This window comes from Balaenoptera borealis (genome assembly GCF_965194805.1).
Source record: "Balaenoptera borealis genome assembly, chromosome: 8".
NCBI lineage: Eukaryota > Metazoa > Chordata > Mammalia > Artiodactyla > Balaenopteridae > Balaenoptera > Balaenoptera borealis.
The window spans coordinates 116,054,390-116,125,667 of NC_138865.1; the positions used below are offsets into that span (position 1 = coordinate 116,054,390).

At 50.4% G+C, this 71,278-nt stretch overlaps 2 long non-coding RNA genes across 3 annotated transcripts; one reads left to right on the plus strand and one right to left on the minus strand.

Annotated features, from left to right (window-relative positions):
• Positions 1-36,248: 36,248 nt before the first annotated feature.
• Positions 36,249-48,342, minus strand: LOC309634435. Of its 2 annotated transcripts, XR_014248098.1 has the most exons (3): positions 48,087-48,342; positions 38,087-45,497; positions 36,249-36,433 (listed from the first exon to the last, which is right to left on the minus strand). It is a non-coding gene; the product is annotated as an uncharacterized lncRNA (long non-coding RNA). The 2 variants fall into 2 exon arrangements; XR_014248099.1 differs by lacking the exon at positions 48,087-48,342 and having other exon boundaries at positions 38,087-46,875.
• LOC309634436 lies at positions 48,111-53,382 on the plus strand. Its single transcript, XR_014248100.1, has 3 exons — positions 48,111-48,189; positions 49,471-49,517; positions 52,150-53,382. It is a non-coding gene; the product is annotated as an uncharacterized lncRNA (long non-coding RNA).
• The last annotated feature ends 17,896 nt before the right edge of the window (positions 53,383-71,278 follow it).

Here is a 71,278-nt window from a genome sequence, read left to right on the forward strand (position 1 = left end):
CCTTCACCAGAGACACGCAGACTGCACTGAAAACATGGACAGTTCTTAGACTCTTTCTTGGGTCTTTGACATATAATCTCGGGACCCAATTTATAGACGGGAAACTAAGAACCTTCTGGTTACTGCTCTCAGCGGCTGAGCCGGGATTAGGCTCAGGTCCGGGATCCCAGACCACACAGCTTCCCAGACGCGCATGGCCGTGGCTCTGGCTGTTACGCAAACGCAGCCCCACCTCCACCCAGCATCTGTCCCTGGTCCAGGCCCACCTCCCCCTCCCCCACCCCGGCCTGGTCAGTGCGGCTGAACCCTCTCGGCGCACCCCCTCCCCCCCAACTCCCACCCGCACTCCTGCCCGGCACACCCTCGAGCTATCAGAGAAAGAGACCCGCCCTACCCGTCCCCCAGCCTCACTGGAACTCTTTCAAGTGCTCCAGTGCTCTGGGCGCCCGATTCTTGCCTAGAGGCCTTTGCATGTGCTGTTCCCTCCCTCTGCCCGGAGCACCTCCTCTGCGCCCCCGTTTTCCTGGTTAACATCTCTGCCATCTCTCCTTAGCTCTTCCCCTGGGGAGTGTCCCAGTTACCACCACCCCACAACACACACACCAGCACACAGGCACAGACACAAAGGCACACACACACGCTTGCGTGTGTACACGCTCCATATGCCATAGGCCGCAGACGCACCCCCCACCCGTATCACACAGATCATTCAATGTGCACACCTTACATACCCTGACCACACAATAAACGCACACACATTCACACACACACCTTTCAACAGTGGTGCCCCTCCTCTGGGCTCCTACAGATTCTAATCTTGCTTCCCCCCCCATGGTATTTACCCCCCACTCCGGTGAGGGCAGGGACCCATCCTCCTTATCCTCCATTCCAGCACAGGGCCTTGCACCAACTCTTGCTCAGTTAGTGCCTGGACCCCTGACCCCCTCCCATGGCCGACATTGTCCCAGTCCCACCTCCGTCAAGGTCCTCTCAAGTGAGTGCCTGCCCCCATTTGTGCCAGGAGCTGTCCTCACTCCCGGTAGAGTCGCTCCAGGCCTGGCCCTCTCACCTGCAGGTCACACACACTTACCTGGGCTTTGGTCAGCCGCACTCCCACCCAGACCACAGCTACTGGAGAGGAAGGACAGTGTCTAGTTGCTCCCCGTCCCCACCCCCTCTCACCCCCACCACCCCTCCAGGGCCTCAGGAATATTTGGTGACTTGAACAGCACCAGAGCCTTGAGGTCACTTCTCTCCAGAGTCTCAACTTTCTCATCTGTAAAATGGGGTGACACTGAAAGTGCCTTGCAGAAACTCAGAAGTGTCAGAGTGGATGTTATTTCAGGGCTACTGGGTTCCTGCTGGGCTGAGTTTGTGAGTGAACTGAGCTTTGGTAGGTGCAACTCATCCCCTATGTGAGCCCTTCCCCAACTGAGTGTCCTGGTCATGCCCTTCCCTTCTGGCAAACTGGGTCCCTGGGACACTTTGTGCCAAGTCCTGGGGGTGGAGTGTTTGCTTGGGGTTCCTGACAAGTAGCTTGTAGAGCTACTTGTAGAGAAGGAGGGTGGGCCTCTCCTGGAGAGTGATGAGAGTCAGGAGAATAAGGAGGGGAGAAAGGCAGACGCGGGGAAGGAACTGAGTTGCGCGCTTTCTTCAAGGAGATGGGGAAGATGAGCCTAGAACCTCACAGCATCCACCCTCGTCCCCACTGCCCTTTGGGTGTTAGGGCCCCTCCCTTGGCCCAGCAGGAGCCCAGCAGCTCACCTGAGCTCAGGTTCAGGGTGGCATGCACCACCCCATAGGCAGAGATGGAGAAACAGAGGCCAGAGTGGGGAGAGGACTGGCCAGGGCACACGGAAAGGGTAGGGGGTGGTGGGGGGCGGAGCAGCCACGTGCTGCTCTTGGAGTCACTTGTATTTTCATTCACTGGGGTTCACTGGTACCTCCACGTACCCGGCATGGAATTACGTCCTGGGTACATGGTGAGGAACGAATCAGCTGCTGCCCTCATGGAGCTTAGAGTCTAAGAAGTGAATACATGAAGGCAGCATGAGAAAAGCGGGAAAGGAGGGATGCTGGGATGGTGAAGAAGGGGCACTCATGCTCATTTATAAACACTCCCTTACACTGGGAATTCCCTGGTGGTCCAGTGGTTAGGACTTGGCACTTTCACTTCCATGGCCCGGGTTCAATCCATGGTCAGGGAACGAAGATCCGCAAGCCATGCGGTGCGGCCAAAAACAAAAAACAAAACCAAAAAACCACTCCCTTATGTGGACCTACATTTGTGTCCCAGAGTTTCTTCCAGAACTTTTCTTATCACTTCACTCATACTCATTCTGTCTATGAACGTGTTTGGTTTTTGTTGTTTTTTTGGCCGCACCGCGCAGCATGTGGGATCTTAGTTCCCCGACCACGGATCGAACCTGAGCCCCTTGCACTGGAAGCGTGAAGTCTTAACCACTGGACCACCAGGGAAGTCCCTACGAATGTGTTTTGAACACCTTTGCCTGAAGCAGGGGGAAGAGTGATTAAGAGCAAAATCCAGACTCCTCCTCCTGGCTGTGTGACTTTGGGCAAGTCATTGCCCCTCTCTGAGTCTTCATGTAGTGTCCTCCTCTGGAAAATGGGTACATATCCCACAGGGCTGTTGTGATGAGCCCCTGAGATGTGGTGAAGTGTCCCCTCTGGCATGGAGACCCAAGCTTGAGTCTATTCCAAGTGCCCCCTGGGCATGACTGCTGTGCTCAGGCCCCCTGGACCACTAGCCTCCTGTCTCTGCCTGAACCCCAGTACCTGGCAGCTCAGCTTATGGAGGGTATGTGCAGTCCCTGTGAGGGGGAGGCCCAGCACCAGCTGGCCATGATGACAAGACAATTTGGTTACCCAGCCGAGTACTCCGGGCTCCTGCCTGTCCGAGGTGGAACGTTTCAAATAGAGATGAGTTCTAGAAGCACAGGGTCAAGTTGGTGAGGGGAGCCATGGGCCTTGCCTCCTGCCTCTGGGGCTCACTGATTAAAAAAGGAAAATTGACCACAGCTTCTAAGTACTGACCACCCCCACCTGCCTTCCCTAACTCACACCCAACTGTTCTCCATCCATTCAACTCCTTGGGCATCACCCATAGGACCCCCACAGAGAGCCTTGGCCTGAGACCTGGGGACAGGGCCTGAGAGCAGGTACTCACCAAAGGGCAGATCATCAGGGGAACTTCCCAGGAAGCGTCATGAGACCCCAGGGTGTCAGCCTAGAAGAGAGCTCAGGGATCACAACTTTGGCAACCCTATGTTGCACAGACAGAAAATTTTCAGCTCAGAAAGGTAGAGACACTGGCCCAGGGACCCACAGCAAGGTACTGGCCCAGCTGGGACTAGATGGGAAGAGGGAGGTGGTTGAGCTTTGGAACTCAACTGCCCAGGTTCAAATCTGGGCCTGTTGCTTGCCAGCTGTGAGCCTAAGTCTCTGAACCCTCTGTGCCTCAGTGTTCTCATTCTGTAGAATGGGAAGAATAATAGTTCCTATTTCAAAAATGGTTGTGAGAAATAAGCATACACTATGAATAAAAACAGGGCTCGGTATACAGTGTGCAATGGATACTGTCATTCTCAGTTTCCTGATTTCTATTTTTTTTTTTTTGGCTGCACCTCGCGGCTTGCAGGAGCTTAGTTCCCTACCAGGGATTGAACCTGGGCCCCATCACTGAAAGTGCTGAGTCCTAACCACTGGACCACCAGGGAATTCCTGTCAGTCTCCTGATTTCTAGCCCAGTGCAGACCCATCTGTCCAATGAACTTTCAGTGTCACCTACTCTGGGCCAGTCACTCTGCCAACACTGAAGATGGAGCAGTGAACAAGACAGTCCAAGTCTGCCCTCCTGGCACCTACAGTCCAGATGCGAAACACCTGAAATGGGTAACTCCAGAGAGAATCAGCTCATTACGGTGTCACTTCTGCTGATCCAGGGATTCAGGCAAGGTGCCATGGAGAGGGGACTCTTAAGCTGAGATTGGCAAAATGAAGAGCAGAAAGCATGGTTCTAGGCGGGGGGAATGACATGCCTGAAGACCCTGGGGCAGAAAGGACATAAAGCTGTCCAGACTGGAGAGAAGGTCCAAATGGCTGGATCTTAGAACCAAAGGTGATGGGAGGGGAGGAGAAGCTGAGGGGAGCCAGATATCCGGAGCCTGGGAATGCTACTTTGAAAGCCTGGAGAGCCAGAGAGGGAAGGAAGTGATCAATCATGCTTGCATATTAGAAAGATCTGTCTGGGGACATAGAGGGCAGACTGGGCAGGGAGGTGGGCAGAGAGTGGGAGCTGGGGGCCCAGCCCGGATTGGGGCAGGGGCAGTGGGCACAGGGTGAAGGGAGCTGACTTCTTGAAGTGGGAAGCTCCTTAGGTCTTGGTAAGTATTGGGCTTGGGGGTTGGGGAGAAGGAGTCTGCGATGGCACCTGGGAACTGGGCAGGGTCAGGTGCATGGCTGGAAGTGATGGTCAGGAGCAAGTTCCAAAAAGAGGGGAAGCGCTGCATCCAGCTTGGGCCACCCCAGTCTGCAGCAGCACCTGGGGACCACAGCGGTGTCCTCAGACCCGAGTCCCAGTCTAGAGAGCGGCACTCTGGCCCTTTTCTGATTGTGCCTTTCCTCATGGGGCAAGGAATCTGTGATCTGGGCACCTGAGACCATGGAATTCCCTGCTCAGTGGCCCCCAGCCCACTTCCTGGGTCCATCCTCCTGGGGGTGGTCTGAGCTGCCTGTTTGGGTACCCCTAATCCCTAGGGGTGGCTGTTTGCAATGGGTGTGGGCAGAGTTTACTCATGCAGGCTGGAGTGTCAGCACACAAGCACGTAAAGCCCCTCATGGAAAAGAGCAAAACCTGCGCAGAAAGGAAAGAGGGGCTGAGTGGAAACCGGAGGCCAGGGCTGTCTCTCCTCATGCTGCCACTTCCAGCATGGACCCCAGGAGTCTGCGACTTCTAAATACAAACCCAGCCTTCCAGGTGTGTTTGTCCTTAGGAAGGTGTATTTGTCAAGGCAGGAGGACAGAACATATTTTATTTAGCAGTTCGTGAGCTTGATTTATAACTTGTAAATACTTAGACACAAGGTATGTGGGCCTTTGCTTGCACTCCTGCCCTCCAGTGCTGCCCGGAGAGGAGCAGCCTCCTGGGCTCCACATCGGCGTCGGCTGGCTGACCCTGGACCTGGAGGGCGACCGCAGGGGATGCTTCAGGCTTCTTCAGAGCTCCCAGACCCAACTTCGCGTGCCCCCACTGCACATCCATCCTCTGTCTTTATCCAAGGGTCCTCCTGCCTCCCCCTTTGAATGTTCACCTCCAGCCCCTCTTGCTCCAGGAAGCCTTCGCTCCCTGGAGGCCATGGCTCTCCAGCTTGTCACTGGTGTTATTAGGTCACAGTGGCTCCTCGTGCATGGTCTGACTGGCTGGGGATGTGAGTCCTGTCCCTCCTGCGGGACCAGGAGCTCCGAGAAGCAGCACCTCCCAGCAGAAACAGTATCTTGCATTGGGTAGGAATCCAGGCTCAGAACGCACACAGGCTTGGGGTCAAATCCCAGCTCTGTCACTTTCTTGCTGTGTGACCTTGGGAGGCGCTTCTCTGCTCTGAGCCGGTTTCCTCTTCTGAAAACCCACAATCATAAGTGTACCTCTTGCAGTGAGGAGGCAATGTGGAACGCGGAGCCCACGTGTGCCCGGCACTTGGCAAGTACTGGGGAAGGAATTAGGAAGGGCAGGAGTTACATCATTCACTTCTTTTTACAGCTGAGAAAACAAGTAGAGGAGGCTCAGGGAGGTGAGGTTGTTTGCCCAAGGTCACACAGCCTGTAGGAGGATGGGGCCCCGAGAGAGGCTGACTGACTTGTGCTCTAACCACTGAGCTCTCTGCCTGCGGGCCAGCCCCCCAAGTACCCTTCCCGATCTCCGTGGCCCGTGGACTCCCGAAGGCCGCGTGGGGCCGCGGGGACAACTGACACGGCCAAGGCTGAGTCCGCGGGGCGGGAAGGGTTAACGAGCTTCGCCGCATTGGGCCGGCCTCCGGGGGAACCAGCCAATGGGCGCGCGCCGCGATGAGGTAATGCCGGGACCGCGCGGAGTGGGCGGAGCCGGCGGGGTCCTCGCAGGATTTGAGTTCTTTCCCTCCCCACCTACCCCTCACCTTTGACCTTGATGTCCCTCGCCCCCCCACCCCGCAGCCTTAAACCCGTAGAAACCCCTGTGGTGGAGCTGAGGGTCTCGGGTGGCCCTGCATCCCTTAAGGTCTGCGGCAGGAACCCTGAGACGTACTGCCTCCTCCGGGACTCGGTTTCCCCTTTTGCAAGAAGATCGCTGAAGACCAGACCAGCGGTGGACGTTCTTGGATCCCAGGACGGTTTTCAGCCCCTCCCTGCCCTTGGCCCGCACTGTAGCGGGCACAGTCCTGGCCCCCCTCAGGCAGTGCCCAGCGCCGGGGGGCAAGGAGTCTGCCAGGCCAAGGGGAGGGAGACTCACCGGCCCAGTCACACCCTCCTTGTGACCCCAAAGTATCAGCCCCTCCCTATCCCTTGGGTGTCTGCGATGTCGCTTCGCTGCCTCCAAGCCCCAAGTTAGCTGCAAAAGCAGCTGGAGGAGCCGGTTTGGTGGTCACAGGTCAAAGTTCATCGAACCACCAAAATTAATTGAGCGTCTACTACGTGCGGCTCAGAGCTTCGGGTCTGGCTGCTGCCTGGCCGGCTTCCGGGGCTGCCCGCGACCCGGGGTCCCCATCCCGGCCGGCCTGCAGGGGGCCGAGCGCCGATCCCGCCGTCTGGGCACGAAGTGGTTAAAGCCTTCCTAGCCTAGCTGGCTTTGCTGCCGGGCCCGGGCTTATTAGTCAGCTCTCAGGGAGAGGGGCGGTGGGGGAGAGGAGGGGCTCGAGTTGAGAACCGCAGAAAGCTATTCTCAGGGGCTCCCAAGTGTGGGGAGGGCGGCTCAGCAGGAGCTGCTGCTTCCCAGAAAGTTGATTATTTTTAACCCAGGAAGAAGAAAGGAAGGAGGCGAGGGAGAAGGACTCAGAGAAAAGAGGAGAGGATGGCAGAGGAGAGGAGAGGATGGGGAAAGGGAATGGGGAGGGGGAGGGAAAGGGAATGGGGTGGAGGAGGGAAAGGGAAGGCGAGCAGGAGAGAGGGGCGAGGGAAGGCAGAAGGGGGGAAGGGGCAGACTGTGGGATCAGGGAGGGGAGAGCGGGGAGAGACTGGGCCAGCTGGAGTGAGGGAAGCCAGCTGTGGGTGAGGGGTCTCTGGGAGGGGAATGGATGTGGAAGAGGGCACTGCCACCCTTGTAGCCCCTCCCTGCGCCCCTCTGGCTCCTCTCCCAGGCCCCTGGCTGGGGGCGGGGGTGCTCCCGCTGGACCCACCCCCAGGCCACCCATCTTGGTCTTGCCAAGCCTGAGCTGAGAGCAGCGCCCTCTTGAGTATCACCAACCCAGGGCTATGCAAGGCACTGGGGCTTGGGGAGTGGGGGGGGCAGGGTGCCCTCCAGCCCACAGCAGCCTGGTGACTTGCCCTTGTCCGGGTGGTGCTCACTGGGGGAGGGGGCAAGGAGGGCTGCCCTGAAAACCCCATGGCCTCTGCAGGGAGGGGTTCCTGGAGGGAAGGGCAGAAGCAGGGCAGAAGGGACCTCGGGCTCCCTTTCTCCTGCCTTGGGGTGGAGCCAAGCTGAAAAGCAAACCTGGTGAGGGGGCCTATGGGGAGGGTGCTGGGGACACAGTGGCAAACAGGACAGACATAGCCGGGTCCGCACGGGGCCCACAGTCCTGCAGGGGAGGCTGAGGCTGCACAGACCGTTCTGAACAGTGCAGCCAATAGTGACAAGAGGGCGGTGGGCTGGGAGGGGACTGTACGGGGGTGCTGAAGGGGCCGGTCCCAAGGGCCTGATCTCTGCAGGGGTCATAGGAGGGATCCCCGAGGAGGGAGGAGGGGTGCCTGAGGACCGGAGGGCTAACTAAAGAAGGGAAGAGTGACGGGTGGAGGGAGTGGGGATGGCGTGGATGGGGGTCCCAAGGACACAGACCTGAAGGCCCAAGAGAGGATCAGTGTGGCCAACCAAGGCCCTTGTCCTAGAGGTGACCGGAAGCTTCGGAAGTTTTATAGAGCAGAGTGAGCAGACCAGATCCGCAAAGTTCACTTGGGCTGTAGGGGACAAGAGTGGATACAGGAGTGGTACCAAGGTCCCAGGAGAGTGATGGCAGCCTGGCCCGGGGCAGCGGCTTCTGAGACAGAGGGGAGGCTGGCCTTGGACGTGATTTGGGAGGTCCCGAGGACAGGAGTTGGTGTGTCATGGTGTGGGGCTGAAGAAAACCAAGAAGGTGTCAGGGAAGTGCCAGGCTCTGACTCCTGCAAGGACAGAGTCAGGGGCTGTCCCCTAAGACAGAGGGCAGCCCAGGGAGCAGGTTCACAGGAGGTCAAGCATTTGTGTTGGGACAAGGTGGGGACAGGCTGCAGGAACAGCTTGAGCAAAGGCGCAGAGAGGAGAAGGGCAAGAGGAACTGCGTGTGGTACCTCGGGATGTGCTGAATCTTCCAGAAAGAGGGGCTGAGTCTGGTCATGGTGGCCTTGACTGCAGGCAAAGGGGTCTGAACTCAGCCTATAGTCAGTGTTGAGCAGCAGAAATGTGGGAACAGAAGAAGGACACAGGGAGGGTAGGTACCCAGCAAACAGTGACGAGGGCGGGCAGGGGCTGCATCTCTGGCAGCTGGTGCCTGCACCCCACGGCCGGAGGGGGAATGGGTATGACTGGGGCGTGTCATGAGCCCGCCTCTGGGACAGCCTGTGGGGTGGGTGAGTGAGAGTAACTGTGTGTGTGTGTCCCTTGCACTGAGTGTCCTGCCCTTCACTTGAGGTAGGACCTGGGGGACACATCCAAATCCTCCAGGACCAGAGTGGTCTGACCAGGCCAGACTAGACCAGGGGGATGATGGATGGAGGAGGACCTCAGCCCCTGGCCACAGCTCTGGAACTCCCTAGACACACACACACACACACAGACACACACACACACACATCATTCTGGAACCCGGAAGCAGCATCTGACCACCCCCCAACAAAGGAGCTGGTGTGGGTGGTGCTAGGTTATTGGCTGGAGGGCAATGTCTGTATGCTTTTAACTACTGCACGGTTCCGAGGAGGCCTTGTTGCAGCAACCCAGGGTCACCCACGCCCACTTCCCACTCAGGGCCCAGGTTGCTCCTCTCCCAGGATGGGAGGGCAGATCTGCTCAGCCTAGTGCTGCGTTTAATATGAGGGTCCAGTGGCTCAGCTGAGGCCTGATTCCAGATAGTGGCTGGGGGCTGTGGCCACCTGCAGCTCTGACCCCACCTTCAGACTCTTGGAACACGTGGACCTGTGGCTTTCCCATCAGTCCTGCTACCTACCATTAGCACCCAACCCCCTAGGGCAGGTACACATCATAAAGTCATGGTTAAGATTAAGGAACAAACCTGAATCCATACCCATTGCTGCCTGGCTGGCTGAGAGCTCTGGCCTCTGTGCCTCAGTTTCTTCATCGGCAAAATGGGGATAATAATGGCAGAGGCAGAGAAACTATGGAGGTAAGGCCTTTAGCAAGGAAAGGGGCCTGTCCCAGGTCACTTGGGGCCCTGAAGCTTCCGCATCAGTACGATGACGAGGGGTGTGGGCTGCAGCCCTCCAAGGTGGAAGAGAATTGGACTTACCACGGGTCAGGTGGTGGTATTGTTCCTATTTTGCAGATGAGAAAACAGAGGCTCAGAGGAATTTGTAACTGGCCCTACACAAAAGGAAGGGTTCAAATTCTCAGGCCTGCTGGGATTTGGGATTCGGTTCCCACCGCCCTCCAAATAAAGAAACTCAAGTGCAAAATGCATTTCCCTGCCAGGACACCCTTCTCTCCCTCCCCAAAACCCACACAGTGACTCTGGCCTGGCCGTCTGGGCCCAGGAGGAGCCGGGTCCCCATCAGGCATCTCTGAGCTGGCTTTCACATCGATGGAGCACAAAGGGGGGTAAGCTGGGCAGAGAAAGAGCCCGACAGGCGAGGAGCCGGCTCCGCGGGCGCTTTTCTCCCTGCTTTCTTCCTCTCTCGGCTCTTTGTTAAGCTCCCTTTCAGCTGAGCCGGCAGAGCCTGGGTGTTCCGAGCTGACAATAATTGCTGCGTCTAGACAGTGTCTGGTATGAGGCCTCCCTCTCCCGCGCCTCGCTGGCCTCCCCGAGGCTCCCTTTCCCAGCGCTGCCGGCCCTGCCCCACGCCCCGTGTTTCCCACACCCCTTCCCCTCTCTGGCTGCCCAGGGTCCCCGTCTGTCCTGGCTCCCTCCTGCTCAGACCCTACATCTCTCACTCCCTCTCCCCCTCCCACCCTCAGACTCACACTCACCCCTTTTGGTCTCCAGGCCTGAAATCAGGGAACAAAAGTGTTTTTGCATTGGCTGCGGCTGGGAGGCCTTGGAGGAGACTGAGCCCAGCAAACCCTCCTGACTGTCGGCCCCCCAGGATCCCAGGCCGCTCACCTTGCTGAATTCTGTGCTGAGCTGGGAAGCTCTGGGATTCATCAGCTCCTTCCCTCATCTTTCCATCCAGGCTTGGATGGGAACCTAGAGGAATCACCAGAGGTCCAAGGAAGAACCTCCTGGTGACTCTGACCATCAGCCACGGATAGAGTGCTTTCAGGAGATACAGGGGGTGGCAAGTGAATTTTCACAAGTTCTAAGATTTGTCCCTGCCCCAACTCAGATCAGTAATTCTGGAATATTTTCCAGAATCTGGAATCTCACTGGGATCAGAATCGAGACCCTCGGTATGATTTTGAGACAGTAATAATAACAGGCAGCCTTTGCTCGGCCCTCTCCCTGCGCCATTTATTTAATCCTCCCAACAGCAGAGAGAGAGGGAGAGAGAGAGGGAGAGAAAGCATGCACGTGCGCAGAAGCCTATGATTTGTCCCATTTTACAGATGAGGAAACTGAGGCCCAGAGAGGTTAAGTAACTTGCCCAAAGTCACAAAGCCAAGCAAGTGGAGGAGCCTAGATTTGAAGCCACAGAGGCTGGCTCCAGAGCCCCAATAATTAATAGCAATAGGAGGATTAAATGCTTACTGAATACCTGCGGCTGAGATTAGCACTTTACATGTACTATTTCCTTTATCCTCATAATGCTGTTAGATAAGATCCGGGATTATGCCCATTATTTACATTAAAGGAGAATAGCCCAGGGCTGCTGGGTGTGGCCAGATGGTGACCTAACTCCACATCAGAAAGGCCTAGTAATCCATGTGCTGCACATGAAAGGCTTGGCCTTGAGTAGAAGCTCAATAAATGTTGCTATTCCATTTCTGACTTCTTCCCTCTGGGCTTTCTTGAGCCCTAGCTAGGCTGGGGGAGACAATGTGGGGCTCTGTCCTCATGAGACCGTGGCCTAGAGGGAACTGGCAAATCAGTCACTTTCAAAGTAGACGGGGAATTATGATGATGTGAGGGAGGCAGGGCCTCTGGGGATCAAGGGGAGGGACCCTGAATCCAAGAAGGCTTCCTGGAGGAGGTTGAATCAACACTGTCCTGGAGGATACGTAAGAGTTGGGCAGTTTAAGAGGGAAGGGAAAGGTGTTCCAGGCAGAGGGAACCACACATAAGAAGGTCCCAAAGTGAGAGAAGAACAGGGTCATCCCAGAGAACCAGAGGTCCCTAAGCAGCTTTGTTGGGCTGAACAGATGCAGGGGCCAAGGAGGGAGTTGGGGGAGCCATGAGGCTGGAGCTGCAATTAGGAAGGGCCTCAATTGCCAGGCCGCTGGGAGGTGGGACCTATCCCAAGGCAGGGAGGCTGGTTAGGGAACTGCAGGGCTGGGATAACCAGGAGGATGTGGAATGGGGTAGGCTGGGTGGATCAGAGAGAGACCCTGCGGAGTTTTAGAAGGATGGTCTCCTCTGATGTTGGGGGTTGGCCTATGAGTTTGCCTTCAGTGCCATTCCAGACGTGGACATAGTGAGGACGAAGGTGTGGAGGTGAGGGGAGCCAGATGTGTGCTCTGGGAAGGAGACAGTGGGGCCAGGTACCAAGTGGCCTTTGGAAGCGAGGTCAGCAGCGAAGGTTTGACAGCTCAGGTAGGAAGATTAACTGGGAAGATTCATCTGGAACCTTTGCAGGATGGATGAAAGGGGCAAACCTGGAGGCAGGGAGGCTGGGGAGGAGGCCAGGAGGAGGCCACTGTTGACCGGGTTTTCCTTCCCAAGCAGATTTGTCCTCATCTCCAGCCGCTCTTCCAGTCTGCAGAGTCATTTTGATTCTGCACCGACTCCCTCCCCGTAGGCTGCTCACACCCTCCGCCCCCAGCTGGAAATGGAAGGAGGACTCTCACCATTCAGTCCTCATCCAGGCCATCGACAAAAACGTCAGACAGCGTGAGTCCACGCCTGTACACCTCTCGGCTGCCAGTGGCCAACACTGGCAGATCCATCGATGAGCTCCCAGCCTGCCACCTCCGGGCCTGCCTGCAGCCCTGGGCCTGGGTCTTGACTTGGAATGCGAAGCCTGGGCCTAATCGGGAGCCATGGACATGCAGAGACACTACTTCCCGTCTCTAGACTGAAACGCTGAACTGTGTATCTGATGCTGGGAGTTCACAGGCTGGAAAAGGAGAAAAACAGGAACAGGGACATGATATAAGGCCGATGGGGATGGTACAGGAGCACTTATGGTGAAGACCACACAGGCCCACCATCCCGGACCCCAAATCCCTGGGCGGATGGGTCCAGAACTCAGAATTTTTCCAGTTGTAGGAGGAAAGTATGACACATAGACCACATAGCCCCTAATACCCCCAACGAAGTGTGGGGCACCCCCGTAATCAAACACGTTAACACATCTGCAGCAAAGCCTCTGAACAAAGACATAAATACTCTGAATCTCAGTCTTCTCATCTCTAAAGTGGAGCAATGGTGGTAGCCGGCTCACACAGTTGCCCTAAGAATTTGATGCTTCTCATGATAATAGCCAGCCCGCAGGGCCTCAGACACAGGCTCTTGTCCTGCCCCAAGCCTTTGGCACTTGCTGCTCCTTTCTGGAATATTCCTCCCCAGACATCTCACAAGATCGCTCTCTCACCTCCTTCAGGACTGTCCTCAGCAAGGCTTGCCCTGGCCGTCCCAGTCTCCTCCCGCCCCTCTTGTTCTCCTTTCTTTTTGTTCCCGGCCTCTAACATCTGACGTATCATTGATTAAATTACTCATTTGTTAATTGCCTGCTCTCCCACGGCAGAATCCAAGTTCTGCGTGGGCAGGACTCTGTGCTGTCACCCACTCTGCCCCGGCACCTAGGACAGAGCTGGCACAGATGGGCACTCTGATTTTTGCTGAATGAACGATTGTCTGTTAAATGTGCCTTGCGCATCAGAAAGACTCAATAAAGCACAGCTGGTGCCATCGCCATTACTGTTATTACTGATGTTGCTGCTGTTATTACTATCATCATCATTACTATGTTCCTGAGCTGATCCCAGACCTTGGTTCTCCAGCCTCTGAAATGGGCATCCAGGGGACTGAGATATCGGCCACCAGAAGCGGATCAGGTCCTTGCAGGAGAGACAAAGAACCTTGCCCGCCCCCCTGGGGGTGCCTGCACCCCTCACTGGAGAGAGAGGCCGGGGAGAAGCTTGGAGAAGGCACACAGCCCCAGTGAGCAGGGCTGCCAGAAGGCCATACATAATTCATTGCCAAATGGGGCGGTGGGCAACTGTGCGCTGGGGCTCACTCAGCGCCTGGCACTTTGCTGACTGCTCCTCACACGCTGCCTCATTGCATCTTCGCGGATTTGCAGGGTGCGAACCTTCCCCCGCCTCCCCGTTTTCCCCGGGGGGAGACAGGTTCCGAGGATGGGGCCACCGCGCAAGTCACACAGCTTCTCAGTAGCCAAGCGGGGTCTCCAGTCACTGCCTCTCTGTGGAGGAAAGAGACAGCCCTGGGGACAGAGTGGGGACAGAGACCTACCCCACACAAGGCAGCACAGGACAGGCTGGGTCACAGCAGGGCTGAGGAAGGGGCAGGGGACCCCCAGCCCACCTCACCCTCCTCTCCTGGAGGACGCGTTCCCTGCTGTGACCACCAAGAGTGCTGGCTCTGGAGTTTCAAGGGCTCACTTTGCTCAGCTGGAAGAGTAACAGAGCCCACGCCCTGGGGCTCTGCAATCCCCCCGACACGATGCTGGCCCCAAAAGTGGCATCTGCCCAGGGGAAAAGCCTATCCCAAAAGGTTACATACTCTACGATTCCCTTTACATAACATTTTCGACATCACAAAATGTTAGCAATGGAGGATGGATTAGGGACAGGCTGGAAGGGGGTGGAATGGGCGTGTGGTCATAAAAGAGCAACAGGCGGGATCCTTGTGCGGATGGACAAGTTCTGTATCCCGACTGTGAGACTGTGACGGAGGATCCACAAACCTGTGATAAAACTGTAGAGAACTAGGGCTTCCCTGGTGGCACAGTGGTTGAGAATCTGCCTGCCAATGCAGGGGACACGGGTTCGAGCCCTGGTCTGGGAAGATCCCACATGCCGCGGAGCAACTAGGCCCGTGAGCCACAACTACTGAGCCTGCGTGTCTGGAGCCTGTGTTCCGCAACAAGAGAGGCCATGACAGTGAGAGGCCCGCGCACCGCGATGAAGAGTAGCCCCCACTTGCCGCAACTGGAGAAAGCCCTCACACAGAAACGAAGACCCAACACAGCCATAAATAAATAAATAAATAAATAAAGAATACAGTAGTCCCCTCTCATCAACAGGGGATGTCTGAAACTGCAGATAGTACCAAGCCCTACATACACTCTATTAAAAAAAAAAAAAAAAAACTGTATAGAACTAAATGCACACACGAAATATTATAAGTAAAACTGGGAAATCGGAGTAAGATCGGTGGGTTGTGTCAATGCCCACAGCCCAGCTGTGATCTTGTCCTGTAGTTCTGCTCGATGATTCCATTGCGGGAAACTGGGTGAAGGGTACAGGGGATCTCTGTGTTATTTCTGACAACTGCACGTCAGCCTACAATGATCTCAATGGAAATTTCAATTTTTAAAATGTCATCTGGGGAATTCCCTGGCGGTCCAGTGGTGAGGACTCGGCGCTTTCACTGCCGAGGGCGCAGGTTCGATCCCTGGTCGGGAACTAGGGTTCTGCAGGCTGCGCAGAGTGGCAAAAAAAAAAAAAAAAAAAAAATGCCATCTGCCTCTGCCCAGAAAGGGTTACGTAAACCACTGCAATTTGTTCTTGCCCAACCCCACAACCGCCCAGCCCAGGACAGGGACAAGTGGGCATTTACCAGGCAGCTGGAGTTTTCCTCGGCTCTGAATTGTCCTTCCTGCCTCACTTGGAGGGTCCTCAGTCTTTATTCCAGAATGTTCCTGCTCTCTCTCACCTTCCCATAGACAAGAATTCAATACGAGCCCATGGGACCCGAGATAGACACTGGAGGAGGACGAGGAAGGCCTTTGTCATCAGTCTCCTGTCTGCATCCGGCTGGGACTCCTAGCCACGCTCAGAGGCTCCCAGTCAGGATTATGAAAACGGCAACTCTCACGCGCCTTGGTCTCCTGCTCCACGAGAGAGTGGGGCAGCGGAAAGAATGCTGAGCGTGGGGCTTCCCTGGTGGCGCAGTGGTTGAGAATCCACCTGCCAATGCAGGGGACACGGGTTCAAGCCCTGGTCTGGGAAGATCCCACATGCCGCGGAGCAACTAGGCTCGTGAGCAACAACTACTGAGCCTGCACGTCTGGAGCCTGTGCTCTGCAACAAGAGAGGCCGCGACAGTGAGAGGCCCGCGCACCGCGATGAAGAGTGGCCCCCACTTGCCACAACTAGAGAAAGCCCTCGCACAGAAATGAAGACCCAACACAGCCATAAATAAATTAATAAAATTAAAAAAAAAAAAAAGAATGCTGAGCGTCAGGTCCCACGGGTCCCAGACCCCACCGAGCTCCTGCCTTACCATGTGACTCTAGACAATCCCCGTCTTCTTTTTGGTTCTTGGTTTCCTCATTTGAAGCACAAAAGAATTGGACTGGATTATCCTTAAGGGTCTTCCGGGCCCGTGAAGAGGTGACCCTGGCCCCCATCCTGCTACCCAGAGGACACTCCTTCACGTTCATGCGGTTGGACAAGAAGAGCTGGGCCCCAGGCCTGCCTCTAGCCCTTCCCTGTGCTTGCGTGCATGACCTTGGGTCCTCCCTGCCTTTCAGCATCAATACAATTGAGAGGGTTACACAAGCTCAAGTCGTTAAGTCACTCAACAAACGTGTATTGAACACTCACTAATTGCCAAGCACTAGAGAAAAAAAGGGGCGGGGGGCAGGGAAATGCCGTCCCTGCCTTTGTGGAACCTGTGGTCTAGGAGGGAAGAATGCCACAAAGAAATCAAATATTGCAGCTGATTTTATGCAAAGAAGGAAAGCATCAGCTGGGATGGTGTGTTTCAGGGGCATCCTTGAAAGGATGGGCTTCCCTGGGAAGTAACAGTTGAGCTGAGGTCTGAGCAAGGAATCAACTCTAAGCAAAGAAAGGGGAAGGTGGCCAAGGGCAGAGGCTGCTCCAAAACAGGGCGCAGCAAGCGCTGGGGGCCTGTGCAGAGTGAAAGCGCAGTGTGAGAGATCACGGTCCAGGAAGGGGCAGCAGCTTCAGTGGATGACACAGGAGAGCAGGTACGAGGGGAGTCAGGCTGAGGAGGCTCGTCTCCATCCCAGACAGAAGGGATCCTTTGAGTCACGTTAAGCAAGGGAGTTACCAGATTGGATTTGTGGTTTGAAAATCTCCTCCTGCTTACCAAGAGGAGAGGGGACCTCATGGGCCCTCCTTGTTGCCTTAAGTGATTTTTACTGTGGTGTTATTCGGACAGGTACAAACATTAAATGAAGCATAAACTCCTTATAGCTCTTATACAACCATAAAACCAAGACAAATTGGTCAATCAAATACAAAATCAATTCAAATCAGATTAATTTCATACAACGTATCTTTTGTTTGAAACCCTGTCACCACCTACAGTGCAAGTATGACCCAACTACTATGGCTTTGAGTCTGTGGGGCAGAGCAGATTGGCTTTATAATCCAAGAAGAAAGAGGCAGACAGCTCAAGAGAAAAATGGAGGAAATGAATTACAGTACTTCACAAGGGAATAGCCAAATAACCAGCAAGTGCATGATAAAGTGCTCAGCTCCGTAACTCATCAAGGGGAAATGCAAATTAAGACCACAGTGAACTACCACATCAGACACAAGAAAAGCTAAAGTGAAGAAGACTGACAATGTCAAGTGTTGGTAAGCACGTGGAGCAACTGGAACTCACACCCAGCTGGCGGGTATGTGAATTGGTACAACCACTGTGGGAAGCATGTGTCAGGTCTGCTCAAATTGGGCACGCCCTACCCTCTGACCCACACTTCCACTCCAAGGCATATACCTAACAGAAGTTTATCCTTGCGTTCTCCAAAGATGTGACTGGGAATATTCACAGCAGCACTATTCACATAGTAGCCCTGCATGGAATGAATCCAAATATCCTGCAGCTGTAGAACAGACAATTTGTAGACTATTGGTGCAGTGGATGATTGGTCAGCTTTAAGGATGGATGATCTACAACTAGCCACAACAATAGAGATGAACCTCACAAACATGATGTGGAAAAGATATTTACATAAAGGACGAAAACAAGCAAAATTAGTCTGTGGTGTTAGAGATGTCTGTGGTGTCTGTGGTTAGAGGTGTCTGTGGTGTTAGAGATCAGGGTAGAATTACCCACAAGTAGGAGGAGGGTTAGCGACTGGGGATTTGGAGGAGGGAGAGGCCAATGGACTAGACAGTCTGGAAGTTGCTAGAAATAGCACTGTGGTCCTCAAGGCTCTGGACTCAACTGAGAGGCCAGATATGGGGGGAGGAAAAGGACCCATAGAAGTGCAGCTCAGGGTCCCCTGGCCGCCTTTCCTTGCCCACACAGACCAACTCGCAAGTGGTAACCTAGGTGCCTGGGCTTGGCTGGAGGGAACTAGACGCCAGCGGTAAGAAAGGGCTGGCCTTCCAAGCCAGAGAACGAGAGCTCCTCTGGGGGAAGAAGCCTTGCCTGTAGCCCTGGGGCGCTGGAGATTGGTGGAGACCTTGGCACCAGCTTCCAGGTAAGAAGAGGGTACTGGGCAGCATGAGGCAGCCACACCAGCCGCAGGCCACCGACCCCAGGCAGCCTCAGGGAAGCTCAGCTCCAATCCTAGCTTTGAGGATCCAGTTCTTTGTACCTTAACCCCTCCCCACCTCCCAGCTTTGGAGCAGGTAAAGGAGGAGGGTCATTCCCTGCTCCTGAAGAGCAGACGTATAATCCACATGCCAGTGAGAAGGGTCCTGACTGTCTGGTATGAAGCTTTTGCTCAGCAAAGTCTGGCTGGATGAATGCCCAGCTGGGCATAATGCTATGTGCATGGCTGACTGAGGCCTCCCCATGGGAAGTTCATTGACAGGCTTCCAGGAAAGGGATTGTAAAATAAGTTCAGAGTTTTCACTTAAGAAGCACCCACCATGGGCCAGGCCCTCTGCTCAGAGCTTTGGTGCACAACCTCATTTAATTCTCCTACTTAACACACCAATAACTCAGACATGACTATTTTTAAAATCAAGTCTGACAATACCTGCCTTTCAGGTGGAGAGTCTAGACCTTTTACATTTATGTTCTTATTATTGTGGGTGGGTTTGTGTCTGTCATCCTGCTACTTGTTATCTATTTGTCCCCTCTCTTCTTTTTTCCTTTGTTCTTCCTTGACTGACTTCTGTTGGGTTAATCAAGTACTTTTATAAACATTCCATTCTGTCTTCCCTGTTTGCTTTTTAGCTCTACCTCTTTAAATTTTGGGTTGCTCTCAAAGGGATTACGATGTGCATTCTTAAGTTATCACACTCTGCCTTCCAATAATAATGCACCACTTCATGTATTCTGTAAGGACTTTACAAAAATAGAATTCCATTTCATCCTCTCCTGTACTTTGTGTTATTATAGTTGTATATTTTACTTTTATATGTGATATAAATCCCAGAACACACTGTCATTTTGCTTTAAGGAGCCAATTAATTTTTAAAGAAGTTAAGAAAAGGAAGAGTCTTTTGTATCTATTCACATATTTACCATTCCCAGTGCTACTTTTTCCTGTAAAAATTTCCTTGTAAATTTTCTGCAGTTCTATCTGGTATCATTTTCCTTAAGCCTAAAGACCTTGCTTTAGCATTTCTTATAATTCAGGTCTACTGGAAACAAAGTCTCTGTTTTATCTATTCAAGAATGTTTTTATTTTTCCATTTTGAAATATATTTTCACTGTTAGCATTCTAAGTTGACAGATTTTAACTTCATCTGTGGTTAATTGTTCTATTGTCTTCTGACTTGCATTATTTTCACGAGAAGTCCGTTGTCTTTTGCATCATTGTTTTCCTATACATAATTATTATATATTTTTTTCTAGCTGTTTTCCAGATTCTCTCTTCATCTTCGGTTTTCGGCAGCCTGACCATGATGTGCTTGAGTATGATTTTCCTTGTATCTATCCTGGTTAGGGTTTGCTGAATGTCCTGGATCTGCAGGTTGACTGCTTTTTCAAACATGGAACATTCTCAGCCAATATTTCATCAAAAAAAAAACAATTTTTTTGCTCCATTATCTCTCTTCCCACCTCTGGGACTCCAATTACATGTATGTTAAGACTGCTTGATGCTGTCACACAGGTTATTGAGACTCTGTTCATTTTTTCAATCATTTTTCTCTTTGTGCTTCAGTATGGATAATTTCTATTGATCTGTTTTTAAACTCACTGATCCTTTTTTTATTGGGTCTAGTCCCATCCAATGAGTGTTCAACTTCAGTTATTGTATTTTCAAGTTTAGAATTTGATCTGATCCTGTTTTTTAAGAAAAAAAGTTTCCATATCTCCTCTTGTTATGGGTTGAATTATGTCCCCCCCCCCAAAAAAAGATATGTTGAAGTGCTGACCCCCCGTACTTCAGAATATGACCTTATTTAGAAACAGGGTCACTACAGGTGTAATTAGGTAAATTAAGATGAGGTCATACTGGAATAAAGTGGGCCCTTAATCCAATATGACTGGTGTCTTTATAAGGAAAGCAGAGAGACACAGGGAGAACACCAAGTGAAGACAGAGATTGAAATTCTTGCAAGCCAAGGAATGCTAAGGATTGCTGGCAGTCACCAGAAGCTAGGAGAGAAGCATGGAACAGATACCCCTTCAGAGCTCTCAGAAGGAATTAACCCTGCCAACAACTGGATTTCAGACTTCTAGCCTTTGGAACTGTGACAGAATACATTTCTGTTGTTGTAAGCCACCCAGTTTGTGGTAGTTTGTTCTGGCAGCCCTAGGAAACTAATATGCTTCTGAAATTTCCCACACCTTCATCCATTGTGGGAAATTTCCCACACCTTCATCCACTGCCTTTTCCTGTAAATTCTTTAACACATTTATTATAATGATTTAAAAATCTGCCAACTAATTCCAACATCTAGATTGCCTTTGGATCTGTTTCTACTGACTTTTAAAAAAATCTTGTCTATGTGTCACATGTTCCTGTTTCTTTCCATGTCTATCAATAATAATTTTTTATTTGATTTTGGACATTGTGATGATATAATGTAGAGCTTCTGGATTGTGTTATCTTCCTCTGAAGAGTTTTGTATATCATTTCTGTTTAATTGTTGGCCATTCACCTCGATCTTGTGAAGCCCTGGTTTTAGACTTTGTTAGGGCAGGTTTATTTTTGGTCCTTACTCCTAAGTAATGGTCTCCCAGGATCTCAGTGAAAAGGCTGGCATGTTTACCAAGCCACTCTAACTTGGTGAGATTTGAACTAAAAAATTTGTATCCCCAATGCCAAGCAGCTGCAGAAATCTCTGCTCAGCTCTTTCAGCCCTCCAGCTGTGTTTTCCCCTGAGCTCCCTGGAGTCATGCCCCACACCAGAGTCAGCCAAGAATCTGAGGGGAGTTTTCTCCCTCTGCAGCTCTGTTTTCTGGGATTTCTCTCTCTCTAAATTTCCAGCTGCTCTGAAGGCCCTGAACTCCAACTTCTTACTCTTCAGTCAATAAGGCTTCTGCTTTCTGCTTGAGTTCTATCCCCCATGCACAACATAAACTAGGGAATGCCCTCAGGGGAAAATCCAGATAAATGTGTCTCTCGTCAGCATGGTTTCTTGGTTTCAAGGGTCATATCTCCTCTAGTTTGTCTGCTTTTGGTCACTCTCCAGTAGTTCCAAGCAAATCTGTTTTATATATTTTTGTCCAGATTTTATAATTGTTACCAGCAGAAAGTTAATCTGATATAAACTACTCTTCTACTACCAGCAAGTCTATGCTTTATAAATCACTGCATCATGTTGCCTAAGACATAATTTAGTGCTCATGTTAGGTCTAGTTTTAGACTTGACATTGGAAGCAATATGGTTTAGTGGAAAATGCAGGCCATTGTGTTGGGGTCTGGAGCCAGCCATTCCTACGGTTGAGTCTTGATCCTGATACTTTGCTGTGTGACCTTGAACGAAGTTCTTCATCTCACTGAGCCTCAGTGGCCTCACTTGTGTAACAGGAATAACAGTCCCCGTCTTCAGGATGAGGAATGGAAGTAACCTGAGCAAAAGCCCAGACCCATGTCTACACATGGTAAGGTGCTCAATAAATGGAAGATGTTATTAGCAGTGAATTAGCAGTTCTGTTCTTACAAGTAAAGATGCCCAATGACATCATGATCAGCCAGACCCAGTGTTGACCTTGAGTAAAGAGTAGAGTAGGGACTCTACTCTGTTGACACATTTTAAGAGACAAGCTGATGTCTTCAAGTTTGGTTTCACAGTCATGTCAGAGGTGCATCTTCTCAGGGCAGCGAGAGACCTGCATCCTCTGGGATGGCTCTAACTGTGCCTTCTTGGCAGCAGAATGTCCCCCGTTAGAAGACCAGCAAGGACTCCTGCCAACTCATGTCTGGGCTAAGTCAAGTCCTGATAAAATGGGATGGGCTGGGTTGGGTGACACTCACCAGGCTTAAACAGCAACCCAAATAAGGAGACACCAATATATCAATGGTATTTATGGGGAGGGTCCCCCTCTGAAGGGGCAAAGGCCACCAACACAGCAACCAAAACAATCACCTTGACAGAAGGGCTCATTGTCTTCAGGCAGAGCTGTGGAAGCCAAGACTGCATTCTGGACCAGCCAATGGCCTTCGTTCGGCAAGTCCCTATCCCTCTCTGGATCTCCTTCCACCATCTGTATGAAGAGATGACCTCTAAAGGCCCTCTCAATGTGGGATCAGAAATCGGGCAACCTGATGCCTAGCCATGGTCCTGCCTCCAACAAGGGAAGTGAGGTTGGTCACCTCACTTAATCACTCTCTGCCTCAGTTTCCCCATCTGTAACATGGGGTACACATGCTCAATACTCCCTTTTGCACCAGGCTGCCATGGAGCCCTTAAAAATAACAAAGTATTCTGAAAGCCAGAAGAGCAAACATGTATCATACCCCAGATCTACAGCCTTGCACCATGCTTGGCAAACTCAACAGTCTTGCATTATAAAGACAAGGAGGGGAAATGGAACCAGCCCACCCTTGGGAAAAAAATGAGAGCTTTCAAAGAGAGACAAATAACTTGCAATTTAAATGCATAAGAGACCAGGCTGTGCCACCGCATATGCAGATAGATGCAAATGATATGCAAATGGACCAGAGCAAGCCTGGGTTTGCCAGTGTCCTCTGCCAAGCAGCCAGTTATGGGGTTCAGCCAGGTCTGCTCTGTGCCAGAAGCTCACATCTGGGGCCCAGAGGCCTTGGGGTGAATATCCGATTGCGCCTCCTCCAGAAAGCTTTCCAAGACCCAGCAGGCCGCAGCCCCCTCCCCCTCTCCCCAGGGCTTGGAGCCTGCCTCTGGACTCTGCAAGGGTGCCGCCATCTCCCCCTCCAGACTGCGAGCTCCTAAGGGCAGGGCTCTGTCTCATTCACCACTGCACTCCTGGAACTTTCACAGTACCTGGTACCAAGTAGGTGCTCAGAGGCTGCAGGCTGAGTGATCAGGAAGGCAGGATGGGTGGGTGAATTCATTTATAAGTCCTCCTTGACCCAAGGAACAGGCCAAATCCTCTTCAGAGGCTTTGGGTTCTGCTGTCACCCAACAATGGGTGACCTTCAACATCAGTACCCTGTTACCAGTGAAGATTAAAGGACTGAAGTTTGCAGGTAACACCTAATTTATAAATTAGAAAAGATTCCACTTTGTTGGTACAATGACATCCTTATCCTTACAATGACATCTCTTTCATTCTGCTGTCCTTTCTGGGGTGGGCGAGGGCCTGACTCGGAATCAGTGTCCAATAAATATCGACGGATGAATGAATGAGTGAATGAATGCATGAACAAAAGAATGAGGTTTCAGCTAACCTTCCAGAAATTGCCCGTAAGCCACAGCCCATTCTGTCAAAGTACAGACCTTAAGTTGAGATACTGATTTTGTCTATTTGTTGTAGCAAGTTTGAATTCTTTTTGGTGTGTTTCTAGACTTTAGGGACTGTAGCAGACACTTCTGTGCCACATTACACCCCCTTGTCCCACCTCTGATTTCAGCTGCAATGAGGTGGACAGTCCTGACTCAGCATGACTTGTGGCATCTCAAGCAGGAGCTTTTCTGCCAGGCGGCTTTTCCCAAGGCCTCCTGAAGCCACTAGACAGCTCAGGAGTGGGGAGTAAAGACCCCTGAGCAACCTTCTGCACTGGAGAACAGGAGCCAGTGGATGGATGTTCCCACCTCCTATCTTCCAGAAAACAATTCCGGGAGGCATTCTGTATGCTTCTAGAGTTCCTGGTGGAAACCAGCCTTCTCTCACCCACAGCAGGGAAGGACACCCCCATCGCTTCTCCTCCTCTCCTGCCTTGCTCTCCTGCCTCCTGGGGTCACTCCGAAGTCCTTAACTCAGGCTCTGCTTTCAAAGGATCCCAAAATAGGACAGTGGCAGTTCTCAAATCTGGTTGCGCCCATGGCTGTGCATCTCATGAATATGATACACACCTGAAGGTGGAAACCAGATCGAGAATGTCTTCACAGCCAAAGGGAACTATTTCATTGATAATCCAGCGTTCAGTGGGGTTGAACAAGCACTCATCCATTCATTCACCCTACAGCAGGCAAGGCCCCGCCCTCTCGCTGCTACAGCCCTGTAGCTCTTGTGATGAGGATATGAGTGGACCACCAGGAAGGGCTCTATTGAATCCTGAATCCTCAAAACCATCTCGTTCCCCTGTGGGCAAAACGGTGCCCTTTCCAGATGAGGAAACCGGGACTTGTCCTGGGGAAGGTCAGACAGCTCATAGGTGGTGTAGCAGAGTCCAAATCTGGGGCGTGCAGAGACACCACCCACCAGGTGGTGCCCAGGGCTGTGAGTGAAGGAAGGTCTGCTTAGGAATCACGTGGCCCACACTCTAGACAAGTACCTCCCACAGAAAAAAGACACCAGCCACAAACACAACCCACATGGGTAATTTTACCTTTTCTGGTAGCTTCATTACAACAAAGTCAAAAGAAACTGGTGGAATTCATTCTAACAATATTTGTATTTAAGCTAATACATGCAAAATGTTATCATTTTGACATGTCATAAATATTTAAAATTCTTAATGAGACATTTACCCTTTTGATTTTTCATACTAAGTCTTTGAACTCTGCTGTGTATTTTACACTCAAGGCACATCTCAGTCCAGAATTTCAGTGCTCCGTGCTCACTCGGTGGTGACACGCGCAGCTCTTGGCCGCTGGATAGTTAGTGCAGCCCTAACACCCCGACTCCCCACCCCCACCACCCCCGCCTTGTGTGATCTTGGCCGAGTCCCTTCCTGGTTTGTCTTCATCAGAGGGGAAGTGCTTTGTAAACTCACTGTGAGCGGCTCACTGCGACCTCCTTTCATCCGTGTACTACTTGGGCAGCCAAGGCACCCACAGAGACAAAGCTGCTGGGGGCCACAGCTCTGGGGAGACACACAGCCAGTTCCCCTTGTGGAAAGAGATGTCTTCTCAAACTTGGGCCGGGGAGCCCCACACACCCGCGAGAGGGGGAGGGGAGGGGCTGGGGGAGGATTCCTTCCCCGCACCCACCCACCCCCCACCCCGGCCCAGGATGTTACAGCCACCAGACTATAACAGCTGCTTTAATTTTCTAAAATCCGAACTCCGTGCTTGGAGCTGGTTCTCTGGGAATGCCGGCTCTCTCGTTCACGCTTTAGCCACACATTTATGGAGCGCTTCGGTTGTTTACGCCGTTACCATGAGGATGCCGAAGATACAAAGGGGAAAGCAGCCCGGCCTCCTCCCGGTGTCTGGTGGAGCAGGCCGGTCAAGCGAGCAAACCGCCCCAGCGAAGCTCTGCGGGCAGCGCTTCAGAGGCTCTGGGTGGGCACCCTGCCTGAGCGAGGGGGTGGGGACAGCAAGTTCAAAGAAGGGTGAGACGGAGCTAAAGAAAGGTGAGACGGAGCTTGTGATCAGGTGTGTGGCTGGAGGGCAGGATACCTGGGAGGGCTGGCAGGACATCAGACGGTACCCACGGGTAGGCTGGGTCCAGCCCAGGATGGATCTCGAATCTTCTCCGAGACCCCTGCTCCAAACAGCAGGACTGCCAGAGGAAACCCTGACTCGCTTTGCTGTGCCTTTGGCAAAATCGCCAATTAGGTGACTAGGACACCAATCGCGGCAATTCAACTCCTTGTATTCGCTATTCACAGGGGCCTCTATTGATGCTTTGCTGTGGGGAATACTGAGATGCAAAAGACAGTAGAAACCAGCAAAAAATATAGGACTTTAATTTCCAACACAATTGTGAGTTACGCTGCAGAAAACCCTCCTGCTACAAAATACTACTTGGAAATGGTGGCTAAAATATAACAAACATCCTTTTAAATGCATGGCTGAGCTTGCAAGAAAGGAAGGGAACTCCCCAGGGATAAAAACAAAGAAGGAGCTGAAAACCAGAGCAGGAATCAGGAGGGCTAGTATCGGTGCTGTGCTGGCACGGGCAGGGTAGAGCTGTGGGTCTCAGCAGCCTGGGTTTGGATTTTACAGCCCCTGTGGGGACGAGATATAAGGCTTTGGGCACCACAAAGCCAGGAGTTGTAAATGAGACCCACCTCCAAGCCAGACTCTTCAGAGTTATAGTCTCAGTGAAAAAGTGGGCAAGGATTTAAAAAAAAAAACAAACCCACTCTCTGCTCAGACAGATCACCAATCAGCTCATCTGCTACAGCCTGGGCTCTGGGAATTTGTAACCACAGACTTAGCCCCAAGGGGTTTGGGATTTAAATTTACACTACCCTGCTTCCCTTGTGTTCAGGAGACTCTGAAAGCAAGAAGTTAACACAGAAAAGGGTCCCTGGCTGGAGATGCCTGTGGGCACTGGGCAGAAACAAATGCAAACACTCCCTAGAGGGCCATGACCTCAACCTAGGCTGCCCAGTGTTCCCACAGACAAAGGTTCCTGCAGATGAGCTCACAAAGACAAAATCACAAAACAAAAACAGTCATAAGACAGAGTCAGTGGCAAAACCAATAAGCTTGCCCCACCCTCACCCACCCACCCACCACCACCACCACCACTACCCCCTCCCTGCCACCCATCCCACGAGCCTCAGATGATAGATCCAGGAGATAGAGACCAGAGGATACATGTGATTACAATGACTAAGATGTTTGGGGAAATATCAAAAAGAATTAATATAATGAAAAAAGAACAGCCAGCATTCCTGCTTACAGACAGCAGATTAATATGTGTGCTGCTGAAGCGAGCATATAGACAGCAGATTAAGCACAGGCATTTATCCCTGCTCCCTCCTGAAACTCCTTTAAAAATGGCAGAAAAGGAATTTTTAAAGTACTACAATGACAAAGAAAATGGGATAATTTCGAAATTGGAAAGCAAACCGACAAGTGGGAATTGACTTAGTGGATGCAAAAAAATTGAGTCTTAAACCGGCAGTGAGGAAAGTCTAGGACACACAGAACCCCCAAAGGTTCAGGAATTGAGTATCAGGTACTTCTGGAAGCAGAGGGAACCACAGGGGACTTGTTCAAAGAGACTTTGAAAAGGCAGTTAGTAACCAAGATCCCATCTCCCAAGGTGACTTTCTCTACTATATCCCAACAGAATATTATTCCCTGGAGTGGGTAAAACCGTGGGACTCTGCACTGGGGAAGAGCAGATCCAGCTGGGGGCAGGGGCATCACACTGAAAATGGGAGAATTAAGTGAAGGTCTTCACATTGAATATTAATACTCCTAAATGGCAAACAGGCTTAATATGAACCTCCAGGCAAGAGATCAAAAGATCTTTGCAAATTTGAGAAACCTAGGAGGAAAGACCTAAAGGCAGTGACATCAGAAGTTGCTCAGTGAGGACTTCCCTGGTGGCTCAGTGGTTAAGAATCCGCCTGCCAATGCAGGGGACATGGGTTTGAGCCCCGGTCCAGGAAGATCCCACACGCTGCGGGGCAACAAAGCCCATGAGCCATAACTACTGAGCCTGTGCTCTAGAGCCTTGCGAGCCACAACTACTGAGCCCACGTGCTGCAACTACTGAAGCCCGCACACTCTAGGGCCCATGTGCTGCAACTACTGAGCCTGTGTGCTGCAACTACTGAAGCCCGCATGCCTAGAGCCCATGCTCCGCAACAAGAGAAGCCACTGCAACACTGCAACGAAGAGTAGCCCCTGCTCACTGCAACTAGAGAAAGCCCGCATGCAACAACAAAGACCCAACACAGACAAATTAATTAATTAATTAATTTAAAAAATTATATTAAAAAAATTTTTTTAAAAAGAAGTTGCTCAGTGAAAGAGCCTAGTCAGATCATCCTTCAGTGGAGTCCTTGGTGGGCAGCCAGCTCTGAGCTTTGAGCTTCCGAGCAGACTCTGTGTGTAGACGCCAAGGATCACTGGGCACATAAGGGAAGCCCCTAACTCAGAGCCAAACAATAACAAACAGATAAAAAGCAACTTGGAGGGAACACACATGACGATGATAAGAAGAAAATGCCAAAAAATTATCATTAGTAGCATCAAAGACATAAGAGATATAGCACATATTAAACAAGTACAGGATGTTATTAAAAAGGAATGTTCTGAGAAGAAAAAAATCTCTCTTGCATAGAACAAATTAAAAGCTTAGTGGTAAGTTTAGAAGATAAGGTTGCAGATTAGGCAATTTCCCAGAAAGCAGAGCAAAAGGACAAAGCATAAGAGAGAAAAGACATGAAAATTAGAGAATCAACCTAGGAGATCTAACATCCAAATAAAAGAAATCCCAGAAAGAATAGAGAAAATAAAAGAGGGAGGGGTACTCATCCAATAAGTTATTCAAGTAAATGTCTCTGAATTAAATTACATGAGCTTCCAGATTGAAGATGCCCACCAAGTATTGAACAAAATGGATGCTGTTTGCACACTGACATATCATTATGAAATTTTAGATCACTAAGAACAAATGAAAAATTATACAAACTCCCAGAGAGGGAAAAACTAGATTTTACACAAAGCATCAAAAATCAGAATGGGAGACTTCCCTGGCGGTCCAGTGGTTGGGACTCTGCGCTTCCACTGCAGGGGACATGAGTTAGGTCCCTGGTCAGGGAACTGGAATCCCACATGTCGAGTAGCTCAGCCAAAAAAATAAATAAATAAAATAAAAATTTTTTAAAAATCAGAATGGCATCAGATTTCTTAACAGCAACACTGATTTAGACCACAATGCCTTCAAAATCCAGAAAAACATATATATCAAACTTAGAATTCTATACCCAACCAAACTATCAACTGTGAGCATAGAATAAAGATTTTCAGAAATGAATGGTCTAAAAAATTTTAACTCCCATGCGTCTGTAACAGAGCAGGACCCTATGGTACCTTCCCAGAACAGAATACCCACTCCACCCCACCATGTCCTCCTCCTGCCTTTTGTCTGTAGAAAAACTTTAGTCAAAGAATAAATTTAATCAGAGAAGTGAGAAAAATCAGAAAGAAAGGAAAACAGTCAAGCAAGACAAAATAATAGTTTAGCCATTAAACAAAGCAAACGACGTTTAGTTTCTCCTCAAGGGCTATAGGTAATATTCTGAGCTATACCCTTTGAGCTGTTTTGCAGATACTGAAACCCCACCAGATGGAAGAAGTTACCTCTATGCTGCCCACAAGCACATTAGACCCCAGACCAGTTGGAACCAGAAGGATGATGATGTTGACTCCCAATTACCTCACCACCAACCAATCAGAAGAATGTCCCTGAGCTGATCACATACCCCACAATCCCCTCCCTCACCCTATCTTTAAAACCCTTTCCCTGAAAGCCTTTGGGGAGTTTGGGCCTTTTAAGCACTAGCTACCTGGACTCCTTGCTTGATGCCCTGCACTTTCCTTCACCATGACCTGGTGTCAATAGATTGGCTTTACTGCATGTGGGCAAGTAGACCCAGGTTTCGTTTGTAACATCCTTTCTTGGGAATTGACTAGAGAATGTCACCACTAAGACAGGCAATAAATCAAGAAAGAGGTTAAGGTGAGAAATCAATGCATAAGAGAAATAATGTGAATCCTCAAGCTATTGATGAAGGGAGAGCCCAATAGGCTTGGAGAGCAGCCAGAAGAAATTGGAAGAGACCAGAAAGGTCTGTGAAAAATGTTTCCAAGATGATGCAATTGGGAAATGTGCTTGGATGTATCAAGAGGCAGTTGGTTCTGCTGGGGAAGGATTTGGGATGAATTCATGATAATTAGACAGAAAACTAAGCAAACAAGTAAAAACTAGACAATATTAACTACAAAGAAAGCAAAAGATTGTGGAAGAAAAATAACTATCGTGTTCTACATGGCACAATGGTGAATAGAGTTTATGTAATCATAATAATGTGAACTTTAAATTATGATTTAAACTCTATTGGAAGAATGGTGGGATAGGAAGTGTGTGTGTGTGCAAGGTAGAGGGAGGGGTGGCGCTGGTGAAAGCCAGACAGTTCCTCATTTTCTATTGTGAAAAGTTGACAGATAATGCCTAAAACTGGGCGGGGGGGAGGAGGGAGGAATAATAAAGCATATTATTTTGTGATATAGAGGTAAATTCCAAAAGCAATAGTTAAAAGAGTAGAAGTTGCTTGCCCCTGGGGAGCAGAAAATGGAAGAATTTGGGGATGGGGGATAAGAGACTGCAGTTTTTATAATAAGCCTGTGGACCTACTTGATATTTTAAAGTATATGCATGTATACAAATGAAAATCTAAAAAACAGATGAGATAGATTTGGACAATAAACTTCTCATATGCTCTTATATGCCAGCTTGAATCCTCTCAGCTCCACTAGTCTACAAGAGTCTTGGCCAGTTGTTTTGTCCCAACCAATTTTGCATGGGCTCTGTTTAACTCCACACAGACACAGCATGATAGCATTTCTGCCTCCTACCCCCATGTGCTTCCCTGTGGCTGCTGGTGCTTGAAATGCCATGGATCCACTCAATGCCCAGGCATGTGCAAGATAGTTCCATGAGATGAAGCAATCAGTTGTGATTGATTAACATCAAGCAGTGGCCAGCTCAATAATGTACCTTCACATTGGTTCTCCCTCCTTTCCTTTTTCCCACTTCAGCTTTCCTGGGATTACACTCCCTAAAACATTAGTGGCACTTCACTTTCACTTTAATTCTGCTTACTAAGGCCCTAGAAAGCAGACCTTTGGTTTGGAATTGGATGTTGGATTATTCACATCATACATAATTATGAAAGACGGAATGTTTTCCCCTTAAGATCAGAAACAAGGATGCCCTCTCTCACTACTCCTGCTCAACAACATAAGAGAATTCCTAGCCAGTCCAATAAGGCAATAAATAAGGCATACAGCTTGGAAAGGAAGAAATCTCCTTCTATTCATATGTAACATGATTGTCTACGTGAAAAATCCTTTAGAACTAATAAGTTTAGCAAGATCACATAAGTCAACATACCAAAAAAAAAAAAGTATTTTATATACTCACAATGAATAATTGGAACTTAAAATGAAGAAATAGCACTGGAAAAAATGAAATACTTGGGCATAAATCTGTATGCTGAAGACTATAAAACACTAATGAAAAAATTTTAAATACCTAAATAAATGGAGAGATATACCATGTTCATGGATTGGAAGACTGAATTTTGTTAAGCTGTCAATTATCTCCAAGTTGATCTACAGATTCAGTCTAATCCCAAACAAAGTCCTATCAGGCTTTTCTGTAAAAATCAACAAGCTGATTCTAAAATTTACATGGAAAGGCAAAGGAAACCGAATAACCAAAACAATTTTGAAAAAGAAGAACAAAGTTTCAGGATTCACACTACATCCTTTAAGACTTTCTATAAAGCAACAGTTATTACTGTGGAATTGGTCAAGGGATAGATACATGGATCAATGGAGCAAGGAATAGAATCCAGAAATAGAATCACACAAGTTTGGCCAGTTGATTTCTTACAAAGGTGCAAAGGCAATTTTACTGAGAAAGAATAGCTGGTTGTTGTTGTTTTTCAACAAATGGATTTTAATAATTTGGATAGCAATATTGAAAAAATGATTGTCAATCTTTGTCACGTGTTACACAAAAATTAACTCAAAATTAATCATAGACCCAAATGATAACAGTAAAATAATAAAACTTTTAAAAGAAAATATGGGGGAAAAATCTTTGTGACTTTGGAATAAGCAAAGCATTCTTGGATATAACACCAAAAGCATGGCATATAAAAGAAAAAATTGATAAATTATGTTATATCAAAAATTTTAAATTTTGCTTCTGTAAAAGGCACTGCTAAGAGAATGAAAGTTAGGGACTTCCATGGTGGTCCAGTGGGTAAGACTCCATGCTCCCAATGCAGGGGGCCCAGGTTTAATCCCTGGTCAGGGAACTAGATCCCGCATGCATGCTGCAACTAAGAGTTTGCATGCTGCAACTAAGAAGTCCACATGCCGCAACTAAGAAGTCCGCATGCTGCAACTAAAGATCCCACATGCCACAATGAAGATCCCGCGTGCCGCAAGTATGACCCAGCGCAGCCTAAATAAATAAATAAATAAATATAAAACTTTTTTAAAAAGAGAATGAACGATAAACTGCAGATTGAGAGAAAATATTTGCAAATCTCATAGCCCACAAAAACTCAACCAGGATATGTGAAGAACTCTCAAAACTCAACAATAAAAAGGCAGTACTTCAAATGGGCAAAAGATTTAAGCAGCCACTTCACAAAAGAAGATATATGAACGGTAAATAAGTAGATGAAAAGATGCTCAATTTCATTCCCTAGTCACTAGGGAAATTCATATTAAAACAACATGGGGGTTTCCCTGGTGGTGCAGTGGTTAAGAATCAGCCTGCCAATGCAGGGGACACAGGTTTGAGCCCTGGTCCAGGAAGATCCCACATGCTGCAGAGCAACTAAGCTCGTGCACTGTAACTACTGAGCCTGCACTCTAGAGCCCGTGAGCCACAACTACTGAGCCCGTATGCTGCAACTACTGAAGCCCACACGCCTAGAGCCCGTGCTCCACAACAAGAGAAGCCACCGCAATGAGAAGCTTGCGTGTGGCGATGAAGAGTAGCCCCCCCTCGCTACAACCACAGAAAAGCCATCGTGCAGCAACAAAGACCCAACGCAGCCAAAAATAAAATAAATTAATTTAAAAAAACACACACACATGGGATACCATTACACACCAATTAAAAAGGCTAAATTAAAAAAAAATTATCAAGTGCTGTCAATAACATACCATGATCTAGGGGGATTCATTCCAGGAAGCAAGGGTGATTTAACAATTATAAAATCTTTTAAAAAGTCAACATAATTCACAATATTAACAAAATAAAGAACTAGAATCATATGATCATCTCAGTAGATGCATAAAAAGCATTCAATAAAATTTAATATTCATTCAGAATAAAAATTCTTAATAACTAGAAAGAGACAGGAAATTTCCTTAATCTAATAAAATATCTAACATAAAGTACAGCAAACATCATACTTAATTGCAAAATATTGAAAATTTTCCTCCAGAGGTTAGGAAGAAGATAAGGCTGTTCACTATCACCACTTCTATTCAATATTGTAGAGGAGATCCTATTCAGTGCAATAAAGCAATAAAAAAATTTAAAGTATAACAACTGTAAAGAAAGAACAAACTGTTACTATTCACAAACAACATGAACAAACTGTTACTATTCACAGACAACATGAGATCCTATTCTGTGGGATAAAGCAATAAAAAAATTTAAAGTATAACAACTGGAAAGAAAGAACAAACTGTTACTATTCACAGACAACATGACTGTATACATAGAAGACCCAAAAGAATTAAAAAATAAATGATTAGAATTAATAAGTGAATTTAGCAAAGTCCCTGGCTAAAATGTCAACATCAAAAAAATCAATTGCCTTTCTATATACTAGCAATAAACAATTACCAGATGAAAAATAAACAATGATACCATTTACAATACCATCAGAAAACATCAAGTACCTAGGGGAAAATGATAGACAAGTTCTCTATACATAAAACTGCAAATTATTACTGAGAAAAATTAATGACCTAAAAAAATATACTATGTTCATGGATCAGAAGATTCAATATTGGAAAGAATATAATTCTCCTCAAATTGATCCATAGATTCAATGTAATTCCAACCAAAATTTCAGCAAATATTTGTGGAAATTTAGAAGTTGATTCCAAAATATAACAGAAATAAAAGGGCTGGGCTTCCCTGGTGGTGCAGTGGTTAAGAGTCCACCTGCTATTGCAGGGAACACGGTTTGAGCCCTGGTCCAGGAAGAGCCCACATGCCGTGGAGCAACTAAGCCTGTGCACCACAACTACTGAGCCTGTGCTCTAGAACCCATGAGCCAGAACTACTGAGCCTGCGCACAACTACTGAGGCCCACGCGCCTAGAGTCTGTGCTCTGCCACAAGAGAAGCCACCGCAATGAGAAGGCTGCACACCACAATGAAGAGTAGCCCCCGCCTGCAGCAACTAGAGGAAGCCCTTGAGCAGCAACGAAGACCCAACGCAGCAAAAAAAATAAATAAAAAAAAAATTTAAAAAAAAAGAAAGAAAAGGACCAATAATAGCCAATACAGCATTGAAGAAGTACAAAATTAAAGACTTACACCATCAAGAATTATAAATTTGAAATTGATGGTGTGATATTAGCAAGGATAGAAAAAGAGGCCCACAGAACCACAGAACAGAATAAAGAGTGCATAAAGAGACCCATACATATTTAGTCACTCGCTTTGTGACAAAGATGTCCCTACAATGCAACGGGAGAAAGGTAGCTCTTTTTAGTAAATGGTACTGAGTCAACTGGATATCCATATGGGAAAAAAATGAATCTTGACTGCTGCCACACCATGTGTAGAAATACATTTCTGTTGGATCATAGACCTAAATGTAAAAGATAAAGCAAAAAACATTTAAGAAAACATAAGAGAATTGGAAATAGACGGTGGGCTAAGAAAATATTTCTTAAGTAGGACACAAAGGGTTCTAGTCCTTAAAAAATAATCAACAAATTAGACTTCATTGGCATAAGAAGTTTTGTTCACACACCCACACAAAAACCATCAACAGAACAAAAATGTAAATTAGAGTGGAATAAGATATTTGCAATACATATTTCCAACAAAGGAACTCATGTCCAGAACATATGATGAGCTCCCACAAAGTAATGTGAAAAAGACAACTTCATTTAGAAAATAGGCAAAAGACTTGCATAGGGGCATCAAAAAAGAGGATATCCAAATGACCAATGAATATCTGAAAAGGTGCCCAACATCATTAATTATTCAAGAAAATGCAAGTCAAACCACTATGAGATACCATTGTACACACTAAATTAAAAATTTTTAATTGATAAAACCAAGTGTTGGCAAGGATGCAGGGCGAGTGAAATGCTCATATTCTGCTGGTTGGAGAACAAATTGGCATAAACACCTTGAAAACAAAAGCACTATCTCCTAAAGCTGAATGTATGTATACACATCCTAGGTATATAGTCAACAAAAATATGCATACATATATTTAACAGAAGACATGCCTACAAATGTTCATGGCAGTTTTATTCATAATAGCCCTGTCTTAGTCAGTTCAGGCTGCTGTAACAGAATACCATAGACTGAGTGGTTAACAAACAACAGACATTTTTATTTCTCACAGTTCTGGAGGCTGGAAGTTGAAGGTCATGGTGTCAGCATGATTGGCTTCTGGTGAGAAGCCTCTTCCAGGTTGCAGACTGCTGATTTTTTCTTATATCCTCACTTGGCAGAAAGACAGTGAGTGAGCTCTCTGGGGGTCCCTTTTATAAGGGTACTAATCCCATTCATGAGGGCTCCACCCTCATGGCCTAATCATCTCACATAGACCCTCTCCCAATACCACCATATTGGGGTTAAGATTCCAACATATGGACTTTGAGAGTACACAAACATTCGGTCCATAGCAAGTCCCAAACTGGAAACTACCTAAATATCCACCAGTAGTATAATATAGCTAAGTTTGATATAATCACACAACAGAATACTAAAAAACATTAAAAATGATTGAACTATCACTACACAGGACAACATTATGAACTTCACAAACACAATGTTGAATGATAGAAGTTAGAAATAAATAAATATACTCAATGATTCCACTTATAAAAGGTTCAAAAACAAGCAAAACTTACCTCTGGTGATAAAAGTCAAATTCATGATTATCTTTTTGGAGTTAACAACTGAAGAAACAAGAGGAGAGGCTTCTAGGATGCTGCTAATATTCTAATTCTTGTCCTCGATGGTGATTACATAGATGTGTTCACTTTGTAAAAATTCACCAAACTGAACATTTAAGATTTGCACCATTTTCTCTATGTTATTATTCTTTAACAAAATGTTTACTTTAAACAAATAGTATTGGCTGTTTTACATAGATATCATATTTTAAAACTTGGTAGACTGAAAACTATAGAAGAGAATAAAAATAACCCATGGTCTCTCATCCATGTATAACCACTGTTCACATTTTGGTGGACTACCCCATTCAGTGTACATAAGTTCCAAGAGCTTCACTCATACTAAAGACAGAACTTCATAAGCTATAACTCAAATATAGGGACATGTATAATTAGTCCTCTAATCTTCAAGCAAATTATCACAAATCTAATGAGTTAAAACAACACACTTTATTTTCACATGGTTTCTGTGGGTCAAAAGTCCAGGCAGAGGTTAGCTTCTTCCTCTGATTAAGGTCTCACATGGCTGCAAAGTGTCAACTAGGCTCTGTTTTTATCTGGAGGCTTGACTGGGGATGAATCCACTTCCAAGTTCAATCAGGAGATGAATTCACTACTGTTGAAATTCAAAGAATGAAACCTTCTTAGAAATGCTTTTAAATAAACATGCTCAAGCTCCACAAAGAGATAAGTAAAGGAACAACAAAAAACATGATATAAAACAAACAGACGTGAATCAAGAACAAATGGATATAAAAAATTATAATCATTGACATAACAGCTCAAAAGATGGAATAAACTGTAAACTAGATGAAGAGAGAGCTGGGTAATAGAAAGATTGCACTGAAGAATTCGTTTAGAAGGCAATATAGAAAAAGTGATGGAAAATATGAGAGAGAAGTTAAGAGAAATGGAAAATAACATTAGAAGATCAAGAATACATATAACAGAAATTTCCAGAAGTATGATGTAGAAGGAATTGAAAGAGAGCAATATTCAAAGAGATAATAGCTAAGAATTTTCAAGAAGTGAAAAAAGACATGTGTTCTCAAAATAAAGAAGCACAACAAATGCCATGCTAAATAAATAAAAATAAAAATTCCACCTAGATACATTCAGAATTTCAAAGATGAAGAGAAAAATCTTAAAAGCAACCCTGAAGGGGAAAATAGGTTGCTCACAAAGAAATGATAAATAAACTGAAATGAGAACTCTCAACCACAAAAGAGATAAGAAAACAATGCAGTAATACCTTCAGGTATTCCGGGTGTTGAGGGAAATTAACTACTAACTTAGAATAATATACCTAGCTAAACTATTACTAAACAAAATGAAAACATCTTCAAACTTACAAAAAACAAGAATTTTTCATCCCCCAAACTTTTGATGAAAAATCTCCTAAGAGATGTCCTCTGCCAAGAAGAAATAGAAACTGGGGACTTCCCTGGTGGTGCAGTGGATAAGACTCCACACTCCCAATGCAGGGGGCCTGGGTTCGACCCCTGGTCAAGGAGCTAGATCCCACATGCGTGCCACAACTAAGAGTTCACATGCCACAACTAAGGAGCCCACGTGCTGCAACTAAGGAGCCAGCGAGCAGCAACTAAGGAGCCCAACTGCTGCAACTAAGACCTGGTGCAACCAAATAAATGAATAAATAAATTAAAAAATAGAAACCTGGGACTTTCCTGGTGGCTCAGTGGTTAAGAATCCGCCTGCCAATGCAGGGGACACGGGTTCGAGCCCTGGTCTGGGAAGATAACACATGCCATGGAGCAACTAAGCCCATGTGCCACAACTACTGAGCTTACACTCTAGGGCCTGTGAGCCACAACTCCTGAACCCACATGTCACAACTACTGAAGCCTGTGCACCTAGAGCTCTGCAACAAAGAGAAGCCACCACAATGAGAAGCCCGTGCACTGCAACGAAGAGTGGCCCCTGCTCGCCACAACTAGAGAGAAAGCCTGTGTGCAGCAATGAAGACCCAATGAAGCCATAAATAAATAAATAAATTTATTAAAAGAAAATAGAAACCAAAAAGGAAGGAGTATCAAGAAGCAATGATGAACAAATGTTAGTAAATGATATTGGTAAATCTAATTATTATATTAGGATATAGGTTTGGCTGATCTGACTAAGATCCAAAATTCTAGTGGCTCACAAAGATAGAAATTATTTCTCAGTACAGTCTGGACATAACTAGCTCATATAACAGCTTCAAGGTGTCAGGGCCTCAGGCTCCTTATGCTTTGTTCCTTTATAATACCTGTGATGTTGCTCTCGTCCCCAGAGTTCAAGATGGCTCTCCACTGCATCTACCTTCTCATTAGCAGAAACAGGGAAAGGGCAAACACAGTTTCCTTTAAAGAGCAGGAACTGTGATTTGCTTATATATCACTCCCACTTGCATCCCATTGGCGACAGCTAGCTCCAAGGGAGGCTGGGAAATGTAGTCCTTAGCAAGACAGCCATCTGCCCAGATAAAAATTCTTTTAGTCTGCAAATGGACAGATCAGGTATTGTGGGACAACCAGCAACTCCACCACAACCATTGACTATAAAAACTATATAATCCTAATTAAATTTTTACCCTAAAAAAGTATGATTAAATCAAGAAGGAAATATGTCCAAGCAAAAAAAGCCTGCAAGGGAGATTTTTTTAAAGTGATAATGTGCAGTTTGCAAAATGATACTCAGTGTCAAGTGTCTGCTAAAGAGTGAAATTCGCATGTAAAATCAAGAGGTTCCATCTGGAACATAGTAAGTAAAGATTGACTTCCACAAAGATGGAAACAAGTGACAATGTTAGGAATTAGACTGATATGCTAAGAGATATCAAACCAGGTTCAGTAGATATGTTGTAAACCTATACACTACCCACCTGTTAAAAAAAAAAAAAGGTAGAATTGAAATTCCAGACAAAAATAACAAGGAATTGATTTCAAGACTTACTATTATGCTACAGTCATCAGGACAATGAGAGGTTGGCCTAAGGACAAATAGATCAATGGAACAGAAGAAAGAATCCAGAAATAGACCCATACATTCACTGTTGATTGATTTCAGCAAAGGTGCCAGAGTAACACAACACAGAAGATAGCTTTTTAACAGCTGGTGCTGGAATTGCTGGATATCCACTTGGAAAAATAATGAACCGCAACTCTTACTTCACACCTGACACAAAAACTAAATTGAAATAGATCACAAATCTAAGTATAAAAGGTACAACAATGAAACTGCTAGAAGAAAACACAGGAGAAGATCTTCTCAGCCTTGGAGTATGCAAAGATATCTTAAAAACATGAGAGGGGCTTCCCTGGTGGCACAGTGGTTGAGAGTCTGCCTGCCAATGCAGGGGACACGGGTTCGAGCCCTGGTCTGGGAAGATCCCACATGCCGCGGAGCAACTGGGCCCGTGAGCCACAACTGCTGAGCTTGCGCGTCTGGAGCCTGTGCTCCGCAACAGGAGAGACCACGGTAGTGAGAGGCCCATGCACCGCAATGAAGAGTGGCCCCCGCTTGCCGCAGCTGGAGAAAGCCCTAGCACAGAAACGAAGACCCAACATAGCAATCAATCAATCAATAAATAAATCTAAAAAAAAAAAAATGAGAGTACAAGCTGTAAGAGGGGAAAAAATGGATAAATTTGACTTCATCAGTGATAAAAAAACTTTTGCCCTTCAAAAGACACCACTGAGAAAATGAAAAGACAAACCCCAGATTGGGAGAAAATATTCACAATACAAATAACTGATAGACGACTAATATACAAAATATTTAAAGAACTGCTACAACTCAATAAGAAAAAGGGAAATAGCCCAATTAAAAACAGGCAAAAGAACTGAACAGATACTTCCCAAAAGAAGATATATGAATTTTTCATTGTACATTATTTCACCCATATGAAAATGTGTATATTTTTCATCCACGTGAAACAATGCTCAACATCACTAGTCGTACCAAGTGTTGTGGAAGATGTGGAGCTGTGGGACTCTCAGACAATACTGAGGGACTTAAAGTGGTACAACCACTTTGGAAAACTGTCTGACAGTTTCTTTTTTTTTTAATTATTATTTATTTATTTATTTATTTATTTTTTGGCTGTGTTGGGTCTTCGTTTCTGTGCGAGGGCTTCCTCTAGTTGTGGCAAGCGGGGGCCACTCTTCATCGCGGTGCGCGGGCCTCTCACTATCGCGGCCTCTCTTGTTTCGGAGCACAGGCTCCAGACGCGCAGGCTCAGTAGTTGTGGCTCACGGGCCCAGTTGCTCCGTGGCATGTGGGATCTTCCCAGACCAGGGCTCGAACCCGTGTCCCCTGCATTGGCAGGCAGATTCTCAACCACTGCGCCACCAGGGAAGCCCTGACAGTTTCTTATAAAGTTAAACATACACCTACCATACAACTCAGCCAGTCCACTCTTAGGTATGTATTTACCCAAGACAAATGAAAACATATGTCCACACAAAGACTTGTACACAAATGTTAATGGCAGCCTTATTCATGACAGCCCCAACCTAGAAACAACCCAAATGTCCTCCAACAGGTGAATGGAGAGACAAATGGTGATATAACCACACAACGGAAGACAACTTTGCAATGAACAAAGTAACAAATGACTGACATGAGTAACTTACATTAAGTGAAAGAAGCCAGATACAAAACAGTGCATAAGGTAGGAGTCCAATTATATGAAATTGGGGGAAAGGCAAAACTAATCTAGAGTGAAAGAAAGCAAAAATCAGTTGTTTGCTATCTTCATTCTGGTGGTGGTTGCATGGGTATATTCACTTTTCAAAACTCATCAAAATTGTGTAAGTATTATATGTAGATTATATCGGACATGTGCTGTCTAATACAGCAGACACAGCCATACGCGGCAATTGAGTACTTGAAGTGTGGCTGATCCAAAATGAGATGTGCTGTTAAGTGTAAAATACATACCAGATTTCAAGATTTAGCACAGAAAATATAAACTATTTCATTAATAATCTCATATTGACTACATTCTGAAATACTCTTTTTGACATATTATGTTAAATAAAGCATATTATTAAAATTAATTTCACCTGTTTTTTTAATGTGGCTACTAGAAAATTTTAAATAATACATGTGACTCATTATATTTCTATTGGACAGCACTGCTTTGGACATTGTTGGGAAAATATATATCTGGGTATCAATGTTAAAAATTTAAGGGCAACCAGTTAAACAACAGAAATACATCTATAGTTTCAAAACTATCAAAGAAAAAAGGAGAATAAAGAAAACTGCAAATTTAATAGATGATAGAACATGAGAAATAATAATTTTAAAAGGTAGGGTAAAGAGAACAACAAAATAAAATGGTAGAAGTAAGTCTAAATATATCAACAGTCTTTACAAATGTAAATTGATTTCATTTGTCTCTTTAAAGACAGGGAATGTCATATTGGATCAAAACAAACAAAACAAAATACAATAGCATGCTGGTTAGAAGGAACACTATAAAGCAAAAGAAAAGGGAAAGGCTGAAAATAAAATAATGGGAAAAGATATACCAGGCAAATAGTAACCAAAAGAAATCTGACATAGAATATTAATATCAGGCAAAATACACCTAAGGCCATGAAATATGAAAAGAGATAAAGAGCGACACTATAGGATGATGAAAGTAACAAATCAAAAATATCCACCAATAATAAGCTTTTTATACCTAACTACTAGCCTTGAAATAAGTAAAGCAAAAACTGGAAGAATTAGTTTGAAAAACTGAGGAATTTACAAAAGGAATGGGTTCATGGTTGTCATGAACACATGAACATTTATAAAAAATTGTCCTTGTGTTGGGTCACAAATGAAAGCCTGAACAACTTTTGAAGTGGATGTAAAGCAGACCACATTCTCTACCCACAATGCAGCAAAATTAGAAGTCAACAACAACAACAAAGGCAGATTCACAACAGCTGTAACTTTGACAACTAAAAAGCACACTTGTTGTAGGAACATTTCTTTCCTAGTCCTGATGTTTCCTTCTCTGTGGAGGGAACCAAATTAGTGTAGCACTCCCAGCCTCTCTCTGCCCAGGGGAGGAAGAGTGACATAGCTGGTCAATGCGGGGAATATAAGATGGGCTTACTTGATTTACCAACTTCCTTTCTCTTCTTGAAAGTGAGCTGCCTACAGGCAGTGGTCATTGTCTGTCCCCCATCCACCACCCACAGCATCACAGTGACCAGGGGTTAAGGTTGCCAAATCCCCATTTTCAGTATTAGGAAACCCATTTGGCTGTCACATCTACCCTCATCCTTATCCTCCAACCTTATCTTTATCAGTTAAAAAAAAAAAAGATACCTCCCCCCACTCTTTGTCTTGTCTCTCAGTTCAAAATCCAGGAGTCCAGGAGAGGAAAGAGAAATTGTTTACTGAGCTCCCTCGAAGACATCAACAGAAATTGCAATGAGAATGCTGAAATATTTGGTACTGAGGATAAAGAGATAGATACAAAACAAGACTTGTAGAATGGAACTAAAATGACGTTTGTAGAGAAATATATAGTTTTAGTGCATTTACTCTAAAACAAGAATGACTTAAACATAATGAGTAAAGCTTTCAACTATCTAAAGAAGCTTAAAAAAAAAAACAGTTGAAGGAAGTAAACAGTAGAGATAAGAGCATAAATGAAAAGGAAATCAACAATCACAAAAATGATCAACAGCTAAAAGTTGTTTCTTTTAAAAGACAATAAAACATCTGGCAAGATTAATCAAGGAAAGAAGGAAAAAGGCACAAATATCTAATATTAAGGATGAAAGGAGAATGAAACTACAGATATAGTAGAAGATTTAAGAATCATAAGAGAATACTATGAGCAACTTTATGCCACTATATATGAAAACATGAAATAGAGAATTTCTAGAAAAATAGAGATGATTAAAGTTTACTCAAGAAGGGGACTTCCCTGGTGGTCCAGTGGGTAAGACTCCATGCTCCCAATGCGGGGGGCCCGGGTGCGATCCCTTGTTGGTGAACTAGATCCTGCATGCATGCCGCAACTAAGAGTCCGAATGCCACAACTAAGAAGTCCACATACCACAACTAAAGATCCCGCATGCCACAACGAAGATCCCACGTGCCTCAACTAAGACCCAGTGCAGCCAAAATAAAATTCATTCATTCATTCATTCATTTAAAAAGTTTACTCAAGAAGAAGAAAAACTAAATACATTAGTGACCATTGAAGAAAAGAAAGCAGTATTTTAAAAATCACCCCTCTCCACTCTCCACCTCCCCAAAGAAACCACAAATACATTGGAGAGGAATGAGACAGGGCTGTTCCTTAGAGGCAGAAAGAAGCAGGCAGGAACAGCTAGAGATCTGGATGACCTCACTGAGATCCACTCCATTCCTCCATTCCTGACCTTGTCACTGTTTGGTTTCACACACAAGCTCATGAGTTCCCCTTTTTTCCTGAGCAAATTCAGCTGGGTTTCTATCATTGATGTAACCCAAATACAAGCAGAGGTACCACATGGAAGCCACAAGAAATACTGTAGGAGTGGGGAGTTCTCTGGTGGTCTAGTGGTTAGGATTTGGCACTTTCACTGATGTGGCCTGGGTTCAGTCCCTGGTCAGGGAACTGAGATCCTGCAAGCCTCGCAGCACAGCCAAAAAGAAAGAAAGAAATAATGTAGGTGGGGCACCATGTCTCACACAGTCCTAGGACTCCCCTGTACATATATGCTCTTCAAAATTCCACATCTGTGGCCACTGCAAAAACCAAACTTTCCTTCTCTCTCTGCTTTTCAAACAATTCCATAGGGCTCCTCACTACCAGTTGGTTCTGTTTACTTCTTTAACAAAGGAAGAAGTATCTGGCCACATATCCCAATCCTGGAGTGGGGGCTTCTGCTCCTGCCTGCCGTTCTGCTTGAAGATGTCCAGAGGATCTCTACCATGCCAACCACCCAATCCCATCCCCCTGTGCCCTGGGCAATGCTGATGAGGAATTTCAGTTCACTGATGGCTCAGCCTCTGCCTGACACATAGCAGGCCCTAGCTGAGTATACCGTATATCTCCTTCACCCGCACCCCAGTGCCAACACAGAACTTAGCCAAGCACTGCTTCCTCCAGGACTACATTTCCTTCACTAGAAGGCAAAGAAATGGAGAAGCTCTAAATTCCAGACCAATCCTTTAGAGGATTACTGAATTCGGAGTTGTTTAAAGGGACCTCAGGGACCCACTCACTTTTCACATGAGAAGTGTAAAGGTCAAGACTTACACTGCAGGAGTGGTACCCAGGCTACTGCAGACCTAGAACTTTTCTTCTGGAGGAGGCTGGCATGCATGGTCCATCTCAGTAAGCTCCCACCATAAAAAGAAGCCACAGGGCAGAGTATGGACAAGACCTGAGGATCCATTCAGAGTCCTTAGAATCGATGTCCCCAGCAGACAGTGTCCCCAGCAGCTCCATCCCTGCACGTTGCCAGAGATGAACCCGATTTTCTAACGGCCTCGTGTCATGTAGTTCAAGCATGATGAAAGCAGGGGTTAAGTCACAATTAGCAAACCAGTAACCAGTTGAATGTATGCAGTAAGTATATTTTCAGTCGATAAGTATTTAATTGGGGCTTAATTATTGAGTGATCACAGAGCATTTGAGATGCTTGGGTGAATGGCCCACTGAAAGAGACTAGTGCTACTTTCCTATTAGCACGGGTATTTTAAGGCATTCATATTGATCAGTGTGATAAATCCCAGAAGGTTAAATTTGCTGAACATGTACATGAAAATCAGTGCCCTGTGTGACCTGCACCTCTCTCCACACCCCTTCTTTCTTCCTTCCTCCTTCCAGAAACATCATGGGTCTGATAGAACCACTCTTGTGTGAATAAGGCTCTCATAGACGCATAACATTTGACTCTTAGACTGAGAACTAGACCTTGGGACTGGGAACTCCATGAGGGCAGGCATGTTTCTCTCTTACTCACGGCTGCACCCCAGTGAGCCTGCGCCAACTAGAAGCCTAATAAATCTTGGTAGAATGCATGAGTGCAGAATGCTAGGAGTTGGGCCCCAGTGTCTCAATGTCAGAGTCACAGGCGATCAGTCTCCCAGCTTCTTGGACTGAAGGACCTAGAGAGGTGAGCAGCGCCCACAATGTTCAGGTGCAAAACTGAGAAGCTCTGGCTTCAGGGGCTTCTGCTGAGCTGCTCTCTTGGCTGTTGGAGGGGAGGGAGGGATGCAGAGAAGGGAGGGAGAAAGGGTGCAGGTTTCCAGGGGCTCCTAATGAGCTTGGACAGCAATGGAAGCCCTCACCCCTAAAGGCCCCAGAACTTCTCCATTCCCTTGCCCTGCCCCCACTATACCCTCCATAGGCAAGGCAGCTCTGGGACGTGGGAGGATCCAGAAGACTGCTCCCTCCCCCACCTCTACTCTCTCCTCCCCTCTCCCCTCCCCCCAGCCTTGGGAACCGGCAGCAGGAAATTTTGGAAGAGGGTCAAGGGAGATCCCTTATGGGCCTCTGGATGAGAACTTGGACCCTTTTATTTAACTGTTGCTCTCCTCATTCCGCCTTCCATTTCCTCTCAAAAGCTCCATGGAACTCACAGGTCAGGGTGTCATCACTTCACTGGGGCAGGTTGTATAGCCCAAGATAATTGAGAAAGAGCTTCAGTGGGTGGCCACAGTTTCCCTGTCTGGAAAGTGAGTTTTGGATTAGAAGAGTTCTGAGATGCCTTCCGGCTCTGATATGCTAGGACTTCCCTTTTTTTTTTTTAATGGACCCCACTCCTTAGCAATGGGGTCTTGGGCAAGTCACCAAAGCAAAGCCCCTGCTAGCTCATCTGTAAAATGGGTACATTACCAGAGGCAGCCTGTCAGCTAGAGTGGATTTTCACCCCAACACACCCCTTGCAGCTGGTTCATTGCGTCCACCGTGGAGGTGGCCCAGGGCACTTAGTTAAGAGTTCAGACCTTGGTGTCTGGCAAGGTCAGCTTTGGGTTCCAGCCTCACCATTGACGGACTGCATGACAAGTAGCTTAAACTCTCTGACTGTCAGTCTCCTCATCTGTGAAAAACAATCTTAACACGTACCTACTTCCTTTTTTTTATTTTTTGGCCCCGCCTCGAGGCTTGTGGGGTCCCAGCGCCCCACCAACCAGGGATCGAACCCCCGCCCTCGGCAGTGAGAGAGAGTGCTAGCCGCTGGCGCTCCAGGGAATTCCCCAACAGATACCCACTTCCTAGGACTGTTGGGAGACCAGATCTGCGAGCTCATAGCATGTGCTAAGTACTTGGTCAATGCCAACTGTCACTTTGTGGTTCGCTGAGGTTCCAGGGCTCAAGGCAACCACACTGGCCTGGAGCGAGTCACCAGCTCAGAGACAGAATTGGAACCCCCTTTGATTGCAGACCAGTTCTTTATTTGTTTTGGAATTTTTGACCCCAAAATGCCCTTTTGGATCATTCTTTCTTTTTTTTTTTTCTTTGAAGTATAGTTGATTTACAATGTTGTGTCAGTTTCTGGTATGCAGCAAAGTGATTCAGTTATATGTATGTGTGTATATATATATATATATTCTTTTTCATATCCTTTTCCATTATGATTTGTTACAAGATATTGAACACAGTTCCCAGACCAGTTCTTGAGGCCCTGGGGAGTGCCACCAAGGCGGCGGCAGCGAGCCCAGGGTGTTCTTGACCCTCCATCGCTGCCCCACTTGCCCTTGGACCATTTTCTGAGAAGCCCAGGACCCCATAGCTCCAAGCTTCTGCAAGGACCTGATTAATCTCTGGAGGGGAGCTGCCTGACAGGCCTCCCTCCCCGCTGGTCTGTCCTTCCCTGCCTGGTGGGCTCACAGAGGCCAGCCCTCCCTGGGAGGCAGCAGCAGGTCCTAACCCCTGCTTTGCTGGTTCAGAGAAAACCCTGTTCCAGCTAGGTGGCAGGAGGTGCCCTCCAGGGTCACAGCTCCCTGAGCCAAACAGCCCAGCTCCCCCAGGGCCAGTTAAAGGAGAACTGCAGGGATTTGCCTGCTGGTCCAGTGGTTAAGACTTTGCCTTCCAATGCAGGGGGTGTGGGTTCGATCCCTGGTTGGGGAGCTAAGATCCCACATGCCTCACCGCCAACCCCCCCCCCAAAAAAGAAACAATATTGTAACAAGTTCAATAAAGACTTTAAAAATGGTCCACATCAAAAAAATTAAAAAAAAAAAAGAAGAACCGCAGTGGTCCCTGTGGTGCGTGTGCCTTGGGGAAGTCATGCTTTGACCTGTAGATCTGTGTGCACCATGACATACCAACCAGCCTCACCCCAAATCACCCTGCCTTCTGAACCTTTGCTTAGGCTTCTGCAGTTGAGAATCTTGCCATGCACTTGGCTCTAGTTACTGGTGGACTCCTCTATAGCTCTAAAAGTTATAAAATGTCCCATGGAGTGAGTGCCACTGTGTACCGTGCCAAGAGCTACTGGTGTCTCTCCTTAAATCCACCCAGCCAAGTCCAGTGAAGTGGTCCTTACTGCTATTCTATCCCCATTTGACAGCTGGGCAAACTGAGGTTCTGAGAGTAACTTGCCCCAGGACACATACGACCAGTAAGTGGAGAAGCAGAATTTAAATCCAAATCCACTGGACTCCAGGCTTTAACCTCCTTACTGGGCAGCCTCCACTCTGCCTGCCGGGGCCTGAGTTCCCCAAGGGCTGCTGCGGCTCCTTCCAGGGCCCAGTGCAAGGCCCAGAATCTGGTTGCTATCTAGTTGGCATCGAATGAATACACTGTCTACTGAGAGAACCAGTTCAATGAAAGAAAGAGAGAGAGTGTGTCTCACAGGGCAGATGGGTGTCTGGTCAGAAGCCCTTCAACCCGCAGCCACAACCAGACAGGGGGGACCCCAGGTGCTGGAGAGTTTTGACATCACTCCCCACCCCCGATGCTGGATAGGACCCAAGGGTGAAAACTAGAAAGTAGAGGCGGTAATAGGGGGCTGCAGATGGTCTGGGAGCTGGGGAGTGACGGAATGCGGAGGGACACTGCTTACGCTATGCAAGTGGGTACCGGAGGCAACAGCCCAGTTCTTTGAGAATTGGGCAGACCCGGCAATTCACGAGGGAAGGCAAGGGCAGACGCAAGTGGCGACCCCCCTTCCTAAGTCACAGCAAACACGACGGATCCGGTCAGCCCTCGCCGCAGGGCCTGGCCCCAGCCATCCATCGGCCTTCTTGGGGAGATGGGGACGGGCAGCGGGGAGACCCGGACATTAAGATTTGGGAAAGTGGGGCTCTTTCACCTGTCTTCTGAGGCAGAGATGGAGACTGTGAAGGCGAGGCGACGCCCCAGAGAGCAGGGCCTGGTGTGCGCGGAACACAGATGCTCGGGCCGAGGCGCATACGGTAGGGCGCACGCTTAGGCACATAGGCTAGAGCGCACCAGTGGGATTGCACAGGCTGGGGCGCTCGGGCTGGAGTGCCGGGGCCTGGGCACCCGCTGGGGCGCAGCGCCCAGGGAGCACCGGGGAGCCGGTCCCCGCGCCCCGCCCCGGCCGGGACGCCCCACGGCGGGCTGCTGCAGGAGGCGCCCCTCAGAGAAGCCGTTTGCCGCCGGTGTGTAACCTGATATTTTTCTGCACGGCCCCCAGAGGAATTTTTCCATTACCCAGGCAGCGCCGCAAGCCGCAGCCTTTTCTCTCTCCCCGCCTGGCTCGCCCGCCGCCCCCCGCCGCCCCCCGCCGTCCCCCGCCGTCCCCCGCCGTCCCCCGCCGTCCCCCGCAGCCTCTCCGGGCCGCCGCGCCGAGGCACTCTGTGCAAATGTAACCTTTCACAGGCCCCGCCTCCGCCAGGAAGCTGCGCGCCGGGTTGCCAGGAACACGGCGCGGCGCGCTCAGAGCTGGAAGGCGGCCCGTTAATCAGCGGCGGCTGACAGAAAATCAGACAGCCCGGGCGGCCGGCCGGCCTCGGCCCTCTCCCTCCCGGCGCCTCCGCGCCTCGCTCGCTGCGCGCCCGCTCTTTGTTCCTCCGGCTCGCCCTGCTCTTGCCTCCGCGGGGCTGCGCCTCTCCATCACGCCCCCTTCTCCTCCCTGATTCTCGTCCTCTCCCGTCTTTTCCTTCTCCTCCTGGCCCTGTGCTTCCCGCTCTCTCCCCCTCCTGCCAGATGGCCTCGGACTCGCTTCCTTTCCTTCTCCTGGACAGCAGAAAGTCAAAGAAAAGGGGCTCATTCACCCCGTTCTTCGCCAGCCTATTGGGGGGAGGTTGGGCTCCCCAGTGCGCCTCTTGGTAACATCTTCGCCACCGTCTCCCCGGGATCTCAAGACCGGCCCCCGCCCCAGATCGAAAGATCTTAAGCTGAGCTTTATGAATGACCTTAAGGTGGAGGAGTCCATGAAATCCCTAACATTTTATGTCCCACTTTGGGTGCCTGGTAGGGTGGGAAGGGGGTTTGTCCAAAGGTTTCGTGGGTTTTTCAAAGCAGTCAGTGATTGGTTAAAAATCAGATTGGTCAGTGAAAGGTTAAAAATCACAGCCCTAGAGATGCTTCCCATTCATCTTAATGAACCTATTCAACACATATTTATTGAGACCTACTACGTGCCAGGTGCGTGCTAAGTCCTGGGCATATAGCCATGAACTCCAGACGAGGACCCTCACATTAGACAAACTATAAATGTGTCATTACAGGCACTCGGGCTGGGAAGGAACTGGGGAGAGGTCGAGCGGAATGACAGGTGAGCCGAACCTGGGCCGGGGGCGCGGGGAGGGGTGGTCTGAGGGCTTCACAGGTGCCCCGGTTCCTACAAAGCCTGCACCCCAGCCTCCCCACTCCCAGCGCAGGCAACAGGCCGGTGCAGCCCTTCCCCCCTCTGTTCCCACACCGCCATAAACAGCACTCAAAGCATGCTTGGGGCTGGGGGCAGGGGGGACACTATGGCCCCACCCTGTGCCCTCTTCAAGGCAGTAGAGCTGGCAGAGTGACCCAAAGGTCACCGTGTTCTATGTAGACAGGCTCAAAATGTGAGTCTGTGCTTGTTTTGTAGTAAGAACATTCGCTAGCATCCGTTGAGCAGCTGCTCTGTAGCAGGCGCTGGGCTAAGCATTTTACATTAGTCATCTTTCATTGGCTTATTCGCCGCTTCAACAAGTGTCTCCTGAGCCCCTCCTCTTGCCAGGCACCCTGCCAGACGCTGAGGATAAACCACGGGGGGTGCTCCTTGCCCTCATGGAGCTCACAGTCAGGTAGAGAAGAGACAACAGACAATTAACGGATGTCACAGCCGGTGACAAGGGCTGGGGATGAAATAAGCAAGGCAGTGAGAGAGACAGCAACCAGTGGGCAAGGCAGGAGGCGGGTGGTAGCTAGGCTGGCTAGGGATGGTCAGGGATGCCATCCCTGAGGAGGGGGCATTCAAGCTGGGATGTAAAGGGTGGGAAGGAGCTGGTCCCCTGAAGGGCCAGAGAGGAAATTCTCAGTCAGGGGTAACAATCCACAAAAAGGTTCTGCCATTCTTACAACTACCTTAGGAGGTGGACACCACCACTGTGCCCATTTTACAGATGAGGAAACCGAGGCTCAGAAAAGCGAAATTCCTTCTGGCCTGGGGTCACCCCGCTAGGAACAGGCAAAGCAGGCCCTGGAATCCAGGCCTTCCCCCCACCCTTTCCCCTTTCACCTCCTGCCCCCCCACCCCCCCCACCTCCTTCCTGAGGACTGGTTAGCAGGCTCTCTGTGGAGGCAGCAGTGGGTGGCAGTGTACAGTGCAAAATGCTCTAGTCTGGACTAGGAGGTCTGAGCTCTAATCCTGTCTCTGCCTCTCCCAGCAGGGTGACCTTGGGCAATTCACCTACCTTCTCTGGGCCTCAGTTTCCCCCTCTGTATACAAGGATAATAAAGGCATGCCTCTCACAAGGCTGCAGTCCAGTGAGGTCAAGGGCATAGAGTGTTTAACAGAGGTCTCTGCACCCAGAAAGCGATCAGTGTGATCGTAGCTGACGCCAGACTAAATGAAGTGTCGCTATAGAAGTGGTTTCTATAACCTGGCAAAAATTAGACAGGATTTTTTGTTGCTGTGAATGGCAATGAGGGGTTGCCTCCACCTTTTGCTAAAGGGTCTGTGGTGATGCTGCCTGATGCCCCCTCCTCGCTCGCCTCCCCAAGCACCCAGCCTTTGTCTAACCCTCCACATGCAGCTCTAGCGGTGCTGTTCAGTTTTGCCCATCAAGAGGTGGTAAGGAGATTCTGCTCACTGCGCCCTTGGCCTCAGCAAGAATTTACTTTTTACAATCCCCACCGTGCTCCTGGGCTGTGTGTAGGAGAGATGAGGGGCAAGGAATCTCCAAGGATGGGGAATTCTGAGCCTGGAGAAAGAGGAATCTCATGCTTGGTGGTTAGTTTCCACTGTGAACTTGGAGCCAGGCAGAACTCAGGTCTGCTTTCTGTCTTCCACCCTCTCATCTGTAAAATGGGTATGATAATAACAGCACTTCCTTTGTAGCTGATCAAGTTGGAGAGGCCTTAGCCAGTTCCTGGCCCCAGCAAGGGCTCTGCTGTCAGTGAGCCTTTATTATTGTGGTGTTTCTGCCCTGGGAGGTTGGGAAGACAGAATTGAGGAGGTACCATGTGAACTGAACATTGTAGGACAAAGAACTGGAGGGCTCAAGGAAAGGGAGTGGCAGCAGAGGGGCACCTGGGGAGAGGGAGATAGGCAAGGGGGAACTGAGGAGGAAGAGGGGGTGGGCCTGGATCTGAGCAGCCTCAGATCTGGACAGCTGGCTGCCTCTTCCACACGCTGCATCAGTGAGGATGCTTCCGGCTGCAGGTAACGGGCATGCTGACTCAGGCTGGCATAAGCAATAAGTACACCCAAACAGAACATAACAGGCAGCCCAGAGGTGAGGCCAGCTCCCGGGTCGGTGCCGTCCCTTCTTCAGCCAGAGCTTAATCCTCAGGGAATAGTGGAGGCCACCTGTTTCCTTCCTGGAGTCCAGCGGAAGGCAGAGAGGGCCTGGCATGGAGTGGGTGCTCCATGAAGGTTTGTCAAATGAATGCTGAACGGTGCCCTATTTCTGTAAGTTTAGAGAATCTTGAGAGAGCAGCCATCAGTTAAATAAACAAGCCTTCAGACCAGGGTTTCTCAGGAGAATGTCTGGACCTTCTACATTGGAATCACTAAGGGGATGGGTGACAGGCTGAATAATCTAATCACCCCTAAAGATACCAGGTCATAATCCCTGAAACCTGTGGATGTTACCTTATAGGGCAAAAGGGACACGGCAGATGAGATTAAGTAAAGGATCTCGAGACAGGGAAATTATCCTGGGTTGTCTGGGCAGGCCCTAATGTAATCACAAGTGTTCTTATAGGAGGAAGGCAGAGGAGATTTGAAAGAGAGGAGGAAAGGTGATCTGAAGACAGAGGCAGAGATTGGAGTGATGTGGCCACAAGCCAAGGAATGCCAGCAGTCACCAGAAGCTGGGAGCGGCAAGAAACAGATTCTCCCCTGGAGCCTCCAGAGCAACTCGCCCTGCCAACACCTAAATTTAGCCCAGTGAGACTCAGTTTGGACTTCAGTCTATAGAACTGCAAGAGGATACATTTCTGTTGTATTAAGCCACCCAGTTGGAGGTCACGTGTTACCGCAGCCCTAGGAAACAGGATGGTTATTAAAATGCAGATTACTGGGTTCCAAACTAAAAACACTGGATGCTGGGCCAGAGACTGCATTTTAAGCAAGCTTTTCTCCCCTCTCCCTCGTCCCGCATGACTGTTGCACACTGAAGTGTGAGGAAGAAACTCTGCATTGGAACAGAAGGGTGACCTGGGCTTGATCCACACAGGAAAACACTGGCAAGAATTAGCTTCGACTCATGGCAGCCTCTTTGGGGTCCTGAGGACCCAGTCCTGTGGAACTCAGCAGCTCTCCCAGGAGCCCTGCCCCAAGGCCATGCATATACTGGTCCCAGCCTGGGCCGCCTGGGCCCCCTCCCCTCCTCTCATTTCTTGTTCCCCTCCTCTACCAGTCTTCAGTGTCCCTTATCACAGATCACAGCACCAGACTGTGGTTTCCCCGGGACTGTGAGCCCCCCAGGACAGGCCCAGTCCTATCCTAACCACCAGGGATCCCTACATTACTCTTGGCATACACTGAGAGCTCTGTAAACACCTGAATGTGCCCATGATGTCACTGACCCTTCTGTACCCCCCAGACCTTTTGGCAGTGAGACAGGGGCTGGGCAAGTACTGGCTGTCTGGTCCCCTCGCCCTGACCCCCTCCTGCAGAAGCAGGCCAGCCCCCCAGATGATCACAGGAATGCAGACAGAGCCCCTCCACACCCTCCCTGCCTCTCCCCCAGCACCACCCTGGGTGGCTTGCCAGCAGGAAAACAGAGGAGGAGCCTGGGAAGGAAGAACCCACAGCAGCCTGGCTCTTGGGGGCTGGAAAGGATAGGAGTGTGAGGGGACCAGCACTGCCTTGGATTCAGGACACCACTTCTTACCTCTCCCTGCCTCTAACCAGCTGGGTGACTGGCCGTGGGCCCGTCCCTTTCCCTCCCTGGTGCTCCGTCCTTCAGCCAAAGGGGCTCAACAGCAGGGGTCCCCAGAGCTCAGGAGCAGGGTCCCTGCATCCCATCAGAATGCACAATATCCAAGTGTCTTTTTTTTGTTTTTTTTTGGCCATACCACACACGGCATGCAGGATCTTAGTTCCCCGACCAGGGATCGAACCCGAGACCCCTGCAGTGGAAGCGCGGAGTCCTAACCACTGGACCGCCAGGGAAGTCCCCAAGTGTCTTTTGTGAGGACATGTACTACTCCCCAGTTCCAAGCAGGTCTGCTCCTCCAGGCCATGTTATCTAAACCTGCTGCCTTCACTCACTGAACTCCCCCAGCTCTGAAGACTTGCGGGTCTTTCCCCATTCTGCTCCCGGGCCTAAAGCAACCTTGCAAATAAGTGTGGCCATTTGCCAGCCCATGGGAGGCTGATGGCGAAATGATCAAGTCCAGCCCTTCTTTCTACCAGCCCGGGATAGATGGCCGCTGCTGGCTACCTCCGTATCACTCCCCCGCTTAAACCCTCCATGGCTCCCTATTGGCTACAGCAGTCGTTTCCAAACCTCCCTTTCTAGCAGGGAGACTTTCCTACACCTGTGTTTATAAAACAGATGAATGCTAAGCAGCTCAGGTTGAGGCAGGAGTGAGGGCAAGGCTGGACTCTGCCCCTAACCTCCCCTCTCCTTGTATGGTTTTTGCTAATGTTGGCAAACCATTAGCCAAAAGATAAGAAAGGTATGAGTGTAGCCCACAGACCTCCCACCCCTCCTTGGCTGGCCTCCTGGGACAGGGGTCATGGTTGCAGGAAGCCTCCCCAGGAGAGAGCCCAGCAAGGTCCCCACTTCCCAGCGCCTACAGACACAACCACAAATGTTTGATGGACCACCACCCTGCACCAGGCTCTGTGCTGGACACTGGGACACACGAGGCAGAAATGGCTGCCTTCAGAGAGCAGGAACCTTTGGGGAGGGGCCTGGCACCCAAGAAACAAGTCCAGGGGTAAGATGAACAAGTGCCACAAAGACAACAGATCCAGGAACGGGAATCTGGCATGAAGGACTGGGGGGACATCGTTAGACCAGGGGGTCAGGGAGGGTCTCTCTGAGAAGGACTGGGAACAGAGCATCAGAGCAGAGGGAACAGCGCGTGCAAAGGCCCTGTGGCTCTGTATGCTCCTAGTCGGGAATCATGGGATAAGCAAAACTGTCACAAGTCTCTCCCTCTCCACAAAAGGACAGGTACGTGACGTTCCCAGCAGCTTCACTCATCAGAGTCAGAGACCAGAAACCAGAATAGCCATTGACAGGAGACAGGATAAACAAACAGTGAAATTCAACAGAGCAATGAAAAAGGAAGGTACGGGTGGGCTCAATGACATGGACGAATCCCCAGAATATGCGGAGTGAAAAAGTCAAGCATAAAAGAGACCGTCTTCTGATTACACTTGTGTGTAAAGGAACAACTGTCCGTGGGGATGGAGGTCAGACTAGTGGATCCGTGGAGTGGAGCACGATGGGAACTTCCCCCAAGTGATGGGGGTGTTTGGATGGATTCTTGCTCAGGGTGGCGCTCACACAGTGACACAAACGTAAGAAACTGCGGAGCTGTACACTAACACGAGAGCGTTTTGTTTTATCTTCTGTAAAGTATACCTCAAGAAAGTACTGAAAGGCAGAGAAATACAGTTTGCCCTATTTGGAAAGAAAGACTCCCGCGTCACCCCAACCCACCACTTCCAAATCGGGAGTCACCCTCCAGGCTTTGCCTGATGTCACACCCAGGGCAGAAGAGTCCTGGCTCCCCTCCCACCCCTGCAAAAAGCCACCCAAACCCCGTCTTGCCCAACGCGTACGTGAGGACGAAGGTCCTCCCTGACTCTGCCTCCTTCTCCCAGTTCTTCTCCCTCGAGGTTCGAGGGCTGGGATGGGGTCCCAGGGTGGGGATGGGGTGGACCTGGAGACCAACTTTCCAGAATGTTCGGTGTCAGGCTGGGAAGGGCCCGGCTCCTCCCGAGCAGCTAGGCTGTAACCTGAGCCTCCGGTTACGCGGATTTCTCCCGGGGGCGGGACCCCCACCCCCCAGGTTCTGGAATGCAGCCTGGGGCGTGGAGGGTGGCCTGGGAAGGGGTAACAAAGGTGCAACCGCTTTGAAATTCTGCTTCCTGCCCCGCCAGCCCCAGAGCTGAACAAACACTCCCTCTCCTGCCGGCTGGGCCTTTATCGGGAGTGCAGTGGGGACAGTCCGATGCCCGCCCCTGCCCGGGCTGGGATTGCGTTTCCACTCTCACCTGCCACCACCCAACCTCCAGGCCTAGCTGCGCCCGCCGGCTGCCCGAAGCCCACCAGCGCACGAGGTCCAGCGCTTCCTCCCCAACTCGATGGGCTCCAATCCCGGGCCCATCCGTCGTCGGGATGACATTCAGCCCCACAGGTTGGGGGTCCGGGGGGAGGAGGCATCAGGGGCCTCCCGCAGTGGTTGAGGCTGGCAGTGAGGCCAAGACTGAGGCCGTGGGGTTAAAGGCCAGCTTGGGGGGAACATGCACCCTGGTCGCTTCTCCCCTTGCCCACCCCAGTGAGGCCTGCTTGCACGGGTCCAGCGCCAGGATTCTGGTTCTCAAACCCGGACAGGCTGAGGCAGGGGCTGTGAAGTGTCCCCAGCGTTGTTTTGTTTAGTTTCAACAAGAGGAGCCGCCTTTATTCGGGGGCCTTCCAACAGCTCCCTGCAGCGCGGTGAGGATGGCATGAGGATGCCGCTGGCGGGGCCCAGCTCTGCGAGCTTCCCAATCTCAGCAGATAAACAAGGGGGGTGGGGAGGGGCACCAGTGAGGCTCCAGCCCCTCTCCTCCTTTCGACGACGCCTCCAGAGGTGACGGGGAGCTGCCAGGCAGGAGACCTTACCGGGAGAGGACAGGGCCTTCGGAAGGGAGCCGTCCATCCGGCAGGCATGAGAGTGGGGAACCAGCAATACACACGCAGTGACACACGTATGTGATGACACACGAGTGTGCACACAGCACACGCATAGGCACCTGGCCCCCCTCCCCCGCCCCCCCAGCTCCCAGGCCAGTCCCAGCAATCCAGCCCCTGCAGTGTCCTCTAAAAAGCCCCAGCAGAGCCCACCACTCTCCCAGAAGACCCCCGCCCCACCCGCTGGCCCTACAGCAGTCTCCCCCCTCCCCCTCCCTCTGCCCTTCCCGCCCTCCCACCGCTGAGCCCCACCTTCACCCCCCAGCTCAGCTCCCATCTGCACCCCAACCCTAAAACACAAGGCTCCCCAAGGCCAGGCCCACATGGCCCCTGCAGCCTCTCCATCCACGGAGCATCCCCTCGGGCAGGACCTCCACCTCAGCGGTGCCCCCACTGGACCCCAAGGGAGGACTCCCTGCCTCCCTCCTCAGCCCGCACTTCGGCCACCCTGGGCCCCTTCCTCATCCATTGGTCCAGGGGTATTACCTGGGGGCCAGGCGCCGGGGATGGGGGCAGGAGCTGGCCGGACCATTGGAGGACATCCCCAGCTTAGTCTCTTGGTGAAGGGAAAGCAAGGATAGAAGTGGGCTTGATGGCATCGTCCCTGCAGGCAGGGATGTTACAGAAGTTGAGCCAGGGTGGGGTGGGGCTGAGAGCCCGACAAGGCCCTCCACACCACACAAACCAGCAGATGTGGTCCAGCCACGTGAGACCTGCTGGTCTCCTCGGGGGCCTCCCCCTCTCCAAGCAGCTTCGCTGACTCCACCAAGCTGGCCTGGGGGTTTCCCCTGCCCTTCCCAGGCCCCTGTGCTGCCCCTGCCACATCACTGACCACTCTGGCCTTGTCTCCAAGGCTCTGTTCCCCCACCAGCTGGGGCTCCAGGATTCTGCCCATTGACAGGCACAGAGAGAGAAGTGGATTAGTGAGCGAGTGAATGAATGAACGAAGGAATGAATGAATGAGGGAAGAGCTTTTCCACCAGCTGCTCATTTACAGGCTTCCCTGCCCTTGCAGGTCATGCCCACACTCGGGGGAAGAATTTACCCCGTCCCCAGCCTCGTGTTGGTCATTAACTCAGTGCCTGGACTTGCCTGGTTAATAAATAATTAAGCTGGACAGGTGCTGACCTCAGGCTGACCTTGAGCCTCTCCGCAGGTCGTCCCCCAGTCGGATGTGTGACTGCTTCGTAGTGACCCTTTTCTCCTCTTCTCTGCTGGTGGGTTCTGAATCCTGGGGAAGTGCCAGGCACACAGAAGGCCTGGCCCCAGCCCCAGAGTGCCCCAGCCTGCCCGCAAGGCCACCTGCCCCGTCACCCCAGGACACAGAGAGTAGGGACTCCTTCTTCTCTACTCTCCTTACCAAAGCCCAGAATCCCTGAACTGAGCCAGCACGCGGGCCTCAAGCTGGGCTCTGCCGATGATGCGCTGAGTGACCTGGGGGTCCAGCTCGCCCTCACCACTGGGCCTCAATTTCCCCATCAGTCGAACAAGGAGGATGGGTTCAGCATGACTGCGACTCATTCCATGACGCTGTGGAAACGGGAGAGTGTTGTGACAGATCCAGAGGAGACCTCAGAGACCACTCCGTCGTGTGCAGTGAGGGCCCGAAATCACACAGCAACTTGGGGAGGGCTGGGAGGAGGACACAGTCCCTTGAGCCGTAGTCCATCCTGGTCTCCCTCCCCTCCATGGCAGCCCTCCTTGTTGTCCATTATTCTCTTTTCTTCTTGTCATTCATTCATTCAGTGATAAGTTAGGCAGGGCTCAGCATGAGGGGCCAGGGTCTTGCGCTCAGGGAGGCCCAAACTAGGGGACACAGACCTCCCAGGCAGCTACACTCCAAAGAAATTTGTGCAGGTTCGCAAAAGGGAGGGGTGAGAGCAGGTGGAGGAGGAGGAGAAGAGGAGAGGGGAAGCAGGAGCTCCTGGCAGGAGTAACAGCAGAGCAAAGGCCCCACAGAGCAAGAATGACCCCTTGGGAGAGTTACACACAGTTCAGTTTGGTTGGCTGTATCAAGACCTGATGAGTGGGACTTCCCTGGTGGTCAGTGGGTAAGACTTCGTGCTGCCAATGCAGGGGGCCTGGGTTTGATCTCTGGTCGAGGAACTAGATCCCGCATGCCACAACTAAGAAGTCTGCACGCCGCAACTAAGAAGTCTGCACGCCGCAACTGAGAGTCCGCAAGCCGCAGCTAACAGTCTGCATGCTGCAACTAAAAGGTTCCGCATGCTGCAACGAACATCCTGCATGCCTCAACTAAGACCCGGCACAGCCAAAATAAAATAAATAAATTATTTAATTTTAAAAAGTAAATCTTAAAAAAAAAAAAGGACCTGATGAGCCACAAGTAGGAGTTTGAAATTAACTCCAAGACAATGAGGAGTAAAAGGGTTCGAACTAAGGAGAGGCATTGTCAGATTGCTGGAAAGATGGCTCTGGCTGCTGCTGCCGCATGAAATGATTGAGTGGAGTAGACACAGCCTGGGAGGCTATGAGTGTCACCCCAGGCAAGAGGCAGTGGAGTCCGGGTCGCTGGCAGCGGGGTGGGAGAGAAGTAGATAGATCCAAGAGTTACTAAGAAGTAGAATCATTAAGACTTGGTAACTAACTTCTGCTTCTGGCCAAGATGGAGTAACAGAGGCCAGATTTCCTATCCCACGTGAAACAACAAAAAAATTCAGACACACACACAAAAAATACATGAAACAGTGGTTTTCAAGAAAGAACCATCTGAAGGGATTAGAGGGAACTGTGTCTGATGCTCATACAGGGTTGGGAATACTGCCTGTTCCCACCAGTCAGACTGGAAAACTCATAATTCACAGGGAAGTGGGTATAGCATTTAGGAAGGTCTTGTCTCAGAGGTGGGGAATAATTAGCCCTAAACTGAGCATTGCTAAAAACCCACCTAATAAATCATAAAGCAAGACCCAAAAGGATCAATTGGGTCCCAAGTAATTTAACTGTTTCCCAGAATAAAGCTCAAGCAGATTTATAAAAATACAAAAATATCCAAAAATCACATCTGGCATCCACTAAACATTACCAGGTGTGCAAAGAAGCAAGAAATCATGACCCATAAAGAAAAGAATAATCAATCAATTGAACCTGACCCAGAACTGACACAGATGTTAGAATTAGCAGAGAAGGATTCTAAAACAGTTTTTATAACTGTATTCCATATTTGCAAAATGTTAGAGACATGAAGTTATAAAAAAAGATCCAAATTAACTTTTAAGAGTTGAAAATTACAATGAAAAATACACTGAATGGGACTTGTGGCAGATTAGACAAGACAGAAGAAAAGTTAATGAACCTGAAGGCACAACAATAAAACCTATCCAAAATGAAACAGAGAAAAAAGAAGTTTTTTTAAAAATGGAAAGAACACCAGTCAGCTGTAGGATAATTCCAAGCAGCCGAATATATGGGGAGTCCCAGAGGAAAGGAGGAAGGGGAACAGAAAAAATATTGGAAGAAATCATGGATGAAAAATTTCCAAATTTAATGAAACCTGTATCCAAGAAACTCAATGAACCCCAAGCACAGATGCTTGGTGACTGACTGGAAGTGGAGGGTGAAGGAGAAGGAGCAGACAAGGGTGATGTCCTTGCTTCTGGCCCAGGAGATATGGCTGGGGTACCATTCTCTGCGGGGGAGGGCTGCAGGGGGGCAGGTAGGGTGGGATCTGTGTCAGCTTTAGGGACACAGATGGAGGTGTCAAGGGCAGCAGGCATGATGGGTCTAGTGTTCAGAAGGCAATGGAAGGGAGATAGAAGTCCAGGAGGCCATGGACTTGGTGGGCCGTGCTGGAGAGAGCTGAGGGCCAGGGGCAGACCCCAGGACACACCATCAGTTAATCAAGAGACAGAGCCTGAAGGGCCACATGGGGAGCTGAGAAGGGACATGCAGAGAGGGAGGAGGGAAACCCAAGGAGCACGGTACCCAGGTGGACTGGCCCTGATGAGAGACTGGTCTAAAGTGGCCATGTTGTCACTCAGAGGTGAAGTCTGGTGTGGCTGGCTTGGTCCCAGCGCGGGACTGTCTCAGGATATTGTACAGAAAGTGGTAGATGTCCTGGGGAGGGTTGGGACCCCAGGGGTCTGGAAGAGGGTGGCAAGCATAAAATATTCTCGCAAGAGTGAGGACTAGATGGGTGGAGGCGGGGATGTCTGAATTTCAGACCTCAGAAGTGCGGCCGTGGAAGTGAGGACCAGGTCAGCATGGACCACAGTGCAGGGGCCAAGCCAAGGGCCCCGGAAACAACAGGATGGAGAAAGGGAGAGACCAGCATATTGGCCAGGGCGTCCTGGTGGTGCCAGAGGAACACTGAGCCAGGAGAGGAGGACTGTGGGAGGCCCCAAAGTCTTCTGAGCATGAAGCATTGTGCCAGGGGTGAGGAGGTGATCCCAGGGACCAGGGTGCAGGAACCACAAAAGGGTGAGGGAGTTGGGTGGGGGTGGAGGGAGAGGCAAGCTGTGGTGGGTGGAAGAGCATCACAGACGTGGGTTACGAACCACAGAGATTCCTATGGAGAGAGAAAGAGAGAAAAAGAGAGTGCAAGCATGCTCATTTTCTGCACACCGGGCTCCATCACTACCACCCAGGCGGGCAGCTTAAGGAAGGATGCGCTTGTGCATGCCTTCACAGGACGCTCCAGCTCCTGAGAGGAGAGCTCTGGCCCAGCCCCGACCTGGGCCTTGAAGCCAGGGCGGTGGGATGGTGCAAAAGTCGAGAGGAGCCAGGCCCCACGGCCTGCCACTGGTGCCCGAGGAAGCTCAGAGCAGACGGGCCGGGGCGCAGGTGTGAGAGGCCCAAGCAGGGACGTGGCATGCGGCGGCCTGCCTCTCTAAGCTCAGAGCCTCAGGAGAGCCTCTCTTGGCAAGGGGCCCGGGGGAGGACTCAGCCTGCTCGGCAGGGCCACCTGCTGTCTCTTGCCCCTGCCAGCCCTAGAGGCCCCGGGGGGTGCAGGGAGGATGCCGTTTCCCTGGACCCAAGCCGGGTGCCGGGGGCAGCTGGCCATCCTGGCCAGCTTCTACCTCCCTCTTCAGAATCTTCTACCAGGTAAGCAGCAGCCAAGCCCTGCCCCCGTCTCTCTGTCCTTTTGCACTCTGCTGAAAGATCGGGAAGTGCCCTCCTCCCCCTGGGAGCGCACTGTGCTCCCTAATGAATGTGGGGTTACACACACCCAGGGTGCTGTGAGTATGCTCCAAACGTGCGTGGAGACAAACAGAGACCCAGGCACAAATGTAAGCAACCTCGGAAATGTGCATGCGCTTGGGAGGAGCTACCTACACTAACGGGCATGTGTGTAGAGGAATTACACATGGGCGTATGCAAACACAAGGAAGGCATGAAACCACAAAGGTGAGTACCTGCACCACGTGCACCTGCATACCCACGCATGCCAGCGTGCACACATTATGCACCCAGAATGCAAACATAGAGCAGATGTCCAGGCACACGCGGCCATTTCACACACATCCCTGTAGCTCCGCGCATCCACAGAGGTGCCCATTCCACGTGCTTATAAGCATTCACAGAGACGTTCACCCCACACACAAATGTGCACTGAAAACTAAGTGCAAACAGACGTACACAGGCACATGCAAGACGCACATACAAACTTGCACAAAGATGCACGTTTACGTAAATGTACACATGCATACACATACACAGTTATTTGTACATATACGGAGCCACTCATGCTTATATATGTGTACATGCATGCACACGTGCACAGCCATGCCCGGGTACACAACGCACAAATACACACATACAAAAATGCACGTGCAGATATGTCCTCATATATACCTGGAGGCTTAGAAAAGCCTAACTGAAAGCGCTCAACACATTCATGCTACACTGAAAGCGCCATGAGGGCAGGGACTGTGGCCCCCTCGTTCACAGCTGCACCCCTGAAGCCCAGCTCAGGGCCTGGTGCCCAGAGGTTTGCAGAGCCAAACACTGGGAAACAGCTTGGGCAAAAGCTCAGAGGCAGGAGGGCGACAGACAGTCTGGGGAGTGGCCAGGGGTCCCTCGTGAGTGAGTGGGGCTGGGATGGGCCCGGTGGCTGGGGAGGGGGGCTTTCAGGATGGTTACTCCTCTTCTTCCTCCCACCTTCCTCTTCCTCCCACCCTCCTCTTCCTTCCCTCCTTCGCCATTGATTCTCCCCTGCTACACATACTGACGGCAGGTGGAATGTCAGATGGGGCAGGAGGGAGGCGGGTGTCACAGAAAACCCATGGCCTTGCAGCCAGGAAGGCAGGTCTTGCTTGGCTCTATCTTAGTGCTGGGGGACCCGGCCAGGGTACTGATTTTCTCTGGGTCTCAGTTACATGCTAGGTGTTCAGCAGTAAGAATTTTCACAAAGTGAACCCACCTGTATAACTAAACAGCATCCAAATCAAAAAATAGAACATATCCTGCTCCCCAGAGTGGATGAAGGTCAATTTTTACAGAACGTAAGGCCCCCGCAGGCCGGCCTGTGCCCCCCACCTGCCCCCATAAGTTTCTATTTGTCCTCACAGCCAGCAAGGGGGCACATCGTCCTCTCAGCTCAGGACCCCTTTGCCAGGGTCCCTGCCACCCACAGGGAGAAAAGGCAGAAACAGCCCGTCAGCCTCCAGCGCTCCCGCCCTGCCTCTCCTCAGCGTCAGGCCAGGGCCCCTGTGGCCGGCGGAGGGGCCACCTCCCCTTCAGCACCGCCTCTGGAGTGCCATTTGGGGAGCCAGGAAACCTTGGGAGAGGGAGCACGGAGACCCCAAGTTTCTATACCATCCTGCCCCTTCGATTGAGCCACTTGTTGGTAGCACCCAAGGGCCTATGGCTTTCAGGGAAGACTTGAACCCAGGGCTGACCCAGTCCAAAGCCCACAGCCCGTACAGCGGTGGAGATCATTATCTCCATTTCACAGGGGAGGAAACTGAGGCTCAGAGAGACCAAGAGCAGAGCCAGGACTCCAGCTGTGGGGGCGAACTTGACCCTGTCATCCCCCCGCTCAAAGCCTCTCTGTGCTCCCCTTTGCTGGGACACTCCAAAGCCCTCCATGACCTGGCCCTGCCAACCTCTCCCTGCGGGGACATAAGGTCCAAACCCCTTTTTGTTGAAGGCCTGGGACAGCGACAGGGGCTTGCCCGAGGTCACACGCTGGTGAGCGGAGGGACAGGATTAGAGCTCAGATCCCCTGCTTTCCAGCCTGGCACCGCCTCCCCTGGACCAGCCTAGTCCTGGGAGAGGAGAGGCCTCCCCCACTCCTCCCCTTTCCCTCCTCCCTGGAGGCTGCAGAGGCGAGCTGCCCTGAGCCAAGTGGGCCTGGAGGACCTGACCTGACCCCCCTTCCTCCCTGACCACTCCCCCAGCCTTTTGGTATGTCAGCACCCACTGAGAAGACACCCCCCATCTCCCCTCTGTTAGCTGGGTTCTAGTGTCATGGGGCCATTTGCTGGCTGTATGGGGTGGACAGGGCACCTCCCCTCTCTGAGCTTAGTTTACTCATCTATAAAATGGGGTTATGACACATCTCCTAGAGTCGCTGGTAAGAAATGGTGGTATAAACGTGAAATAAACCCCCAACACGCTTCCTTCCGGGCGACAAGACCAGGCACTCCTCATAAAGCCTCCCATTTTATCATCTCGACAAGCTAGACGTAGGAACTGCCCGGGTTTATACGCGAGAGGAAACTGAGGCTCAGGTCAGGCACTTTCCGAGGCAGCAGGGCTCCAAACCACTGGGAGCAGGGGTTGGTCCTCCCCGGCCAGCCCTCGGGCTCTCCAGGGGCAGGGCCCACACTAGGGGCGTTCTCCGCACCCAAGCGGGGCTCCGGGTGCCAGGCCCACGGGACGGGTCGGCCAGCGCGGGGGGCGGGGCCAAGCTGGGGAGAGCGGGTTGGGGGGGGGCGCCTGTCAGCGCGGGGTCGGCCTTGGGTCGATACAGCGGCGGGATGAATGGGCGAGGAGAGAGCACAGAGGCAGAGCGGGCGCGGGGGAAGAGGGGAAGGGGGGAAGGGGAGGAGGAAGTGGAAGACGGCCGAGGGGAGGGGAGGGGGGAGGGGAGGGGGGAGGGGGGGAGGGGAGGAGAGGGCCCGCCCCCGCCCCCTCCTCCCCTCACCCCGCCCGGCGGCCCCTGCCCGGGTCTGCAGCCTTCAGCGCCGAGCGCGGCCCCGCGGCCCCGCCGAGGGATCGATAACTAATTTCACCGCAGCAGCCGCCCCAGTTTTTTCCCGATAATTGTGCGCCTGCAGCTGCGAGCAAGGCCCCCAGCCCGGCGCGCGGCCCCCGCCCGCACCCGATCAATTGACACCGCCACCGGGCGGCAGGAAAACTCATTTTTCTCTCCCTCCCCGGCTCCCGGTGGGAGCAGGCGAAGCTCCGCCTCGGGCCGGGGCGGGGGGATGGGGTGGGGGGTAGCGCGGGCCGGTTCCCGGACTGACTCGAGTTTGGGAAGGAGGTTTCCAGGGTATCCGAGGCAGCCGGAGGGCCTCAGTGTCTCTGTTCCACAAGTAGGGGCGTGGCCGAGGACCTGGGGGCTGGACTGACCCCGCCCCCTCGGCTTTCCCTGGGCGGGCCAGCGGTGCACCTGCCCCCCCCATCACTTCTGGGAGGGAGGACCAAGAGCGCAGGCGCCGTGGTCTAGACACGAGGGTTCGAATCCGGCCTTTACTAGTTACCACTGTGTGACCTTGGACTGGTTCTGCCCTTTGGGCTCTTCCTCTCCGAGCCTCAGTTTCCCCATCTTCCCAAAGGGGCTGGCATCGTCCTCGGTGCGCAGGGCTGTAGATGGGAGTGCGCAAGTACGTGCTCCGTAAATGGCGGTTGTCATTAGAGTGGAGGAAATCTTCACTCATTTACTCACTGAGCACCTACTGTGCGGCAGGTACTGTTCTGGGCTTGAGGACAGAGCAGTGATGAAGCAGACAAAAGTCCCTGCCCTCGTGGAACTGACCTTCTAACGAGGGGATGAACGATAAACAACATGTAAGTGAAGTAACTAGTGAGAAGACGAGAAAAGCCATGGAGAAAAGTAAACTAGGGCGTGTGGCATAGGGTGTGAGGAGTGGTTGCAAGGGCAGTGCAGCCCCCCCAGGACCAACTGAGCAGGGCTTCATTGCCAGAGGCCCCTTTGCAAAGCTCTGAGCTGCCCCCTTTGCAAAGCTCCCAGCCTGCTGTCTGCTCAAGGTCAGGGAAAGCTGCAGACTTGGCATTCTCTGAGAAGGGTGGGCAGGAGGAAGGAGAGCAGAGGGGGGAGAAGGCGAGATGGGGGGGGTGTGTCTAGAGAGAAAGGGGGTGTGCAGACAGAGGGAGAAGGGAGGACAGAGCTCCAGTGGCCAGAGGCCTGGAAGGTCAAGGTCGGATGGTACTCAGGTAGCCAGCCGCCCCAGCTGGGCCACGGAGGCTCAGAGAGGGGCAGAGGCCTGCCCAAGGCCACAGTACATGTGGGGGTCAGAGGTGGGCTCCTGGGTCTTGGCTCCAGACCCTGCAGAAGGGTGAGAAGGGCCAGAGCGGAAGAGAGAAGAGAGGAGAGACTCACGAGGGTGGGGGCAGCCCAGAGGCTGGGTCAGAGGGGGGCTGGGAGCTTCCTTGGAGCAACATGGGTTGTGTTAGGACATCTTCGGGAGGACTGGGAATGACTCGGAATGACTCAGGGAACCCAATCTGCTGACCAGACTCCCTCCGGCCTGCCTCCCCTCCAAACCAGTTACCCAAATCTGACAGAGGAGTCCTAAGGCTTCTGCACGATGGTGGGTGAGCCAGGCAGGGGGCAGGGCCCTTGGCTGCTGGGGAGGTGGGCTGTTCTGGGGCTGAACAAACCTCAGGACGTTCCCCCTGCCTCAGTTTCCTCATCTCGAAAATGGAGTTAGTGGTGAAGTTCTGAGGTTCTGTCTGTCTCCTTCCCTCCGGATTCCTGGCACACCCAGCCCCATCACGGGGTTGAGAGCAGTGACTCGGCAGAAGTGAAAGCTCGAGACTGCTAGCAACCAAATGAGGTTAGCAGGGGAGGGAAGGGCTGGATTGGGTGGCTGGGATTTGGAACAAACGGAGCTAGGCTGCACCCACCTGTTTGTTTGTCCATCCATCCACCCACCCAGACAGTCATTCAGTCATTCAGCACACACTTAGTAAGCACCTACTATGTGCGGGGCAGTATGGAGGGGAGTGGGCATAAGGTCCTGCCTCTCCCATCCTCTCCCTCCCCCCATGACCCCCACGCTTTCTCTCGAGGAGTGGTCGAAGGAGCACCGGACTGGGAGTCAATGTAGGACTGATGTCCCCTGGGTGCCCCTCTGTGCCTTGGCTGGACTAACAACAGCCACATCAAGGGTCTGGCTCCCAGCATCATGTTCAGTCCCTCAGTTCCCCTAAGGCCAGATGAGGGATCGGAGACCAGGACCCACCCGGGGTCCCACGGCCAGGAGGCTGTGCCTGACCCAGAGCTCTGTCCGCCTGTCCCGAGTCTGGGAGGAATGATTGCCTATCAGGAAGGATTTGAGGATCCCAGGCAGAAACCAGGCCACAGCGTTCAGAGTCCCCTTGTCCTGTCCCTCAACTGGTGGCTTTGGCTGCCAGTCATCTCAGAAAGGGCCTGTGTGGGTCAGCCTAGCAGCTGCCCCTTTGCCCACACCCAATGGTGGCTGATGCCCTGGGAGGCCATCCAGGGCAACTTCAGCCTCCACAGTGAGACCAGCCTCCCTTTTCAGAGAGGTGTATATTCAGTCCGTCCCATCTCTCAGAACACCATGGCAGACGACATCCAAGGCCTTACAGAATTCTTGATCTGGAGATATGGGATCCCGTCCCCTTGGGCCTTGGACCAAGGGCCCTACTTTATGGCAAGGAGAGAGCACAGTGGGTGTGCAAGCACGGTAGCCACTGGTCTGACCCTGGAGCAATGGGCCTGACGGAACGCTGGGGAAACCAGCTCATGCGACACCCTGTGTCCAGAACCCACAGCCAATCAATGGTGCTGTGACCCCCAAAACTAGGACACACGGTCCAGGAACAAGCTGTGGAAATAGGATTGTGCCCGCCTCCATCACTCCAGTGCCTCACTTGTAGTTTTGTACTTCTCCTCCCTGCAGCCTGAGATTTTGTCAGAGAAGAGGTCCGGTTCCCTGGGACTGGGTGGGGTGGGGGGTGGGGAGAGAGCTGGAGGGAGGGAACCGGAAGTGGAGGGAGGGAACAGGAAGTGGAGGGAGGGCTCCACCGGGCACAGAATGGGTCCCTCTGAACTCAAAGCTGTGACTGCCATCTGACCACTTTGGAGGCCTCATGCCAGGGACCAGCAGGCCGAGAAAGGAGTTACTGTTCAGGGGTGGGTCATCTACCCCAGATCCAGCTGCAGGGGCAATAGTTTGCTTCAGTAACAGGCTTGTGTCGAGTCTTTGTGGGGACTGTGGATGGCCAGCTCCTTTAAGGGGACTCTAATGGGCCGAGCCCAGTGCAGGGCAGGGGCAGAGCTGAGTCCTGCAATAGGTGGACTGTATTGAATACCTTTCCTGCGCTACTTCCAACGTCTTGGATTTGCCTCTTAATCCAGGCCCAGTGGCGGTGAATAAACAGCCCCTGCAGGGTCTGGCCAGGCAACTGCAGGCTAACAGTGCCTCACCCTGAGTTGCATCTCTCTTCCTGCCCTGGGAGTTCACTGATGCCCCATATGGGATGTCCCTCTCCCCATCAGGAACCCACTCAGAGATCAGCTGTAACACCATTCAGGCCAACCCTTGATCCAAGGGAGACGGAGCTATGGGGTGCCTCCCCCTTTCTTCCCCCAGGCAGATGGTCCCAAGATGCATTTCATAAGGAATCTCGGACAACCCTGGGGGCCTGGGCACCCAGGTTGCCTTAATGGTGAACTCAGGAATGCACATTTGTATTGGTTCTCTTTCCTCTCCTGTTTTCCTCTCCCCTCTCCCCATCCCTCACTCTTGCCTCTGCAACTGTACTGCCAAACAAACTACGTGTACCTCAGCCTTTATTTTAGCCTGCTTTCAGGGAGCCCAGACCAAACAGGTGTTATGGGCAGAATTATGTCCCTAACCTCTCCCCGCCAAATTAGTAGGTTGAAGTCCTAACACCCAGTACCTTAGATGTGACTATATTTGGACACAGGGTCTTTAAAGAGGTAATTAAGTTAAAATGAGGTCATCAGAATGGGCCCTAATCCAATATGACTGGTGTCCTTCTAAGAAGAGGAGATTGGGACACAGACACGCACAGAGGAAGGATCACATGAAGACACAGCAAGAAGATGGCCGTCTACAAGCCAAGGAGGGAGGCCTCAGAAGAAACCAACTCTGCCTATACCTTGATCATGGGTTTCCAGTCTCCAGGCTGGAAGAAAATTAATTTCTGTTGTTTAAGCCATCCGGTCTGTGGCACTTTATTATGTCAGCCCTGGGAAACCAATACACAGGTATATTCTATTATCGTCCCATTTTACAACCAAAGAAACAGAGGCTTTGAGAGGCAAAGGACTCGCCCAGGATCACACAGCTAGTGAGTAGCGAAGCCCAAATGCAAACAGGGGTCTTTGGGCAGCAGAGTGCAAGCCCTCCACACTAGGGATACTAGGAACCCAGTAAGTCTTCAAACCCCCCTGGCCCAGCATCCCCAGTCTCCCCTCCCACGTCTGGGAAGCCCCTCCCTCTATCCAGGCCCACCCCTCCTTCTCCAGCCTTGACTGCATTGGCCTTGGGAAGCTCCCTCCAGCTCCCCGCCTCTGGGCCTCTGGCTCTGCTGTTGCTGCAGCGCTAAGCTTTGCCAGCTCATTCCCTCCCGCCTTTCCTCTGAAGTCTGTTCTCCAGCAGCGTTACACACACACACACACACACACACACACACACACACACACACACTCCCACGCGCGCTCCGCGCTCACCTCAGCACTCTGAGGCTCTTTCTACCACCTTCCCTAATGCCTGCTGCAGACCAGCCACAGAGTGGCTTTGGGGGTGCCCCCTGAAGACCACATCTCCCTTGCTCCCTGTGTCCCAGTTCCCCAGTGAGAACCCTCCTGTCCTAGCTGGGCACGGTGCACTAACTCCTACCCCCTGCAGCAGGGACTGTCTCCAGCAGTATTGTCTCCATTTTCTATATGAGGAACTGAGGCCCAGAGAGGGATAGGGCTCTGCCCAAGGATGCACAGCAATGAGAGGTGGGGCTGGGATTCATCCCAAGTCTCAGGACCGAGCTCTCTCCAGCAGAGGCCAAACTCAAAGAATGGGATTAATTCCAAAATGTTGTGGCTACGACATGGGACTTTCCCTGAGAGCAGGTTATGATGCAGGGCAGAGGGCAGGGACTGGGCGTGTGGACCCAGAGGTCATGCCCCTCCCTGCCACTGCCCTGATCCTCCCGCTGTGGGTGCTCCACTCCCCCAAGGACAAGCATGAACCTCCACCCTGCCCACACTCATTATCATGTGGCCGCCTGACCCTCGGCCATGAGGGTACTATGCAGAGACCCTCAGAGACTCCCACTCGGGGGGTGGCGGGGGATGCTGGCAGTGGCCAACCGTTATCAAGCACGTCCTGTGTGCCAGGCTCTTTGCTGTGTTGTAGCAATGGAAGGGAGAGGCAGACCAGGGCTGACCTCCAAGAGCACGTGGTCTAGTGGGGGAAACACGCACAATGAACTTTCTGATCACAGCAGACACTGGGAGAGAAAGGCAGTCAGTAATGGCGTGGTTTGACCCAGTCTCAGGAGAGGTTAGGGAGGGCTTCCCAGAGGGCGGGGCCCTAGAGCGGAGATCTGAAGACTGAGTGGCAGTCACCTAGCTAAAGAGGGAGGGAACGGCATGGCAGCTTGAGGGAACAGCATGTGTTGTTCAAAGGGCCTGTGCAGGGAGGGCCGCAGGGAGGGCCACGGGGAGAAGGGGCAGAGAGAAGGCCTGTGGAGTGGAGCTGGTGGAGGCTTCAGATGAGGCTGGAAAGACTCCCAAGGGCTAGGCCATGTGGGGCCCTGTGAGCACGTTAGACTCTTGTCTTTCTCTGGCAGACATTTGTGTTTTGAGACCCCTGCACCAGCTCTCCGTGATGGAGAATGGGGTCAAGGCAGGTCGGCAGTGCGTCCAGGTGAGAGGGTCTGGGGATGTGTTAGCTGTCATGAATATTAAAAAAAAATAAAATAAAAAGACGCAAAACTCAGCACAGCAGCGACAATAATATCCAGTCGTCACCTGAAACTAACACAATATTGTAAATTAACTATACCCCAATAAAAATTAAAAAAAAAAAATCCAGTCCTGATTTCAAACTGGGAGGGACCTCAGAGATTCTTAGTTTGTGGACACACAGTTTTACACACGAGGAAACTGAGGCCTGGAGAGAGGAAGTGCTTTACATCCATGTGAGTGTGCTGGTTCATTCATTTAACATACATTTTTTGAGCAACTGCTAGGTGCCAGACACTGTGCAAGAGGCTGGGGACATAAATAAGAGCAAGACAGAGCTGTCTTACTGTCCCAGGGTGAGCTGAGGCCAAACCTGCGTGGTTCTCAGGGCAGGATGGCCACTGGGGAGGAGGGGGTGGTGATAACGATATTGACAAAGTTATACTCAGGAGCATTCTCCATCCCCAGACACTGTGTCAAACCTTCTGTAAACAGGACCTCATTAACTGCTACAACACTGCAAGGGAGTACTGTGGTGCCATTTTACAGATGACAGGATTAAAGGTCAGAGAGGTGGCATGACCCGCCTCACCCACGGATGAGGGAGGGACCAGGCAGCCTGTCTGGGCTAAGGGGCCAGGCCACCCCTCACCCCCGCCAGCGCACCCCAGTTTGCCCTCCTCCTGGCCTGAGCAGGTCCCCCGCAGGACCCCGGCCAGAGCTGGGGGGATGGTGCGGGAGCGGGGCGGGGGGTGGGGGTGTGCTGCCTGGAGAAGTAGTGCCTGGCTTGGTGTCCCCTGGGGATACTGGGAGGTCTCTGCCCCTTCCCCCATTCAGTGGAGGGGCCCAGGCTGGGGGATGGAG